The sequence below is a fragment of the Gymnodraco acuticeps genome, unplaced genomic scaffold (genome assembly GCF_902827175.1).
Source record: "Gymnodraco acuticeps unplaced genomic scaffold, fGymAcu1.1, whole genome shotgun sequence".
Taxonomy (NCBI): Eukaryota; Metazoa; Chordata; class Actinopteri; order Perciformes; family Bathydraconidae; genus Gymnodraco; species Gymnodraco acuticeps.
Genome location: NW_022990769.1, coordinates 133,575 through 205,663, shown reverse-complemented (window position 1 = coordinate 205,663; position 72,089 = coordinate 133,575). Strand labels below are relative to the sequence as shown.

Here is a 72,089-nt window from a genome sequence, read left to right as displayed (position 1 = left end):
TGATGCAGACTAGAGAGCACACAGGTCAGTGTGTGTGGGTGTGTGTTTATGGTGTGACTGCAGCTCTATCCAAATGAAATACATCCCTGCTGTCAGTGTGAATCAATACTCCTCCCCTCGCCTCATCTTCTCCGCCCTCTCCATCATTTACTTCTTCATCTTCGCCCCTCCTCTTCCCCATTTTCTCTCACCTCCTTCTACATATTTACCTCTCATCAAACCCAACCTTTTTTCCATCTCCTCTCCTCTTCCATCTGTCTGTCTCTGCAATACTCTCCTCCTCTACTTCTAACCTTTTCCTTTCCTTTTTACTCCTTCTCTGTCCTCCTGTTTTCCACCCCTCTTCATCGTTTCCATCCTCTATCCATCGTCCTCCTCTTATCTTCCTCTTCCTCCTCCCTGCTGACGGGGAGTCCAGTGAGAGCAGTTTATCAGCTCAACACAGTAATTACATCGACAGAAAGAGAGAGAGAGAAAGGGAGAGAGGCCTCTGCAATGTCAACACTCTGGCACACCCGCCTGCCACACACACATATGCAGACACAATCACACACAGATGTACACACACACCTTGTTCTGGCTCTTCATCACACAATACATGCATGCACATGTTCTGAGCACACACACAGGTACATACACACACTTTGTGTTTGCTGTTGACTCAAACACACTGTTGATGTGTGTGTTGAAGCGAAACTGCTGCTCGAACCTCTATTTATCTCTGTCACTTTAGCATATACACTGTCTGAGAATGTGTGTGTGTGTGTGTGTGTGTGTGTGTGTGTGTGTGTGTGTGTGTGTGTGTGTGTGTGTGTGTGTGTGTGTGTGTGTGTGTGTGTGTGTGTGTGTGTGTGTGTGTGTGTGTGTGTGTGTGTGTGTGTGTGTGTGTGTGTGTTTCTCTATGCAAGCATCCATCATACATAAAACACATGTATGGGTCTGTCCACAGTCCAGTCTCTATTATATGCACATGCTGTTGTTTTATATATATATTTGTGCTGGTATGTCTATTGTTTGATGTGACTGAAGTCTTGATTGAGGTTAAAGCCAGTTTCTGGAAGACTCCGTGGGGAAATGCATGTCACTTTAAACGTTTTCAAGGCCCCAATAAGGCCACATACGTCCCTGCCATAAACAGGTCTAATGGTAATCCAATGGTCTACTCCAGTTGGACCTTGTGTGATTGCTTCCTCCAGAAGAGAAGAAGGACTTCTCGAAGCCTGGATAGCTCAGTCGGTAGAGCATCAGACTTTTAATCTGAGGGTCCAGGGTTCAAGTCCCTGTTCGGGCGATAAGTCTATTGTGTGACGTGAATAAAGTCTTCACTGCACCAAATGCTAATAGCATTCTGCATGAGCTCCGCAGTCTGCTTCTGGCCCTAACGAGTCGGCCATAAAGCCTGTTTGGTGCAAGACTCTTTGGGAATACGCATTTCACTCCCCCCAGGGCCCCAATAAAACTCTTAGCCACAGACGTCTCTTCCAAAACAGGTCTAATGTTCTTGGTATCTACTCGTGTTAGACCTCACATGATCAGTTACTCCAGAAAAAGGTCTTAATTAAGCCTGGATAGCTCAGTCGGTAGAGCATCAGACTTTTAATCTGAGGGTCCAGGGTTCAAGTCCCTGTTCATGCGTGAAGAATATTGTGAGATGTCTGTAAACTCTTGATTGAAGTCCTCACTGCACCAAATGTTGATGGCATTCTGCACAAGGTCTGCTTCTGGCATTTGGACAGGCCTCTTTGTTTCTAGACATGCCGGCAACATGAACGTCTCTTTAAACGTTTCCAAGGCTCCATTAACACTCTTAGCCAAAGACATCTCTGCCACAAACAGGTGTCGTTGTAATCTGATATGCTTCTGTCTTCAGCTCTGGTTGGACATCAGGCGATAAGATTACGTAATGTGTGACGTGACTAACAGATTTCGTATCCTGAGGACTGCTGTCTTTTATTTATTATTTTCATTTCGATATTTTGAAATCCATTTCCTGCTTTCAGCCATTGTTCAAAGAGCCCTGAGGGGAAACATGTAGAGAGAGAGTTAGGCGAGGGACAAATTACAGTGTGAAAGAGAGAGAGAGGATGAAAGTGGTAGCCAAGGGATACATTAGTGTTGGTGTGTGTGTGTGTGTGTGTGTGTGTGTGTGGTGTGTGTGTGTGTGTGTGTGTGTGTGTGTGTGTGTGTGTGTGTGTGTGTGTGTGTGTGTGTGTGTGTATGTGTGTGTGTGTGTGTGTGTGTGTGTGTGTGTGTGTGAATACATAAATGGGGGCTGCAGAACATACACATGCTGTAATCTTGTCAAGCTGACAGTTTGAAAGCTTCAACAATCAACAGCTCAGTACACACTCTAAAGGTTAAAGGTCACACACATACACACACACATACACACACAAAAACAGAATAGACATTGTTATAAAATACACACAAACTATATACAGTATACACTCATACTCGCAGCGACACAGCGGGGGGTGATAGTGCAGCAGCAGTAGATTGAAGTGTACACACACACACACACACACACACACACACTCACACACTCAGGGACAAAGAGGCTGTGGGTTGTGACTAGTTATTACAGAGATGTAGTGAAGTGAAGAAGTCATATCATCATCATCATTTTTGTTGTTGAGGCTGGAGGGGTACAAAAATTGAAGAAATAACCAGAACAAAATAAGCTTATATATTCTTTATATCACCCAATTTCATCTTCTTATTTTTATTTTCAATTTCACTCAATCAACGGTCTTCATATGTGACTTTTTCAATAAGACAGATAACAGCTCAACGTGTTGAAAACAGATTTCTCCCACTCACCTTCACCGTCTAATCAATGAAATAATCTCTTGCATTCAATTGAATCTGTATGCTTGTTCATTTATTCACAAATTAAATTAAAAGATAAAAATTCATATTTTGATTACATGTCTATCTGGTCATGTGAAGAAAATTGTTTAGGATGTGTTCTACTCACGGTCATCTCTGTGTTTGTATGAGATTTTCACAAAGAGTTATGCCCCGGCCACACGAGGACGAAAACGGTCGTTTGCGTTACTGTTTAGTGTCATACAGACCATTCGGCCACACGAGGACGACCGAATACGGCACTAAACGACTGCGGAAACGATAACGGGTCCCAAGGTGGATAGAACGGCATACGCAACGCTCTGGGGGGTCCAACGGCTCCGTGTGTGCGCCCTATACGATCATTTTCTGATAATGATGAGGCAATAGCCCCGCCTCTCCCCACCTCTGCTGCTCACCCCGCGTCAAAGTAAACTGCACACTGAATTCAGATTATTTATCTTTCTCTCGATATGGACATAAACGCGAGAGAAGTCTAATCTGACAGGACGGAGACACCTCTCAAACTACCTAAACTAGTTATAAATATGTTTATTTTTACTGTCGGCCGGGTCACTCATTACTGGATCAGCTGCTGCATGAGACAGACACTGACGCTGTCCGAAGAGAGGGAGGAAAAAGAGAGGCTCCGTGTATTTTATTATTATATTATATAGAGTCGTTATTCATTTGTTTTAAAGCTCAATAAATAACAAAGAAGACCTTTGACCGGCACTTTTATAATTTGTCGGAAGGTTTAAACTTTAATACACGTTGACTGGCGAAAAACTCTGCCCGGTTCCCTCGGCCCCCACCGCGGAGAATAAACAGAAGGGCAACCATGACAACCATGCTTCTTCGCTGCTTTTGTGGAGGAAGTTACAGCGCCACGTACAGGCTCCTGCATATGTACTGCAGCTTCTCCAGCGGTTGGAGCTAAACGGAGCTGTCTCATGTGGACAGACACTATCCGGTGAATATTGCGTGTGGACGGAAGCTTTTTTGCGATTGCGTTTGCGTTAATCCTATGCGTTTAGCCGTTTTCGTGCTCGTGTGGCCGGGGCATTAGACATTCATGGCAATCAGAAGGTTTGAGGATGTTTTCCAGGTACGTGTTGACATGTTTTGAACCTCAAGACATTTGGGTAAATTAGAGTAATTTAAAGTGGACCTATCATGCTATATTGGAAACATATATTGTAGGGCCATACCTATACAAAACATGTCTGTGAAGTTTCTTTGCTTAACATACAAAACAGTTCACCCATTGTAGCCATCCCTCATACTGCTCATACCCCTCTTTTGCAGCCCTGTTAGAGAAACGCGGATCTTGGGTTCTTAGCTTGAAAAAATAAAGAAGAGGAGGCGGAGCTAATGCCTGATCAGAATTCTACCGGAGATAAAGTTAAATTCTGCTGTGATAAAACTCCATCCTCCATCTAAACCACATCAAGGATTATGTCTGAAACAGTATGGAGCTCAAATGCTTTTTCTCTTGCGGGTTTATCACAATGTGAGTTCTTTTTTTATTTCCTGCTTTTTAAACACACGTGTTCTCCAGTACAGGTTAGCTCTGCGTGTTAGCGAGGCTTGCTAATGTAAACAAAAACGAGATTACGTCCAAAACACGTCAGGCATTGTTTCTGATATAACTTTCTGTGAGTCTGCTGCCGATTTGACTTCATATCGGCAGCAAATCTGTATCCGCTCGTTGTTCCCCCGTTTTTAAAAGATTTGGGTACGGAGGAAAAGAGAAAGGGTTTTATTTTCTAACGCTGCGTGAGTTCCCCGACTCATCGGGGACACATGTTTATGTATAAAAGACATCACAAAGTGCATTTTGCATGATAGGTCCCCTTTAAGAAAAGCGAACATTGGATTATCTGTCACTTCTTCAAAGGGCTGTTTAGTTCAGATAAAAGCAAAAATACTGCAAGGGAGTATAAGCAGTGTTCTTCCTAAATAAATAAACTCTTGCTCAGAGTGAGACATTTCATGCAACATAAAGTCAGTGGGCGCATTTCATTCTTAGAAGGAAGATTCAACATGTTGGAGAATTTACCATTTTGTTACCTAAAATTCAAAGTCTCAGAAACGTTTCTCCATTTGGTCCCTTCTTCCATCTTGAAAACATTTCTTTGCAACATCGAAATAAAGTACAAAATATGACCAGATATGTAACCAAGCCTCTAACAATAAGATGTTGAATTGGTAGAAAAACCTTTACTGTATGTGGTTCAATTCAACAGATGTTTTGTGTATTTTTGTACATAATTTCCACAGATTGTAATGTAAATATTATTTGGTGTTGCGTGTTTTTTTGCACTACTAATTTCTCTAAAACATACTTGTTGCTGTGGTGTGTTTCTGTCCACATTCATTCAGAGAAGCGCCATGCATTCCTAATACTATCACAGGAGTGTTGAATTCACACAGTCTGCACTTTCTCATTCCTTCGCTTCTTATTACGCTTTTTCTCCAGGAGCAAACGGCCCGGGGCATATGGTCCTACGTCCGGTCAAAGAGTCCAACTCACCTCCAAAACTGCTCTTTAAGTTCTTCTTCATGGCTCTTCCTCTTCTCATACACTCATCTTCAGGTCTTTTTCGGAGTAAAAACGAGAACAAGCAGCGTTAATTCCCCTCATTAGGAAACAAGTTATGTTGGAGACTTGTGATCACTTTATTCATGTAAAAACCAAACGATTCCCTGCGAGCTTATAATGAGACGAGAGCGTGAGTCAATGGGCTTTAAAGCTGAAAGCAGTAAATCTTGTTAATTGTCCTCGGGGTATCTGCAGATGCAGATCTATATCCTCTTCAAATTAAAGAGGGGTCGCAGAGAGGGGAGAAGAAACAGAGATTATTAGAGACAGGGAAATGATGTAAAGGAATCTGTATAAAGAATCAGAAGTCAATATAATAGTCGGTATTTAACTAACTGCAAAAAGTAAAGAGCTTTTAACAAACAATCTGAAGGAAATAGTGCATTTGTTGGGGACTATTTTAAGCGGCGGATTCATACACATTTGTTGCCAGGCTAGTGAGTGTTTGTGGCAGCAGGACGGTGTGTGTGAACCATATAATAATTATTGTTTCATATTTGTTTATGTGTTTTTGGGACAAATTAAACGTGGTAACTTGATGAAATCTTAAACCTAGAATATTCGGGTCCACACTCACTCCGTAAAAATACAATTATACCATGTGACGACCCCTCCACACCACGAGGCTGGGTTGCAACATACCACAAAAAAAGGAAATAGGGCATATGTCGGGGACTATTTTCCGAGGTGGATTAATTCAAATGTGTTGCTGTAGTGAGTGTTTTGGCAGCAGGACGGTGTGTGTGAACATGTAAATACAAAAGTTAATACATTTATGTGTTTTTGGACAACAACGGACCTCTTTGGTACACAAGAAGAAGATAAATCAGGCTTTTTTAGATTGAATTCCACTTCATTGTCATTGCACAGAGTCAGAGTATAACGAAATGCAGTTTGCATCCAACCACAGAGTGCAAAGGGTAACGTGCATGAGGTTTCAATACATTCACATATCAGATCAATGTATACATAAATGTATAAATATGAATATCTTCTGATAAGGTGCACATTTAGAGCATACACATAGAGGCTGCATGGTTAAGGCATATATAAGTTAAATACAATCGTAATGAATATTCAATACAGATAAAAGCATGTAAACACACACACACACACACGCGCGCGCACACGCACACACACACACACACACACACAATGCCTGTTAGGAGGATCATTGCATGGTTTTCCAATAATGAAGAACACCCAGCATGCAGTGTGTGCTTCAACATCCGGCTCACCTTTGAGAAGACGAGAGGTTAAATTATTCTGCCGGACGGACACAGAGCGGCTGCCTGCTGGCGGTTTGATCCGAGGTTAATGAGTGTGTGATCAAACAGCCTCGCTCTGAGTGATGCTGTAACGAGGAGAGAATCGACTGGGCGTTAATGCTGAGGAGAGAGTGAGGAAGAAGGTCACGCAGTTTAAAAAAGGATTCTTCTAAAGGGGGCGATTCACACTGATAGGAGGGGTTTTAACGTCCAGCCGAACAAATGTGCTTTAATCCTTTGTGACATTAAATCATTCCCAGGCTTGTTTCATTAGTTTTCTACTATGTGTAGTGTTACAATGCAGCATCAACCCTCAGCAGGAAGAATTCATATGACAAAACGTATTTAGTGTTACATAAGTCAGTCTGTCAGTAAGGACAATGCTGAAATAGTTCATCCAATTTAAAGAACAACAAAGTACTTTCTGTTTAAAACCAAATAATCAGTTGACTAATCGGTTTGTCCTTCAATAGAATTATAATCTCTGACCATTTTGATAAACGATTGATTGTAAAAGTAACCTAAAATTGGCTGTCCTGTAGCGTTCCCCTGTTTCTCTCTATTTAATTTTTTTTTTTAAAACGGAATATCTTTGAGTTTAAAATACATTCATAGACAGTTTTTCTTAGTCTCTGCCTTTTTTTGTCCAAAGCAATAATCCAATCTAGGAACTAAATAACAGATTAATTGATAATGAGTCTTTTCTAGTTGTTTTGTGTCTCTTTTTGATGTTACTTTTGGGTCATTTTGGGTCTCTTCGTGGTTGGTAGAGCTGGTTCAGATATCATCCATCCAGGGGCGGATCTAGACAAATATTCATGGGGTGGCAAGAGGGTGGCAGGAGATTTTGAGGGGTGGCATCCCCTGACAGAAGTATATGCTGATTTGAATCGCAATCATATCAATCAATTAGGGGTGTAACGGTACACGTACCCGTACTGAAATTATTCGGTACGGGCCCTTCGGTTCGGTACACGTGTGTACCGAACGAATATAGCGTTAAACAATTTAGAACATGAACAACTTTCTGGAAGTAATCTCAGGTATATATCATAGAGCGACCAAGTAATTTCATTGGATGAGAGGCATACTATGAGAGCTGGTCACAGGGATGCGTTCAAATGTAGTCAGTAATTTGAGGAACTGTCGAAATGGCGAACGCAGATAAAGTTGAGCTGAAAATCCTACAGCATCATTGAAGTCTCCGGTTTGGGAACATTTTGGTTTTGCAGTTACGTACAAGGATGACGGACAAAGACAGGTGGACCGAACCAAAGCTGTTTGTCGGTATTGTTCAACTAACATTGGTTACGTGGCTGGCAATACATCACACTCATTTGAAAAGGCATCACCCGAATGTGAATATCACCGGTACCAAAAGAAAAAAGACTGAAGTGCAAACCCAACTCCCACTAGCATTTAAGCCTCCACCACTCGCAGAAAGTTCAGACCGAGCCAAAGCTATTACAAACGCCAAATATCCTTATGTTGCCATGTTAGCAAAGCGCTACCTGGCTGTGCTACCTCTGTCCCTAGAGAGGGTGTTCTCCACAGCAGGAGACATTGTTAGTGCCAGCAGATCTGCCATTTCAGCAAGCAATGTGGACAAGTTAATCTGAACATGAAAACATGAAAATACAATGACAAGCAAGTCCTAATGTCAAGCTGGCTGCTTAGGTACTAGTACAGTTCAAATACAGATTATTTCAGTTCATCGAAATGCTGCACCTTAATGTTTATTTTACTATATTTTGTATTTATTTGAATACATTAGTCACAGTTTAATAATAATAAAAAAAATGTTTTTAATGTTTTGTGATAATTTTTTCTGCTGTACCGAAAACGTACCGAACCGAACCGTGACCTAAAAACGAGGTACGTACCGAACCGAAATGTTTGTGAACCGTTACACCCCTACAATCAATGTTAACTTGGAAAGCCACAATATTAATATTTTAACTCAATCACATAGGTGATATTATTGTGGCACATCAGTAAAGCCTTACATATAAGGTGGCAGACGTAATTTAATGAATTTTAACTGAATGAGTTTGTCTCACTCTTAGACCAGCAGGGGAACCAAATCTATGCAGACTGCTGCAATAAGTACATTAATTAACTGTCTCATCGATGTTTGTCTGAATGAATATGATAATATTAACAATCATATTATTCCTATCAGCTGTATAAATAAATAATAATAATAATAGATTTAATTTGTTAGCGTTTTTATAGGTGCTCAAAGACGCTTTACAGATATAGTGAAGAACTGTTATGATTCACATATTCATTTATTATTGAATAAACTATATTTATTTTTTGGAGGAGTTAATGATGAATGTTCATCAAGATGCTTGCTCCCTCCTTCAAATTTGAAAAACAAGTAATTATATCATTATTGATATACAGTTACAACCTTGACTTTACATCAGAAAGAACAAACATTAAAGAAGTGACTAACTGCATCAGTTAGGGTTAAACGTGTATTCAGCTAAAACATCGCTGCAGTTATTATCCAGTGGAAGGTCCTTACCTACTGGCCTAGTTCAATCAAAGTGGTTACTTTCTGTTGGCTGGGCAGTGTAGTTTTACACACCGTCTGATTTTACTTTTTCAGGACTTAAAATTGAAGAAAAAAATATATACACGCATACAAGGTCATCATCTTAACAGTTTGTTATTCTCATCGAGTCATCCGTGAGCAGTGCCTCAAGTTGACATGTCTATTACAGCTGAATGCGGCGATTACTATCTTGTTCAGCAAAACGCCTCACAAACTTATTAAGATCAACAGCTGTAGTGCGTTTTGATTCAATGCTGAGTACAGCCAAACTTGACATTCTCTTCTCTGTCATTGTAGACCGCAAATACCTCATTCCTTCAGTGCTTGGTTCCGAAAGGCTTCTCGTTTTGCGCCGTCCCGTTCAAATGAATTCGCCACCAATCATATTTCCACTCTCGCGCCAGGACCGGGGGAGGGGTTACATGACGTGCATCTTGTGCTGCATTCACTTGCACTCGGACATTAGAGACTTTCTCTCATAAATGTCCGATGAGCAACAACTTTTCTTTCAAAACAAAGATGCCAACTGGGGTGGCAGCTGGGGTGGCAAGGCTATTGTTTAGGGTGGCAGTTGCCACCCCATGCCACCCCGGTAGATCCGCCCCTGCATCCATCCCATCCACACTTTAAACCGACCTGACAGCCCTGTTCATTACCTTTGACCTCTTCCTCTGTCAACATGAATTATTACTTAGGTTATGTTAACCTGCCCTGAAGGTGTCTGAAGATCAAAGGTCATTGGACAAATTCAATCAAGGTTGCTCTGTGGAGCTGGAATTAAAAAAAATTGTCAATCGGCACATTCGATTTTGACGTTTCCTGAGAACTGTGTTCAATTCTTGACTCCATCTTTCAACACATCCACATGCCTCTCAGCCAAATGGATAACAAATCCCACATATTCACAAAATAACCAGTTTGATTCTAGACAGGAAGTTGTGTCAATTATTACTTATATATCATTTAAATCTTTTTCCAATGCATTAGTTTAAAAAGAAAAATAATTTCCATTACAATATTTTGGATTTAAGGCATATTTCATTGTTTTGTTTTATGTATATATCATGGCAAATATTTTAACAAGTACATTTATAGACAGAATGAGTGAAAAAATAAAAGGTTCATTAATTTTATTTCATTCCCAATTACTCTTCAATGTCTACCGTCCATTACAGTTAAGACTTGGGTGTTACCTCTTGTGTTTAAGGAACTTTATTCATGTCACTTATTATCTACACATTTAATATAAAACATAAATCAAACTCAATACAGAAAAAGCAACGTAAGTACAATTCTGGTGGCCACAAATGTATTTACAGTAAATACTAAATTAAAATACAAAACATGTCGTGACATTTCTCTACTTATAGGCTCCAAGAGAGGCTTGTTGTACCTCCTCTGCTTCAGGTAATGACTGGAAGATACCATGTTGGTGGGATCAAGGCAATTAAATGTCCATCCATATTTACTGAAACCCAACAAACCAAATGATGCAAAAAATATGTTTTAATCAGAATCAAATACCGATCAATATTTAAATAAATCACACAAATCTTTCTTATTAGAGAAATGTGTGTTGACTGCCTGAACTCCTGGTTTGCTCCTGGAGCTTTTTAGCAGGTGGGCCTTTAGCTCTTTTAGCTGAATGTATATCTGAGAACAACAAGTAAGAGGTGAGTCTTTTTGGATCAGTAACATGTTCTTCTTTGTTTACTGCTGATAAAGTGAAGAAAAGGACACACTTTACTACATAAAAGCAGTTTATCCAGTCGAAATGTGCTGTTGAAATAAAGCTTTTTCTTGTGGTTTTCAGGGGAAATTAGTTTAATTACTTAAAGCATAGCGCTGACAATTGACTGCCACGGGAAACAAGACAACATGCTGCTAATAATCAGGCCTGTGTTTACATTAGGGCACAAACCACGTTTAGGGTAGTGTGCTGAAGACAAAACAACACTTAAGATCAGTTCGTTGTTGGTTTGATGAGTGTTGCTGCCACCCAGTGTCTGACAGTAGTTACTGCGCCAAAAACACACCTTTTTAATAGCTCAGACCCGCTGACTTAATTGGACCAGCAGCCATTTTCAAAGCGCGATTTGAAATCAGTAAAGTGCTAGAAGATTAAATTAATTGCAAAAATATTTAAATAGTTATCTGACCTTCTTTACAAACATTCAAAATATAACCTGTTCGTCTAATTGCATTCTCGTTTAACGTGTGCATCTGTATTTATTTAATTAGAGGGAATCCAAATGAATGCAAAGCAAACTATGCTTGTTTTTTATTTCAAAGACATGCAATGCATCAGTTTATCCCAAAGTAAAACAATGCAAACCACTTTTTGTTGTTCAACAGTTAGACGTGTTTTCCACCAGAGAGCAGCACAGCGCTGAAGGACCTGCATGTGAGGGTTACTGCAGAGGAGACTGGGACATGTCTCCATGCTTTAATGTTCAAAAAGCTCGTTATTGTTCTCATACTGCCTGTGCTGCAGCACCTCTGTGCAGGGGAGTGTGTGGGAGAGAAACCCCCTCTGGAGGTAACACATGGACAACAACCTTTATAACACACTACAGGAAAGGGAAAACACCAACAAGTAGGGCCCCTTTAAAGGTGTCCTTCCTTCTCTCTTCTCTTTCCCTCCGTCTTGTTTCTCCTTGTTGTTCCTCTTCGTCTTCTCCTCCCTCTCTCACTTCCATAATAGAGTATTTGAACAAAACATGATCAGTGCTGAATTGAACAGCATGTCACGTGTTTTTTGCTCGTGCTCCTTCAGTCAGTCAGCAACTCCTTATCTTCTGACTGGCACATAATCTTTTCCCCGATGAGACGAACAAGTGAATCAGAATATGAAGTCACTTCAGTTCATTTTCATCCCAGGCACCGATTCCACAAGACACAAGACATCGAGTCTAAGTACAAATGTTAATAAAATAAAATAAACAGAAGCAAATGAGCCGCTCCAACACCTTCATCGTGCCTCCAGCGAGGTCTCTGTAGGTGCCACTTAAACTGATCTTAAACACATTGCATTAAAAGGTTTATTTCCTCAAACAGGGCACATTGAGAATTAAAGATCAATACGATGAAAAATAGTGTAAATTCCCTGCACCTACGTTTCAGCCTGAATAATGAGTGATCACGCTGCTGCTCTCCCACACAGCACACAGATCTGCAGCCTACACACATATCATCACAGTTCAGAGGTGCTTTAACACACACACACACACACACACACACACACACACACACACACACACACACACACACACACACACACACTCTCTTAGAGGCATGTTTACATGAACAGAGGCGGTAGATAACAGCAGCTACACAACTTTACAGTTCTCCAAAGCAACATGTTTGTCAGCGATGGAAATGATAATCGAATGTTCTTGTGAAGTCTTTTCACGCTGTGTGGATGGATTACGGTACTGACTAGAAATTGGGCGATAACATTTTACAAAACAAAACACCCACACTAAGTTTGATCGTGGTGAAGTTACATATTTGGGATATATGTGAACAACCTTATGAGTGAACATTATTTTAAATACAGGGAGGAGAGGTGCGTCGATGACCAGACTCACACAATGTTTTAATGTTGTATCCTTTGTTTGTTCAGGGGACCGTTATGATGACCTGTTTAAGATACATAAGCACTAAAAAGGATCTGTTATAAAATACAAATATTATTATTTTTAGCTTATGTTGATGATTAGCGGGATAATAACTGATGCCTAGTGGTGAAAGGAGTGCCATTAAGTCAAGGTTTCTCAATTTGAAATACATTATACAATATGGATTATAAATATGTTACTGCTTTAGTCTGTAATGTAACTTTAGCTATTCTCAAAAAGAAGAAAATACATGAAAATGCTTGAATGCAGCTGCACTTTGCTGTCTTTGAACACTTTCTGTTATTAAACATACTTTGAAAGTGATTCTTCACAAAGCAAAGACCTGTGTAATGTGTAATGGAAACATATTCAAGTTGGAGTGTTTCGCTTTTACAATGACTTCACGACATGAACCACACACACACACACACACACACAATGTACTGCACACTTTCACATTAGCCGCCCACACATGAACACGGATCTGACTTCACACTGACATCAATCTGTACACACACACACACACACACTTAAAATAGGAGGTTTAATAACAGCTGTGAAGCCACTTTTCTGCATCTGCATCTCTGAAGTTAAACACACACACACACACACACACACACACGAGGTACACATTACACACCCACACACACACAATACATACATCATGCTTCACGTCCACACACACCTCTCCTCCCTCTAATCGCTCTAATTATACCATGAACGCTGCTGCATAGTGCAGAGGAGTGGAGAGCCGTGCTTCTGCGGGCTGAAACTGATATCATCAAACATTATTATGATAATAATTATAATGAAGCTTCTCTGAACTCAGAGTAATCTATTCAGTGTTTGTAATCTGACAACAAGTGGACACATTCCTAAACCGCATTAAGAGAATACATCAAAGTGCAACAGCTAATACTGTATGTTTGTTTCCACAAAACACAAACATTAGCAGACGTGTCACAAATCAGTGTCTCTCTTTTCTGTCCCTTCTCACTTGCTGTGTTTCATCATGTGAGATGGATATAAAGGAGAGATTCCTGTGTTAGAGAGCTCAAGACATCAACGTCAGATTACGAACTGTTTGTTGGTTAAACTTGTTAAAGGGGCCTTACAGTATCATGCTCATTTTTTGGTTGATATCAGTATTTTGTGCCTGTTTTAAATGTTCAAAAAGCTCTTTATTTTTCTCATACTGCCTGTGCTGCAGCACCTCTTTTCACCCTCTGTCTGAAACCAGAGCCCAGTCTGCTCTGATTGGTTAGCTGGCCATCTCTGTTGTGATTGGTCAACCGCTTAGAGATGTCCCGCCCCTTAGCCTATCATGTGTTGGAGCACTAGCCAATAGAAGTGTGAGTGTAACATATTGATGTCACTTTGTTCTAGAAGTAAAGAAGGGAGTCCAATGGAGGCGTTTCAGGCGGGGGAGATTTGAGTCTTTTCAGACCATTTACATGCACACAAACCTAAATTACACACTGCAGGAAAGTGTGAATCTCATAACCACAATGCATCTGTTTCTGTTTTATTTTATTAATTAACTTATTTTACATTTTGAAAAAGTATCCGATTTATCCCAGAGGTGTTGTTTGTTTGTGTCACATCCTCTGTGAAGCTCTCAGGTTTGAAACATTTAAACGTCAGTAAAACTGCATGGTGTTTTAAAGGGTTAGAGTTTATTGATTTCTGAACAGAACTATTCTCTTATAATCAGTTTCTACAGAGAGAGTAGGAGGCAGTCGGAGAACAGAGAGGAGGAGGGTTATGAGAAGAGAAATCCAAAGATAGACGTCAGGAAAACAGAATTAGAGTGAATATATGTATGCTTTTACATTTGGTTAAATAACTCTAACTGTGTTTGCCATGTCCAGTATTGTAGCCACTGTCCAAGATGTATTTGACCTCACTATGATTTCAGACATCAGTTGATAGGAAAATAATAAAGAAAAAGTACAAAGAGAATCGTCAAACAATAAGATACGATTATATCAATTATTATGAGTTTGGCTGATTTGCAGATTAGCCGCCAAGCTGTCAATCAGTGAATCAATAGCCAATCAATTATTTCAGGTCTTTAAATAATGGCAGTAATATTTCTACAGCTATTTTGGGTCCTGCAACGACATTATGCACCTTATGTCATGAAATATGTCAGACTAAGGTCTCTTTAACCTGTTAAGCCCCAAAGACCCCTTCGGCGGGTCTTTTTCACGACACAGGGCTTCTTAATATTAAAAAAACTATGAATGTGGCATACCCTCCTAACGGGAAGAAACTCAGCTAACTGATGATATGAACCATTTTTACCGAAACAAAACACAAGTCTCACAAGAAGGGTCTAAATGAGCCCTGAGCGAAAATATGCTAACACACTTAGCACAGAACTCTAGCTATACCGATCAATATACTTATTGGATCTGCACAAACAAGCTTAGCTAACAATCTGAGATTCCACAGATTATAGAAATATAAGTATCATCACTGAGCGATCAGAACTCGCGACAGGGGAAGCAAATACAGACAACACACGACGTAGCTTTAGGTAGCAAAACACGGAGATATGCTCACCTTAGCTGTTATTCTGATCAAAAGTCGTGTTCAATGGCATTAAAACGAGAAAACAGGCTCGGGGCTTAACAGGTTAAAATGACCTGGGGAGGATCTCTATTCGGTAATTTTTTTTGACGTGTAATTATGTTACGAAACAATACGCACAACAATACAAATGTGTTTACACTTAAGAAGATGTGAAGTGTTGTCCTTTGTTGGCAGGAAACTCTCTAAATAATGTATTCCCAACACTTCACTGGTTCAGTGATGATCTGATGTGTGACAGTTCAATCTGTTCTGGTTTCCTCTTGTTTTCTAATCAGCTCCAAAATGGCGTCCATGGGGTTCTTGTTTCCTAATGTGACGTCATCTTCATGCGTCAAGCCCGTGGCTGACGTCAAAGCAGAAACTAAAGCAGCATGTCTCCTTCTCCCCTGTTCTTCCTTTCCTCTCCTCTATTTCATGTCTCTTCTTGGCTTCCTCTTCGCTCTTCTTGCCTCCTTTCTTGCATCGTTTCTCTTAAATCCATGTCTTGTGTCCTTTCTCTCTCTCTTCCTCATATCCTCTACTTGTATGAGTTTAAGGCAGTCTGAATTCATGAAGAAAATTGTAAGAATTTAAAAATGAAGAGATAAGTAACACAAGACAGGAGTAGAAAGAGGAGATGCAGAACAAAGGAGACAGGAGGAGGAAGAGGAGGGAAAAGGGAGAAAGCAGAGAGTGAAGAAAAGAAAGCCAGGACAGAAGGAACAGCAAGTAGACGAGATTATGAGAAGGAGGGCAAATGTCAGAAAAAAGGAGGGGTGAAGAGAGAGAGAGGAGGAGGAAGAGGAGGAGAAGGAAGAAGAGGAGGAAGAGGAGGAGGAGGAGGCGTCCTGCAGGTGCAGCAACAGAAGTGCATGCAGGATGCTGATGAACAGAGCCATCAGAGAGGAGAGAAAAGCAGTGATCTCTCACTCTGCTGCAGTTTCAGACTTTTAAAACGCAGAAAATGAGCTTTTACTCAGAATCAGAATACCTTTATTAGTCCCACAGAGGGGACATTTGCAGCGTTACAGCAGGAAAGAGCCACAGACAGCTTCGTGTTGCGTATCTTACATGCGTTAAAAAAAAGTACTAAGTTATAATATAATAAACAATATGCTAAAAAAAGAATAAAACTTAAAGAAGTTACATAATTTTCAAAAATACAGATCAAAAACAAATCAAATCCTGTAGCAGTTCTTAGGATTTATTGTATATAGGCCTATTACAGTTATTAAAGATGGCATATGTATATAAAGTATAAATTGCACATAAAGCACATATTGCACATAGTTTGACGGTATTTAACAGCAGCAAGTTACACAAGTTACAAAATACAAGATACATACCTTGTAACAGTAACAAGGGTTTAGCGGCCAGGTATAAATTACACAGTTATTAACAGCATATATTGCACATATAGCACATATTGCACAAAGTTGGTTTGTATTTAGCAGCAAGGGGTGTTATAGTCTGTGTTGTGGTGTGTGTAGGGGAGGGGGGGTCTACTAGGGGCTGTGCTGGTTTTAAACCGCTGCAGGAAGGAAGGACCTGTCTCTCCGTGAGACAGCGGGGGTGCAGCAGCCTGTCGCTGAAGGAGCTGCACAGTGAGGACAGGGTGTCCTGGAGGGGGTGGGACATATTGTCCAGCATGACAGCGTGGCTGCCATTCTCCTGTCTCCCACCACCTCCACAGTGTCCAGAGGACTCCCCAGGACAGAGCTGGCCTTCCTTACTAGTCTGTTCAGTCTCTTCCTGTCAGCAGCCGAGATGCTGCTGCCCCAGCAGACCACACCATAGAAAATGGCTGATGCCACAACAGAGTCAAAGAAGGTCTGAAGGAGTGCCCCCTGCACCCCGAAAGACCTCAGTCTCCTCAGCAGAAAGAGTCTGCTCTGTCCCTTCTTGTACAGAGCAGCAGAATTATCAGTCCAGTCCAGTTTATTGTTCAGATGAACACCCAGGTATTTGTAAGATTTCACAATCTCAATGAAGGCTTAGCTCTCTCTCTGCACTGAACACACATGTATCATAACTTACTCATCCAACTCAAACTGACACATTTCTAAAATGTTGTCCCGTTCCTGTTTTTTTATATGTGGTCATAATTAGCCCTGACAGCAGTTGAATACAGTGGTGCAGTGATGACGTGTTTTTGTAGGCCAACCCGGAAGTTAGCAAGGAATCCCTCGACAAAAAGCTATGCGATACTTCCATTGGATTTAGTAAAAAGGGTCAATGGCAAACACTCAATTTATGATAGTTGCCTAAATCTCTTAATACATATTATACAACCATTACTTTTATAAAATAGTTTAAGCATACAGTACATGTAGATGCAATCACAAGAAGTAAAAAGCAAACATTAGGCTTTAAAGGAACTTCGCATCACTTCATGTCCCCTGCGCTAAGCTAAAGGTGGCTAATATTTGGCGTGATGATGTTTAGTCGTCTCATTTAGACACTTGTTAGCGACAGCCTATTTTCAAGACAGGTAAAACCTTTAGACACTCGGGGGTATTTACTGACGTATATTATTATAATAACTAGTATTATATTGTTATTGAACTACATCTCCCGTCTCGCACCACACACCAAGCTGGCCGTCACGTTGGCACATTTCACTTCTTTCTTTCAGAATGAGGCGAAAAGTATTAAAATAGGTGAAAATCACTCCAAGTCTGGGCACGTTGAGAGCTGAATACACACAAGGGGAGTTAGTCGGTTCCGTGAGAGCCAGCATGCGGGACTGGGATTCTGGGATTTGTAGTCTTTCTTACGGTGGCCCTGAAGTGCAAGACACCACAGCATTTCAGAAAACACAACAGCATTTCAGAAAACGCCACAGTATTTCACATTGGACGGAAAGGGTATTCCTTTAGGGAGAACACTTCTTGTTTATGATTGGACAGAGCCAGTCAGAGAAGCACTGCTGTGATTGGTTGTTTTTGCTGCCAGTCAAGAAATGACTCTTCGTGATTGGTCAACGCCCGACAGCGCAATATGTCCCAACCGGTCCCAACACATCAGACGTTGGCACACACTCAGAGCTCACAGCTCCTCATATCTGTTCAGAAACTGGACAAAAGTTAAACATGTACAAACCACAGACTGTCTGTGTCATGGCGAATACAGTCGCTGCTTTATTTATGTCTGTATGACGTTGTTGTGAGTGTGGACGGAGCAGCTACAGGTTAGTTTAGCCTGATGGATCCGATTAAATTCAGAAAACACGCATTTTAAAAGCTTTTCGCCTGTCGTCTTGTCTGCAGACTTGTCAAAGCGTTAATTCATGGTTTTTACTAACCGTTATCAGTATGTAGTTGCTTCGGCATCACTTTGAAACATGTATTACCATTAAATCACGGTAAAATATGTTCATTTTGTTGTAGTTGGTATCTCCCATAGGATTTACATGGAGATACGCCACGCCCCCTCTCCAGCGCGTCTTGTTTGAAAGACAGGAGCAAACACAGCTGACAGCCGCGGTGAAACTCGAGTGATTAGAGCGATGCGAATATTGAGTAGTCTACCATAGTATTTACATGGAGATAAGCCCCTTAAAAACCATGAATTAATAAAGCATTAATTATGTGTTTACTCCTGTCATTCAAACAAGACGCTGGAGAGGGGGCGGGGCGTATCTCCATGTAAATCCTATCGGAATCGGATCGATCAGGCTAAACTAACCTGTAGCTGCTCCGTCCACACTCACAACAACGTCATACAGACATAAATAAAGCAGCGACTGTATTCACCATGACATAGACAGTCTGTGGTTTGTACATGTTTAACTTTTGTCCAGTTTCTGAACAGATATGAGGAGCTGTGAGCTCTGAGTGTGTGCTAACAGCTAACAGCTGCTGTGTTGGGCCAATCACGAAGCTACATAATTTTTCCGAAATAAGGTCCCATGGGTCGGAAGTAGATGGGCGGGACTTCGCCTCTCTATTGGCAATAATTTAAGCTTTGTTAGTTCCAGGTTTAATATGTTCAATAAGTTAAGTTCATTCAGTTTTGCAATAAACATTGAACCAGTACCGATTTTTTAATTTTGGCCCACTGTGTATTTGTGTTTGACACTCCTGGATTAAACCATCGGCTTCAAGGCAGTGGGCCCTGAAGTGCTAAAATACTAACTCATTTCCAGGTTTAGGGTTCAGTCCTGGGAAAATAGATAATTGTTTTTAGTGGCAACAGAGTGATCGCTCTTTTCGGTGATAGAGGATCTTTGGCTCGTCTGCAGCCACAGCTCCCAGCAGCTCCTGATGACAGAGGCTAGTGTGTGTGAGAGTGTGTGAGTGTGTGTGATGGGGATTATTGTTATTCTGCAGCAGAGGACAGAGGACCGACTCACACTACAGGTGAATTTCTATCAAACAAAATCAATATCTGTCTTCGTGACGTTCAGCTTGGTGTTAAACGGCAGTGTGTGCGTGTGTGTGTGGACTGAGTGTGTGTGTGTTTGGTCGTGCGTTTTCTGCTCTTGCTCAATGTCCGCAGACAGCAGAAAAAACTCAGTGCTGGTGATTTTTTTATTTGAATTACAAGGGCTTTATCAAAAATCCTTCATCACGTTTCCTCGGATCATTCACCATAGCCTATGCGTCGATAATTAGGCTGACGGTTAGTTGGTTTTCCAACTACATAATGCCGGAATATGCGAACAGATAAAAACCTAAAACACTCTAATAATATTAATGTATAGACGTTTATGGAAAGCTTCATCAGCCCTGTTAGAAACCACGTTATATTCTTCTTCTATGGTATTGCTACAGCATGGTGTGATGTATGGAGGCCTGATGCAGCCTCTTATTTCCACTATATGTTGTATTTGAATTATCGTGAGCTTCCAGTATCCCCTGGCGGTAGCTGTGTGTGTCATTTACTGGAGGGTGTGATTGAATTAGTGGGCCTGCATTCAGCCTGTTGAGTTGTGTGTATACCTTTTCTTACCCTCACAATCAACATAATAGTGCCATGATTTTGGATGATAGGTTACAGTGACCGTGTTAAATCATCTTATGCATCTGCTGTTATATTCTTTATATAATATTTACTTAATTTTGACTTTATATAAGCGTAATATTTCACTGCTTAGAGTATTGCAATATAGTGTATGTTAAAAAGTAACACCTGAATCATAACATAACAACAACACAGCTAAACACTTCATCATACCTGTATAAGGCCAGTATCATATTACATGAACCTCTTGGACACACAATGAAGTTCCTCTGGCTTCTTAATAATATCCTAAATCAAATCTGTCGATGTGTTTTGAGGTATTTCTCATACATTATTTATTGTTACAGCCTCTATGGACATACTAGTTGCTCCAATACTATGATTGATATTCTTTAGCTCATATGTATGAGTAAAGTAACATTTCCACAGCAACACATGTTTTGTGATAGTATTAGTTAATTGTTTACATCTTCTCATTTGGAGCTGTTTTCTTTTTCATATTTTGTTCTTTTTTTAAGATAATCTCTGACAATTGTATACAGAGAGTGACAGTCAACCTCTTACTTTTATAGTATCTGTGTAGGTATGAAGATCTAATGCAATGTGAAACCCTTGGACGTGTAATAGCTTCAATAATATCCTGTATGGAAACATCACCATTGAGAAATGTTAATAGTAGTGCTGCATGCTTTGAACAAAATTACTTACAGCAACTATTATGACTAATATTGCAATTGCGATATGATTCAAAATGTTAGAGGAATCGATCATTTGTGGGACAAAATTCTCATTGTCTCTGAAAAATATATTAAAAATAATCGTGGAAGATTTGTTGCAAAAAAGTCTGTAGAATATGTTTCAGAGTCTGGTACAATGCACAATAATTAAAGTAAAATCGTATTTGTTCACATATTTAGCCTTTAACAGATGTTGTGCTTCCTGTGACATGGATATTGCACTAGCCAATATTGTGATTTCGATACAATTTTGATCAACTGTGCAGCCTTAGTTAAGTCTTTATACATAGTGTGATTTCATGCCGAGCCACGTGTTGCTTTCTGCACTCAAGCAAAATAGAATATGAAATGAATCTGTATACTGCCAGAAGCAAAGTACTTTGAGTATGAATTGTTGTTCTGGTTATTCAAATAGTGGCACAGTTATTATGGGGAACCAACTTGCTGTATTAGCCTATCATGTGCTGGGCCTTTTGCTCATCCTACAGTGTGTGTACAGTGTGGGAATCCACTTACCATAAATGCAGTTGTGTAGGAGGTCAGTGCTGCTGGTAGTTGTGTAACATTGACAGTTAATGAAAGAAACGTAAGGATCTTCAACACTCACATTTGAAATGGTAATTGTAACAAGGATACAAATTCTGTGGTAATGAAATGTGAAATCAGAAAATTAGCTTTTCCATAATAACTTGTTGATCTGTTATAGTGTGCCCGTTCTCTGGCCAACCAAATGCAGTATCTTATTTAAATATGGAAAAGGTTACTCAGTCAAGCTGCAACGATTAGTTGACTTATCTATTAAAGAGGTCTTATTCTGCTAACTTTCAGGTTCATATCAGTTTTAGTGTCTCTACTTTAAAGAGTCCTCTCCAGCTGATGTTCAGGTGTATATCAGTATGTAGTGTCTCTACTTTAAAGAGTCCTCTCCTGCTGATGTTCAGGTGTATATCAGTATGTAGTGTCTCTACTTTAAAGAGTCCTCTCCTGCTGATGTTCTGGTGTATATCAGTATGTAGTGTCTCTACTTTAAAGAGTCCTCTCCTGCTGATGTTCAGGTGTATATCAGTATGTAGCGTCTCTACTTTAAAGAGTCCTCTCCTGCTGATGTTCAGGTGTATATCAGTATGTACTGTCTCTACTTTAAAGAGTCCTCTCCTGCTGATGTTCAGGTGTATATCAGTATGTAGCGTCTCTACTTTAAAGAGTCCTCTCCTGCTAATGTTCAGGTGTATATCAGTATGTAGTGTCTACTTTAAAGAGTCCTCTCCTGCTGATGTTCAGGTGTATATCAGTATGTAGTGTCTCTACTTTAAAGAGTCCTCTCCTGCTGATGTTCAGGTTCATATCAGTATGTAGTGACTCTACTTTAAAGAGTCCTCTCCTGCTGATGTTCAGGTGTATATCAGTATGTAGTGTCTCTACTTTAAAGAGTCCTCTCCTGCTGATGTTCTGGTGTATATCAGTATGTACTGTCTCTACTTTAAAGAGTCCTCTCCTGCTGATGTTCAGGTGTATATCAGTATGTAGTGTCTCTACTTTAAAGAGTCCTCTCCTGCTGATGTTCAGGTGTATATCAGTATGTAGCGTCTCTACTTTAAAGAGTCCTCTCCTGCTGATGTTCAGGTGTATATCAGTATGTAGTGTCTCTACTTTAAAGAGTCCTCTCCAGCTGATGTTCAGGTTCATATCAGTATGTAGTGTCTCTACTTTAAAGAGTCCTCTCCTGCTGATGTTCAGGTGTATATCAGTATGTACTGTCTCTACTTTAAAGAGTCCTCTCCTGCTGATGTTCAGGTGTATATCAGTATGTAGTGTCTCTACATGTCTCCATGCTTTAATGTTCAACAAGCTCTTTATTTTTCTCATACTGCCTGTGCTGCAGCACCTCTTTTCACCCTCTGTCTGAAACCAGAGCCCAGTCTGCTCTGATTGGTTAGCTCGCCGGCTCTGTTGTGATTGGTCAACCGCTTAGAGATGTCCCGCCCCTTAGCCTCGTACAATGTGTTGGAGTGCTAGCTAATAGAAGTGCAACTGTTACATTGTGATGTCACCATGTTCTGGAAGTAAACAAAGGAGTCCGATGGAGGGGTTTCAGGCAGGGGGGGAGTTGTAGGAGAGAAACTCCCTCTGGAGGGACACTTTGAGATTTTACCCTTTGCAGACCATTTACATGCACACAAAACACACTACAGGAAAGGGAAACCCCAGATGTATATAAAGCTACAAAGGGCCTCTTTAATGAGGTCAGGTTACTCAGTCAGGGGTAACTGCAACGATTTAGTTAACATATCTATTTAACTGAGAGTTTATTTTTCCTTTTAGAAGGTATTTTCGATATGACTGTCTAGAATTTGTGTATGCAGTTTTAATTCAATGTGATTGTGCACAAGTTGAGTGTTATAGAGCGTCCCGTAATGCCTCTTTTAATGCTTTGTATTTATTGACTTAGTTTGTCCCTATGTACTTTGTTCAATATACTTCCTAATTTTTTAACATACAGTATAAATAAATAACAAATTATAGTAACATGCCTCATTGGATGCCTTACTTTTGAATGAAGATTGAATTTAAATTCATATCATCATTAATCATTTTAATACCACATTATATGACTACACTATTTTACCTGCAGCCTGTGGTCACGAGCCTATGATCTGTTCGTCTTTCTGTAGCTTTTGTGTCTCTGATTCTTGCATAACATTTCTGGATTGAGTGTGTGTGAAGTCCTCTCTGTTGGTAACACTGTCCCCCAGCCTCTGTAACGTATGTGTGATGTTCCTGGTTGTGCGGTAAACCAGCGGTGATGTGATTTCTGCGTTGGTCGCCGCGTGACGGTGTGCGTTTTTTCCTCTCTGCTACCAACACACACACACACACACACACACACACACACACACACACACACACACACACACACACACACACACACACACACACACTTTTCCTCCCTCCTTTCTCCTTCTTCCTTCTTCTGTTTCCACCTCCTCCATCCATCTATCCAGGCTGCTGTCTGGACTCGACACCTCCTCCCTCCTCTCTCCCTCCTTCCTCCTCCTCTTTCTACGGCAGCATAGCGGCGGAGAAAAATACTAATATATTACCACCAGTGATAAAAACCAAAGCAGCGTCCGTTCACAGCGAGAGGGGGGATCATCAGCGCTGCAGCAGCGGATCGCTCGGCTGTCAGACGCAGAGGAATGATAATTAGAAAGAGATTGACTCGGCAACAAGAAGAAAAGGAGGAAGGAGGCCTGCAGCAGAAGGATACATGCAGGAGGAGAGAAGGAGGCGAGGAATTGATCATAATCTGATCAACAAGAATCAGAAATAGAGAGAAACGTCAGCGGTTGTGTGTTTGTTTTTTTTATTCGGAGGGAGATGATGGTGACAGCAGCAGCGGAGGAGGAGATAGAGGGATGAGCAGGGATCGATAATCCTCCCTCCTCCTCTTCCTCCTCCCCCACCTTCATCCCTCCATCACCTCTGCAGGAGCCGCTGAAACCTGTGAGACTCCGCTTCCTGCTTTTCATTCCTCTCTGCTTTTTTTTCTAGATGCTGCATCGTGTGTGTGTGTGTGTGTGTGTGTGTGTGTGTGTGTGTGTGTGTGTGTGTGTGTGTGTGTGTGTGTGTGTGTGTGTGTGTGTGTGTGTGTGTGTGTGTGTGTGCGTGCGCACTCGTATGTATGTCGTGTAACTGTTGGCTATATAGGCCATGAGGTCTTGTGTGTGTGTGTGTGTGTTCGTGCTGTGGAAGTACGCTGTGTGAGCTGCTGTGTGTGTGAAACATGTGTGGGTTGTATGAGCTACTCGGTGTGTGTGTGTGTGTGTGTGTGTGTCGATGACAGATAACGTGACTGTAAAATTGGGCAATTAAAATAGTCCTGCTGCTACTGTCAAATTCAACTGGAATATTATAAATCCGAATAGGGACAAAATTGGGTTTTCAAACCGCCTACACTTTGATAAGAAATTGGGTTCATATAAAATGCGTACTGAAACAAGAGTGAAGATTTATTTCAGGGCTTGTCTCAAATTTAAAACCCCAGAAAATGTAATTATGTCGTGAAGTCAATGGCTCATCTGCAACGAGCACATTTTAAAGGGACATGTCACGAATATGTCTAGAGTTTGAGCGAGAAAGTTCATTAATGACTTTGGAAAAAGCTAAACTAAAACGTGCATTAAGTGATTTAGTTTAGACACTTTTGGTCAGTGAAGACTGATCAACACATCATGTATATATCCTCACCTGGTATGAAAACAGTTGCTCATTTCACATTGAGCAGTCACAAAGCAGCATGGTGATTCATTAGGAGTGTTTGTGTTTGTGTCCACCTCATGATTGTAAAACCAATATTTACTCCTTTTAGCTTGTTGGTCTCTACCTGCTCCCGAGGGAAATATCTGTCTCGTTGGCTGCTAAATGCTACACTATGCCCCCCTTAGCTCTACTTTAAAGAGTCCTCTCCTGCTGATGATCAGGTGTATATCAGTATGTAGGGTCTCTACTTTAAAGAGTCCTCTCCTGCTGATGTTCAGGTGTATATCAGTATGTAGTGTCTCTACTTTAAAGAGTCCTCTCCTGCTGATGTTCAGGTGTATATCAGTATGTAGTGTCTCTACTTTAAAGAGTCCTCTCCTGCTGATGTTCAGGTGTATATCAGTATGTAGTGTCTCTACTTTAAAGAGTCCTCTCCTGCTGATTTTCAGGTGTATATCAGTATGTAGTGTCTCTACTTTAAAGAGTCCTCTCCTGCTGATGTTCAGGTGTATATCAGTATGTAGTGTCTCTACTTTAAAGAGTCCTCTTCTGCTGATGTTCAGGTGTATATCAGTATGTAGTGTCTCTACTTTAAAGAGTCCTCTCCTGCTGATTTTCAGGTGTATATCAGTATGTAGTGTCTCTACTTTAAAGAGTCCTCTCCTGCTGATGTTCAGGTGTATATCAGTATGTAGTGTCTCTACTTTAAAGAGTCCTCTCCTGCTGATTTTCAGGTGTATATCAGTATGTAGTGTCTCTACTTTAAAGAGTCCTCTCCTGCTGATGTTCAGGTGTATATCAGTATGTAGTGTCTCTACTTTAAAGAGTCCTCTCCTGCTGATGTTCAGGTGTATATCAGTATGTAGTGTCTCTACTTTAAAGAGTCCTCTCCTGCTGATGTTCAGGTGTATATCAGTATGTAGTGTCTCTACTTTAAAGAGTCCTCTCCTGCTGATGTTCAGGTGTATATCAGTATGTAGTGTCTCTACTTTAAAGAGTCCTCTCCTGCTGATGTTCAGGTGTATATCAGTATGTAGTGTCTCTCCTTTAAAGAGTCCTCTCCTGCTGATGTTCAGGTGTTTATCAGTATGTAGTGTCTCTACTTTAAAGAGTCCTCTCCTGCTGATGTTCAGGTGTATATCAGTATGTAGTGTCTCTACTTTAAAGAGTCCTCGCCTGCTGATGTTCAGGTGTATATCAGTATGTAGTGTCTCTACTTTAAAGAGTCCTCTCCTGCTGATGTTCAGGTGTATATCAGTATGTAGTGTCTCTACTCTGACATGTCTCCATGCTTTAATGTTCAAAAAGCTCTTTATCTTTCTCATACTGTCTGTGCTGCAGCACCTCTTTTCACCCTCTGTCTGAAACCAGAGCCCAGTCTGCTCTGATTGGTTAGCTGGCCGGCTCTGTTGTGATTGGTCAACTGCTTGGAGATGTCCCGTCCCTTAGCCTATCACGAACAATGTTTGGAGCGCTATCCAATAGAAGCGCGAGTGTGATGCCACTTTGTTCCAGAAGTAAACTAAGGAGTCCAATGGAGGCGTTTCAGGCGGGGGAGTGTGTGGGAGAGAAACTCCCTCTGGTGTGAACTTTGGGATTTTAGCCTTTGCAGACCATTTACATGCACAAACACCTTTATAACACACTAGAGGGAAGGGAAAACCCAAAAAGCATGATAGGACCTCTTTAAAGCATTTCTGTCACATGTTATATCGGAATTACAATTACAAACACAAATGCCATTTAGTGTTATAAAGTGAGAGCTTGCTTACTGCCTCTGCTTCTGCCTGATTTACGGTGTGTATGAAGCAAACAGTCTGCACATCCAAAGAGAGAGAGAGAGAGAGGGATTGTGGTCAGTTAGTGAGTCATGAATAATTGAATGTGCTTAATGGAAAGAGATATAAAAACTGAAACTGTTTGACCGCTTTGAAATAGACACCAGAGAGCCATTTCATTGGTGTGTGTGTGTGTGTGTGTGTGTGTGTGTGTGCGCGCATGTGTGAGATAGCAAGGTATACAACTGGAACTTTTTCTACAGCAAACACTTTGCACATTAGAGACGTGGCAATTAGTTTTAGAGATATACTATATATACTACTAGACAGGGTAAGATACTTCATTACCCATAATTCCTGTGATTAAATCAAGACATTTCTTGTTCTCCTATTTTATTCAATATCAAAGTGAGTACATTTTTGATGAAGCTATCACTGTTTATTAACTGGTTTTCTGATATATTTATTTAGGACCCACAATAACTTCCACGGTTTCCACTGCTAACGTATTTACTTTTGCACGAACTACACGGCAGACTGGAGTCTTTATTGTCACAAACACAGCGCCTGTCTCATAAAAACAGGTTCAGATGCAACGCCTGTTGGCAAGTGAGATAGTTTTGCAGTTTTTCAATCTATGATAAATAATGTAGTAACAGATCACATCTCTTACCCAAATGCAGGCGCAGTTCTTGAACATGTATTTGTGTTGCTGTGGTCCACTCTTAGAGAAAAACACCACTGGAAACACTGGTTGTTTTTGCCAATTCACACATTTTTGGACAAAACTATCACTTCCCTAAAACGAAATCAATATTTATGTTTCTTGATTTTTGCATCACTTACTTTGCTTATGTTATTCACCAACTCAAAAACCTACTTGACACTAAACCTGATTCAGATTCTGACTCCGAGAATTGTGAAGTTTATATCAACTCTAAAACTCTAAGTCTAAAAATGCATTGGTAGTAACTTCTAGGGGTGTAACGGTTCACAGAAGTCACGGTTCGGTTCATACCTCGGTTTGGGGGTCTCGGTTCGGTACGGGTTCGGTACAACAAGGAAAAGCAAAAAAAAGTTCCTAATGCATAATATTTATTTTTAACAGTAGTGCAAGTTTAGAACTCTAACATTTGGAATCATTAACTGTATTACACAGTTAAAAACAAACCACAAACAGTAACACACACACACACACTCAGATGGCCATATTATTTATAATGGCTGATGTCAAACTAAAAGGTTAAATAAGCTGTACAACTAAAAAGAATGTCTTGAAAATATTAAAATAAATAATAAGAAAGTGTTTCAATCGCAATCAATAAAAGGCAATACAGAACTGTATAACATCTTCTGATGTCAAAATATAAAATAAATACAATGATAAATATAAAACAAAATAAAATCTATACCTTTAGGAGCAATGTCTAACATGTGTAATTAACTTGTGAGTGTGTGAGGCCATTATGCCTAAATAAAGGTACTCACGCTTTACTCTATTTTCAAGTTTTTCTTCAAAAAGATGAGTTTGTCTACGTTGTCAGTAGTGAGGGCAGATCTGTTGGCGGTAACTATGTCACCTGCCGTCGAGAAAACCCTCTCGCTGGGGACTGAGACTGACCCCCTAATCCCACCAGGAGCGTCTGCGCTGCGTTACGCTGCGGCTGCGGCGTTTTTAGCGATCGCGGCCACTCTAGTCAATGGTTGCTATTCCACCAGACCCGCTGCGCCGCGGCTCGAAGCGTCCCAGAAGCTCCTCGCCGCAAGGAATTTCTAAAATATAGGATGAATCCTATTTTTGATGCGGCGCAGTGCGGCGCAGGCAGGAAGTGGAACGTTCATCCAACAACTGCGAGGCTGCACACACGACGCTCCGCTTCTGCAACGTTTTGAAACGCGCCTGGTGGGTTATGACGCAGGAGGAGGTCGCAGCGCAACGCAGCGCAGACGCTTCCGGTGGGATCAGGGGGTGACTCGGATGTGATTGAGCATGTTCGTGTTATCACTAGCATACCGCACCGCTGTCGAACAACGCCGACACACCGTCCTCGTCCGATCCACAACTCGCACTCCATCATTGTTGTAGTCCACAGGGAACCCGAAATGTTCCCACACAGCTGATTTAAAAGAAGCAGCTGGGTCTTCTAGCTCCTGTGTGTTATGTGAACTCGCCATAGCTAAATGTTCTTCTTCATGTATTGTGTTCGTTTTTTTGTGTTTTGTTCTTGTTCTTCATTTGTTATTTACGGGCGGCTGGCTTTCAGGCGCAATACCGCCCCCTGGATTATATATAGTGTAGTGGATACTGCCCTGAGGGACAGACTTTTTTCCCACTCGTAAAAAAAGGCGTATTCGCCGTGTGACTGCATGTGCCGAACCGTGACGTCCGAACCGTGACGGTACGAGACGAATACGGATACCGTTACACCCCTAGTAACTTCCCATCAGTGGCACACTATTCTGGCAGACTATTACTTAATAATAATAATTTAAAAAATGTAGGCGCCTTTCATGACACCCAAGGACACGTACAATTTGTTAAAAAAAGAAAGAAAACGCTAATAGGAAACAAAACATGATTTATGACGTGTAATCAATCAGATGGGCGGTGGGTGGCACATTGAGGTTGACTGCAGACAGAGAGACAAAGATGGCTCCATAAGAGCCCAAAATGTGGTATTATCGTCAAAATGCTGAATATCAAAGCCAATAATCAGTCAACTCTAAATGCCTTGTAACTGTTGCTAAGCTGTGATTGAACAGAGACATAGGGTTGATTAATAAATGAATACAAAATCCTATCATAGCCCTGACGACGCTTACCTTGGGATTTCCTACAGGACGTTTTTACGATGCAGCCCTCCTTGTGTTTAATGTTGTGTGACATTAGCTGCAGGAACGGCTAGCTGCAGCCAGCATGTGGCTACCAAGAGTTTTAAATGTTATTTAATTTGAGATATTACATTGATATAGTGCAACACACACAACAGGACAGGATTGAATTGGAAGAGATCTAAGACTGGGTGAGAAAATGCATAGAGAGAGTGTGAGATCAGAGGAGGTGGACTTAGACAGAGGAGGGATAGTGATAGAGTGTAGGAGGAGAGGCTTATGGGGTGTGATGATTTTTCTCGTCTCTGATGGTTTAGACGGAGCATGTCATTGGTATTTATGGGCTGAGAGACCTCACACTCCTAGCAACCATGGAGAAGGAGAGAACATGTATGAAAGGGATGGAGATTAAACGGTCGGTCCACACAGCAGCGTGCGTTGAAAGCTTCACCATTCACTTTGAATGGGGTGACGTCACTTTTCGCCGAACTGCATTGTGGGAAGCGACGCGGAGCTTTGCTGGCGTGGCTTGCTGCAAAAGTTGAGCAATGTTCAACTTTTGAAGCCTCGGCAGAAGCGTCAGCCAATCGAATCATATGCCAGTACAAGCTCTAGCCAATCAAACCGCTGCTTGTGTGTCAGGGGCGGGAGATTCATGTGATTGGTTGTTGGTCGAGTTTCAGACACGCCCGCAGGCAAGCTTCAACGCACGCCGCTGTGTGGACGGGCCGTTACAGCTATATAAAACGAGAACAGCGTTTGGAAGGAGAGCAAAAGAGAGATCAGGAAGAGAGGAGAAAAAAGGAAAAGCCAAAAAAACTGACACATTTATGTTGAAAGCAAAAGTAAGGGACATAAATGGACTAAAATAAAGAGGGCAAAGACTAAATGATGAAGGAAAATAAAGGTGTTTTTTCAAGGAACATTGTGAAAGTTGATGTTTCCTGTTGACTCTGCCTCTCCTGTTGTACAACCTACTACCTTCTCACCTTCTCTTTCTTTGGTTCTTTTTCATGTAACGGACGGATGACATAGAAGGATCTGGATATGCCATCCAGCGGGACGATGAATCCCAGATGTCTCACTGTATCCAGGAACAAGACAAACATCTGACATGACATTTCACCTTCTCGCATCGCTTCCTCCGACATCCCGACTGCAGGATGACAGGCTGAGTCCTGCAGGTGAACCCTTGGACCAGGGAGAGGTGATCATCTCCTCTTCCATGTTTCTCAGAAGATGATCTTCGACGGACGTTATATTTTCATTTTTTGGAGCTTTGGGTTGTGTTGATTTCTCGAAGTCTGGTTCCAAAATGTTTTGTTGAACTGAATTCTTTGAAGTCTCTTTTCCTGCTCAGAAAACTCTTTGATTTGGAGAATTAACACAAGGTTTCTGACACCAGGATTTTATTATGAGGTACTACGTGGAAGCTGGTGGTTAGGCAGCATTTTGGAAGTGTTTGCACGCACCTCCAGACTGCATTCCTGCTGCAGAACTTATTGGATGCAGAAAATATCCCTCTAGCCCTCTTGCAGGACAATCTTCCTTCTCTCAGCAATGCTAATGTGCAATATCTTTGACACAGAGGGACAAATCACGTCTCTGTTATCTGTGATTTCCACACCTGCTTCTTGGAAACCATTGCTCTGATCTTCTGCATGGAGTGCAAAGAGTGGATACAACTGACTCACTGACAAACAAAAAGACAGTTTTCTTGGGAGGGGGGGAAAGAAGACAATCTTTTTCTCTAACTTTGTTCTCTTTTTATCCGTCATGGGTCTGAACCCGGACAGAAACACCTGACTGAACCAGGGGATGGTCGAAGACTCGATAAACCTCTTTGATTGGATCCAGCGAGAACGAGGTCCATCTTGATCGTCAGATCAGAACTCAAAGAAGTAAACTCCTCTCCCCCCCACTTACCTCTGGTGGGGGGGAGGGTGAAATATACTTTAGTTTTTAGGGTGTAGGGCTTAGGGCCATAGCGTTTAGTTTTGTAGTTATTTAGACATTAGGTTGTAGACTAGACATTAGAGTACGGAGCTCTGATCTAGTTGGTAGTTATTTGGTTCTCTTGTGTTTAGGCTTATTCAGTTCTGCTGGTTTTAGCCTTTAGCTTGCTAGCTTATTTACCTGAACAAGCCCTTGTGGTATAACACACGTTAGCATTTGGCTCTGACCTAGCTGTAGATTACAGAAGATTAGCATTTAGTGTACAACCTGGATCTAACCAACTGTAACAGCAAAAAGCATTTAGGTTCTTTAGTTTAGAAATTAGCATTAGAAAACCTTGGTCATAAACATTTAGACCATTAGCCTGTGTGCTAACTCTCAGACCAGCTAGTTATGGATGCTAATCACGGCCCAGGCCAAGGCAGCCCAGAGAGCCCTAACCGGGCGGTGGAGTACCTTCTTGAACTCAACAACATCATCGAGAGCCAGCAGAAGCTTCTGGAAACTCAGAGGCGCCGGATCGAGGAGCTGGAAGTCCAGCTGGACCGGCTCAGCCAGGAGAACAAAGACCTGCGTTTGGAGCGGCAGCCCGTCGTTCCTCCTCCACCCGCTCCTCCTCCCGAGCCTCCACTCCCTCCTCCCCCTCCACCGCCTCCACCGACCACATCCACTTCCATGTCTGCCAAGAATCACCAACAGCACCACCACCACCACCACAACAGCCAATACCAAGCTCCTCCTCCGCAGCCCCCCTCCTCCATCCCCCTGCACCAGAACCACCACCACCACCAGTACCATCACAACCACCACCACTCCTCCGCCCACCACTCTTACAACAGCTCCAACAGCATCCCTACGACGGCGATCCCGGTTCCCGCTCCGTCTTCAGCCCCGACCTCCATCTCGATCCCTACCCAAATCCCGACTCCGATATCCCCCCCGGCTCCAGCTCCGGCTCCGGCTCCTCCTCCTCCGCCTCCGATGCCGTCTCGGGACCAGCCGCGGGCCCACAGCCGGCTGACCCGCCTGCCCTCCACCAGCACCGGCACCAACACCAACTTTGTGGAGAAAGAGAGGGAGAGGATTGAGCGCATGCACAAAACCAACGCCTCCAACAACCACCACGCCCACACCCTCCACCACCAGAAATCGTAAGTTAGATTTTAAAGTATTCTTACTACAACCAAAGTCAAAGATAACGCGAGAGGAAGGCAAACCTGAACTCATGAGTGGATTGAAATAAACCAAGTCTACTTTATTTATTGTATAAATAATGCTGGAAACTAGAAAGCACCATTTTGAGTTTTATTTCAGAACATCCAGGAAAATTGTGAATTTGTCTTTGGAGGACGATTACATAGGATGCCATATTGAAAACTACTCATTACATGGAGGAGTTGGTACATCCATTCTATTTCACAGGATTGGTAGAATCAAATTGTCATTTCTAATGGAAAACGTATTCCTCTAAACGTGGCGTCCAGTTAATCAACCCACTCTCTGTTTTGCCGAAACTCGTGTAAATCTTTGACTTTGGTCTCGACTAACTTTAAAGCTTTTCTTACGCAGGTTTTGTTCAAGCCAAGCAAGGTTTGCCCACATGGTAAATATGACCTGGAAACATCTGCTTGCTGGCAAAATTGCAAGCAAAAGAAAACTGTATTGCTGAAAGTGATCTATTGTAAAGCTTTTTGGACTCACCTAATAGGAGAGGTGACTTGTTGGAGTGTTTTCCTTCTCGGATTCAGACGGGGCAGCCGATGCCTTTGTGCTTTCTGTCTGTAATGAGACAATGTGATTGGTGGGTGTACAAGGTTGATACATATTCATCCTTTTATCAGCTAATATGGCTACAAAGCAAACGGTTGTAACAGGAATGTTCATGTTGCAGGAGAGCATGAGACTCCAGAGACAGACGAACATAAACACCACAGCTTCTCTAACACTGATATTTGGCGGACTGAGCAGCGTTATGTAATATATATTTCTGCTAAGCAAAGGGATTGGTTGTCCTTGCTGAGACCATAAAGAAAACACACTGTGCTTTATGTTTAAGAGAAGTCGTCGGCTGTACTGATCACCATAGTAACACCAGGTAGCTCCGTAGCTTTTTGATTTCTGCTCTTATTTAGTTTAACTCAAAACATATTTCTGTCAAATCTCGAATTGGGGTTTGTTGCCTGGTAACACTATCTTAGGAGCATCCTATCAGGAAGTGTTGACATCCTGCAGGCAACAGGATGCAGAGCTGCAGTCGTCCCATGCCCGTACGAGGCAGTTTGTCTTCGGTAACGTTGTCCGTGGGAAACGCCGGTCATGGCAATTGCCGTTGCTATGCAACTGTGGAAAACCTGTTTGAAGGACGGCACTTTTCGCTTACAGTTGAAATGGTTTCAACCTTGCTCGGTGCACTTGCTAAGCTCGCACTGCTGTTAGGAGCATAGAGCATGGTTCCCCTCTCCACTGAACGCAGAGAGGGAAATAATAGAGGCTTCAGAGAGAGACCTGCAGAACTGAAGGCTGAGGAAACGCAGCGATGACTCATGGAGACGGATTTAATACTACTATTGCTTTGTCTCATACGAACAGGCGGAAAGTGAAATAGATCGTGCACAGAGGTACAGTGTGACTCAGACTCTCAAACCTCGGTTCATCTTGAGAAAAAAAAAACTCCAATCCCTGAGTCATGGGGTGTTCAGGTGCAGCTGCAATCGTGAGAAAAAGCTGACCTCAAGCTTGCCAATGATGTAACAGGCAGAGAACAATGATGCAGTCTGACAGCAGCGAAGATAAGGCTGATTCTTTATGAAATCACAGTACAATCGGCTGCCTGTCTCCTCAAGTGACTGAGTGTGATCCAATAAATCCCACACTGCACTGGGGCAGGCTATAGCACAGAGGCATGACAGCATGTTGCAGAGAGCTGCCTACCCTGGTTTCTGAGTGATTTCGTATTGGGCATGATGCAGCAAAATGCAAAACACCCTCACACTGATTTATTTTGCAGCACCTCAGGCTGAAGCAGGGAAAAACAAGACGCACTCACACACGCAATGAAGCAGTTAATATTGTAGGACATTATCAAACATTATAAAGTGTTATGAAATATGTTTAATAATAGTTTTGTATAGATTTGGATTTATTGTAGCCGTATGCAATGAAAGGCATATTCTAATTTACACAGTTTCCATGTTCCTATTATGCTACAAAGGCTTAGCAGAGTCAAACACTAGCATTTGCAAACATTATCCCTTGTTATTTATAGATCCTGCAGCATGTCCCTTTTAAAATGAACTTTAAGATCAAGTTTTGCATTTTAAAGGTCCCCCACAACAAATGTCCAGGTTTGCAGTTCATAAAGTGTAGGTTTAGTGGTGACCCTCTTGGTTGATTAGTTGCTTGTCAGTTTGGTCTTAGTCGACTGACGACATTTTTTAAAACCGTTTTTCCATGTTTGATGAGCTATCTGAGCATGTGTCGTGTCAACCAAAGTAGGGCTGCTCGATTATGGCAAAAATCATAATCTCGATTATTTGGGTCAATAATTGATATCACGATTATTAAAAAACGATTATCCATTTACTTTGAAAACATCCATTTATTGAAAACAATGTGAACAGTATGTTTTTAACAGTTGATTACCCTGAACTTTAATTATAATTCAACTGAAAAACACCAAAAAATAGTTTAAAAAAATAATTAAAAGAAATATGAATGAAAAGAAATAATCGTTTTATTTCAATTATGTTGTTTTCATAATCGTTGCAAGCCAAAATCGTAATTGCGATTAAAATACGATGAATTGAGCAGCCCTAAACCAAAGCAGGTTTAAAGTGCTGCTTTTGCATAATTTTTTGGAGGAGTAACTTTTACAGATCTGTCCATTTAACACATAATCAATAGCCGATTGTTATTCGATTCATTTCTTTAGTCAAGGACAGCCCTTGTAACATTTGCCCTTCTGGCCTTGGCTCGTTTGCTGGCAGCCAGTAAGATAGTTTGCTACACGTATAAGAATGAACGGAAAGAAAACCCCACCAGGTTTTAAAGTTGTTCAGTAAAAATGTGGGTGCTATAAAAGGGTAGCAGCTCAACATGAACTCACCACGGCACAACAGCAAGAGTCACTACACACAGCAGCCTGAAGTAGACATTTTAAATGGAGTGCAGTCGACAAATAAAAAATGCAAAACACCTGTATGATCCTAAATGTTTGTATTAAAGATTCAAGAGTGAAGAAAAGAGAAAGTGAACTCACCGTCCTGTCGCTGAAGCGTAAAGCAGCCTCTCAGTGTGGGAGTTACTGAACAGAGACCAGAGGTTTAAGGGACACTTCTCTGCTTAAGATATCATTTTGTTCTGCGTACTGTAACAGTGTGTAGTTTTTAGGCAGTGATAATGTCTGGCATGAATTCAACACTCAAATGAAATAATAGCTATTTCTGACTTTAAGGTTTGCCTCCGCTGTTGATCGATGTTTTAATTACTCTTACACAGACAGGGAAGATTCAGATTCTTTCCTCCATTAAAAGTAGAAAAACTGTAGTCTTAAAATACTCAAAAAAGTCCTGAATTCCACATTTTACTATAGAAAACATTCATAAGTAGTAACATCAAATAGCAAAAGTGCTCATCTTGCAAAACTGCCTATTTCAGAGTCATAAATCCTCATAATTAATGTAGTATTATCGGCTAAATGTACTTAAAGTATCGAAAGTAAAAGTACTCGATATGCAGGATTCATCTTTTTACAATATTTTACTATTATGGTCTACATTATCCTCTTTTTAATGACTGAGAAACACATTTTAATGCAGTACTTTGTCAACATGGGACACGTATTTTAATTGGGAAAGTTCAGAGTTGATAAGTCGTAAATTACTGCATCATATTATGCAAGCATAACAATGTATTTTTAGATGTAAACACGAGTTAAATAGCTGTAGGTTGGAGTAAAAAGTACAATATTTCCCTCTGACATTTAGCAAGGCAAGTTTATTTATATAGCACCTTTCAACACAAGGCAATTCAAGCCTTGAATTGCCTTGAATTTCAAGGTGCTTTACAAAAATGAAAGACATTCAGACAAAGGCATTTAAAAAAAAAAAAAGATTATAAAAGAAACAGTAAAAGAAAAAATACATGAATAAAAAGTACATGAATAAAAAATACATGAATAAAAAGTTACAGTGCATTAAGATATGAACACTTAAGTTCCACTTTACTGATGAACACAACGGCTCAGTTTCAATTAAAAGCAGCGACAAAAAGAAAAGTCTTCAGCCTGGATCAAAGTAGTCAGAGTTGCAGCGGACCTGCAACTCTTAGAAGTATAAAGTAGCATTAAATGGAAGTACTCAAGTACAGTACAGTTGTGTCAACATAATACTAAAGTGTGATTCTTTGGTAAATGTATGTATGTCCATCACTGCAGTTACACAGAGTAAAAACAGATGTATGACCCCCCCCCCCCTGGTGCTGATGATGATTAGAGATCCTTCAGTCTTCAGCCGTCCTCGCTCACATGTCAGTGGATGAAACGATGCCATCGCCATCATTAGACGTCAGTGAGGCGACATCGTATTGATCAGAGAGGAGACTGATGGAGAGCAGTTATGGTAATGCACAGAGGGAGGATGTGGCTCTGCAGAGTGGGCGTGAGGAGTCAGAGAGTCAGATCTGAACCATCACCATGGTTAAGAAGCGGAGAGAAATGGTGCCAAAGAGATTTGAAGAGGAGGCATCGTTTACTTTTATGTTTTCTTCTGCAGAGTTTCCTCTTTCTGTCTTTTATTGTATTTTTCTATTTCTTTTCCCATCTCCATCTGCATGCTTTTTCCCAAACAAAGTTACGAAACAGTACATGCATTTTTTGCTACTTTAATACTCCACTATGTTTTCGAAGAAAGTATTATTTCTAGCTAATTCTTACATATAAAAACACACTGTTTTGAAAAATCACTTTTTGTAAGATATCATACAAAACCCTTCTATGGGCCTTTGAATGAAGACCGTTTTTAGGCTTATGTTAAAAGTGCCATCGTACAAGGGGTCCGCGGGGTCTTAAAAAGTATTAAAAGTTGATAAATCAATTTAGCGAAAATTAAGGCTATTAAAAAGTATTAAAGGGCATTTTCCAAGGTTTTACATTTTGTAGCTTGTTTTCAATAAGTATATAAATGGTCCAAAGAGGTTGTGTTCTACAGTCTGCCTGAATGTAATCATGGCGTAGGTGTGTAGTGTGATTCTGTGTCGTTTATTTATGGCATCCCGTTGGACTTGACGTCATCTGAACAGGACATCGCACGCTCACTGCTTGATACATTACATTACATGTCACTTGTTAGACGCTTTTATCCAAAGCGACTTACATACTCAATACTGTGGACAATCCCCACAGGAGCAATTTGGGGTGAAATGTCTCAGGGACACAACGACATGCTGGCTGCAGTGGGGTTTGAACCTGTGACCCCCGATCCGAACACCTACAGACAACCCACTACGCCACACACCTCCGCGCGCGAAGGTCCGTTTACCCCGGTTGTTAAACAACATCGTTATGGGGAAATGCAAGTCTGCGTCCAAATGATTGGAAGATAAGGAGGAAGGACAATCAATACTGTATATAGTCAATGTGAGGTGAAGTGTGTCGCCAAGGTAACCGGTTAAAACTCCAAGTGGCGATGAGGTCTTAAAATGTATGGAAAGGGTCTTAAAAAAGGTCTTAAAAGGGATTACATTTGACTTCAGGGTTCCTGCATACACCCTGTAACTACATAGTTAAAGGAAATTGAAAAAAATGACTTTGCAATAAAGAGGTTTAAAGTAAAATACAACCAACCATATATACTTCTTCTTTTTAACATGTTGTTCTTTTATGTGATCACAATCACAGCCGTACCTTAATACAGATTACTCTTTATCTTCTGAGAGTCACTTTCGGCTCGCAGCAACAGAAAAGTGGACATGAAGTCGACACGATTTTAATTTCTACTCCAGATAGCATCTCTCTGTCTCTCTGACCCTGTTTCTGTAAACAGCTGCTGACATCTCGTCCTCTGTGCTGATGACGATAACAGGAGTGTAAAGAGCTCGGTCAGCAGGACTGCTGCACCGGTGTGTGTGTGTGTGTGTGTGTGTGTGTGTGTGTGTGTGTGTGTGTGTGTGTGTGTGTGTGTGTGTGTGTGTGTGTGTGTGTGTGTGTGTGTGTGTGTGTGTGTGTGTGTGTGTGTGTGTGTGTGTGTGTGTGTGTGTGTGTGTGTGTGTGTGTGTGTGTGTTGTGTGTGTGTGTGTGTGTGTGTGTGTGTGTGTGTGTGTGTGTGTGTGTGTGTGTGTGTGTGTGTGTGTGGCCTAGCATTACTATACTTGTGGGGACCTAAATCTAAGGTCACGTGTGGGGACTCGCTTCCCTTATGGGGACAAATGGAGGTCCCCATAAGGGGAATCATTAATTTTAGGGTGAAGTTAGGGTTAGGCATGTTATGGTTAAGGTTAGGATAAGTCTCCAGGAAATGCATGTAAGTGTAATGTCCCCTGAAGTGATGTATACATGGTGTGTGTTTCTTTCTTGTACCCCATTAGTTCAGTGTCCTGGATACAGTCCTGCCAAGTGTGTACATCAAGGAAAATATCGAATATCACAGTTTTCCTGACAGCGAAACCCTCCTTGTTCCTTTTTTGATGATTGTACTCTTATTTTACTCGCTGCATGTTGTGTGTGTGTGGAAGCTAAAAGTCCTGACTCAGTATTTATCGGAGGTCAGCCGAAAGCACCTCATCAGCATCAGATAGTCCTGAGCTAAACATGTTTCCACCAACAAATGGTACCAATTAAAGTGTTCAGATCAGCCAGGAGGCCGATTTAAGACGAGCACACAGGCTCTTTTTAATGAGGTCAGATCACACAATGTGCTGCATGTGTGCGATGTGTTGCAGCTTCCTCTTTATATATTTCCTGGTCAGCAGATTCAGCATGTTACTATAAATCTCATGTGTCAACGTTCACACATCTTCGTTGTTAAAATCATGTGTTTAATAAGCGTTCTTACTCTGAGACATGTTAATGTTAAAGGGGCCTGTTATAAGGGGATGTTTTGTATTTCTTGTTTCTACTGTGACATGTTAACTTGCCTGTGCTGCAGCACCTCTTTTCACCCTCTGTCTGAAACCAGAGCCCAGTCTGCTCTGATTGGTTAGCTGGCCGGTCCTATTCTGATTGGTTGTGAATTGGACTCCTTTGTTTACTTATGAACATATTAACATCACTATGTAGCACTCTGTTTCCATTGGATAGCGCTGACCAACACATTATACGTGATCGTCTAAACGATTAACCAATCACAACAGAGCTGGCCAGCTAACCAATCAGAGCAGGCTCTGGTTTCAGACAGAGGGTGAAAATAGGTGCTGCAGCACAGGCAGTATGAGAAAAATAAAGAGCTTTTTGAACATTAAAACATGGAGACATGTCCCAGTAGTGGCTAAAAATAATATACTGTATGAACTCTTAAGAGGAGACTTAAAGGGGACATGTTTAAGTTTTTTTTTGGCCTATATCTATAACTTGCTGTGTGACGTCAGACTGATACTTAGTCTCAGAAAGCAGAAACACTTGGTATCAGGTTGAGGCATCGAAAAGTTACTAGGCTCTAAAAATTGTCCATGAACAATATCAAATATCCACCCAGACTTAGCCTACTCGTACTGACTTCCTCCACGTCAGTAAGTTGTGATAAAAGCTCCTCTCCACCTCCACGTCTCCCCCCCGTTGGAAGATTAAATGTGTCTGGATCGATGTGTTAGGACCTATCGGGCCATAGATCAGCTTGTTTATCCATCGCTCATCGATCTTTTTTAGTCCATGATTCCCATTTCTGAGGTGTGCGTCCGACCAGCTGTAGATTATCAGCAGCGTGACTCACCATTTAACACAGGAAGTTAAAAAGTGAGATTCACTTGTTTCACCTGCAGAAAACTATTTGGACGAGGATGAGGACCAGGAAGTAACTTTGTCGTAAAACAGTTGTTTAGTGTGTAAACTTTTCGTTACATTTGTATCTCATATCACGGCCACTTGGGGTTTGTGGCTAATCTAAATGTTTAGGGCTTAGACGTCTCAACTGTTGATATGTTGCGCTAAATTTTACTTCATTTAAATATCGTCTAGTATTTGTTTAGCCCGGCTTTCCGTCAATGCATGTCAGTCCATAAACATAAATACTTTTGAGAAATGATAGATCTATTGGCATTAACTTTAGAATAATTGTAATAATTGTCCGGCAGTGGCTCAGTCAGTAGGCGCTTGGACTGTGAGCCGTAGAGTCGCCGGTTCAAGTCCTCGACCAGACCTAAAATCTGGAGTGTGGACTGCTACACAGTAAAATCCGGAGTGTTAATTTAACACTCTGAGATAAGGACCACTGGCAGTGTTAAAATTGGCTCTTTAAGTGTTAAATTAACACTAAAAGGGAGGGATTTAAGTGTTAAATGAACACTTAAAGAGTCAATGTTAACACTGAGAGCCAGTGAACATATGGTCCTTATCTCAGTGTTCAATTAACACTACGGATTTGACTGTGTACTTGAAGAGGTCCCAGTTCACCTCCTGCCCTGCCGTGGTGCCCTTGAGCAAGGCACCGGACATTCCCCTTCCCCCCTCACTCCCATTGCTCTCCGGGCGCTGTACAATAGCTGCCCACTGCTCCTGGTACTGGATGGGTTAAAAGCAGAGAACACATTTCACTGTGTGCTCTGCATGTGTGACCTTTAAAGAGGGTCTCATCCCTCCCAATCTAACTTGATCTCTTAGACTTTGCCCAGTGCCACCTGGAAGTTATTCCATGCTAATGCGCTAAAACAACCTGATAAAGATTATATATTGGATTCATGTTGAGCATGTTAACATGGTAATGTTAGCGTTTAGCTTAAAGCCTCGCTCTGCCTTGGCTTGTGGAGTCAAAAATAATTTGCCCTTATTTTTTGGTTAGTTTTAAAGAGTTGTTTTTCTCAGTTGGACATGCACCATCTGGAGAAAAAGACAGACGGTCTGAGGAGTGACTGGCAGCACACGATTGAATCAAATGAAAGCCAAAGTCACATGGCTGATTTTAATGAAAGGACATTTGTACAGACCAGATTTAAAGTATTGTTTACTTTATCATTTCGTCCCTGTTCAGGCTCTTTCTTTAGTTTGAGTCAAACATCTTATGACACATCTTCTCAGCTTCTCAGTCAAATGAAACCCATCATGTTGGATCTGCCCAAACCTCTAAGATTATCTCTCTATTACTGAAATGTTCTTTTAATGGCATCACATCAGTTCTTACATGATTCCCAGCCCAATTTAAATGCAGCATATCACAAAAACTCACATGTCCTGTCCGGCTCACCGTTGTCACCCTGCAACACAAACGATCGTGTGTGTGTGTGTGGTGTGTGTGGTGTGTGTGTGTGTGTGTGTGTGTGTGTGTGTGTGTGTGTGTGGTGTGTGTGTGTGTGGTGTGTGTGTGTGTGTGTGTGTGTGTGTGTGTTGTGTGTGTGTGTGTGTGTGTGGTGTGGTGTGTGTGTGTGATGTGTGTGTGTGTGTGGTGTGTGTGTGTGTGTGTGTGTGTGTGTTGTGTGTGTGTGTGTGTGTGTGTGTGTGGTGTGTGTGTGTGTGTGTGTGTGTGTGTGTGTGTGTGTGTGTGTGTGTGTGTGTGTGTGTGTGTGTTGTGGTGTGTGTGTGTGTGTGTGTGTGTGTGTGTGTGTGTGTTGTGTGTGTGTGTGTGGGGTGTGTGTGTGTGTGTGTGTGTGTGTGTGTGTGTGTGTGTGTGTGTGTGTGTGTGTCGTTGATTGATGGTGTAATTATTCTACAGCTGACCTGCATGTTGAGACACACACTCCCTCTCTCTCAAACACACTCCCTCTCTCTCAAACACACTCCCTCTCTCTCAAACACACTCCCTCTCGCTCATACACACACTCTTTCTCTCACACACACACACAGCTTTGTCAATCGTGCTCCGCGTCATGTCCCTCTCCCTCTGTCAGTCCGTCTGTCAGTTATATTTGGCAAACATGGAAATAAGACATGGAGCTGCTGAAGTGCCCCCTCTTCCCCGGGGGAGATAAATGCTGCGTTGTCATGGCAACAGCTCAGTAAACTGAGGAGGAAGGAGAAAGTGCCGTTGGTTTCATAACAGCAGACACACTCTGCAGCTTTTTCCATCCGCTCGCTCACACATTAGCATTTTCAGCTGAGTCGCTGTGATGCAGAGTGACATCACTGTGACCGAGCAGGAAGTAAACACACCGACGAGCTAACAATGCTAACAATGCTAACTTACCTCATCACTCACACAGTTTAAGATGTTAACTACCACTATGTTCTTTGCACTACTAAATACCAAATACTGTTATAATGTACATTAATGATGTGACCGTCTGTGTTTCCTGTAGTTATTGAGTTGCTCTTTTAACTGCACTGTTAGTAGTTTTATTATTATTTTGCTGCTGTGTTTATTGTATTTTTGTAACTCTGGCACAACAATTTCCTTCGGGATGAATAAAGCCCCATCTTATCTGATCTTATCTGATCTCTTTTGGCTTTAGTTGTTTGATGTTGCCGTTCTTTAACAACATGAAATATATCCGCAGCTACTCATCACATTTACTTTAAATTCCTTCTTGCATTCAAGGTTGTTGGAAAATGTTTTGTAATAACTTTAGTTTCCTTTATCACTACCATCTGGTCAAGATGCCTACTTGTTTTGAAAAAAATACAGTAGAGCTACTACAGTATATCTGTATCTAAAAATCTGTGTAATGATCTCCTCAATGTATTTCAAAATAGATGCCATAGAGTTAAAGGTGGGGTAGGTAAGAATGGAGAAACCAGCTCGAGATCGCTAGAATTTGAAAATACACAGCTGAAAAAAATCTGCCACTTCCTCACAGAGCCCCTCCTCCAACACACACGAACGCGCACATGACCAATGAGGGCACGAGATGGAAGGCTGACAGGCAGGTAGGCCATCCAGTTACTTTAGCCGGGCCGGCTCAGATGATTGGTCGTGCTTTTTACAGCGCTACGGCTTCCACAGGTGACATTTTCTAATGTATTTGTTGTCAAAGCATTTAATGTATTCATTGCTATCGGGATGTTAAGAGCATTCCATGGAATATAACAAGTGTTTCTGAAACTTACCTACCCCACCTTTAAGTGTTGCCCATCGAAAATGAATATACTTTTTTTCTGGGAAATCTTTGTCTCAGTCTGTTTGATTGAATAAATCGCTTCAACCGACAAGAAAGTTATAAATGGTTAAACTATATTTCTCTTATAGACACAACGTTTATATAAACAGACGGTTTGCAAGACAGGAGAGAAAAGTGTTAAAAACTTTAATTTTGATTGAGTTTGTTTAAATTCGATCTGATTTGGATATGAGATCCAGATTCAGACAGATTGGTGCCGTCAGGGATGTGTTGTCACTAATAACAACCCCGCCTGTATTCACCTGAGTGTAAAACGTTTTAATACGTGTTCATTTGTAAGCGTTTAGTTACATTACAGCCCGTCACTCAGCGTGTGAAGTCCTGTTGTAAAGCAGATATTTGGCAGCAGATCTCACGGCACACAGATGGCTCAGAGAATATCCTGGCAGCCGGCTGATGTAAAGATGGTCCAGCTCTTCACTGAACACAGGATACGATGCACACTTTAATGTTGGAGAAGAGAAGTTGGAGTTTAACTGTAAAGAGAGATCACACTTTACGCCATGCTCAGTTGGAAACCTTACTTCTGAGCGTTTATTCAGCACTAGAGAAAGTATAATACACAGCGTTATTAGGAGGCTGTGCGATGGTAGAGATGAGGTTAATACTAGAGAAAAGAACAGCATTTCACTGGGTTTATTTGAGCCAATACAAATCCATTAACGTCTGGATTAGACACAATACTAAGGACTCACGTGGGACATCTTTGTGTGAAACATGAGTAAAACAAATAGTCTCCCACCATATAAAGAGAGTGGCTGCAATGGACTGAAAAAGATCAAGTTACAAATCAACCACTACTTCTAAAAACGTTAGAGTAAAGTAAATCAAAGTTATTATGCTCTGATTTATATTTGTTTAACATTGTTTCAAAAGAAACTCTAGCAGACGTTTCAGTTTTTAGCATGTGTGATCTTATTAATGATTGTTCAGGTTTCTTTCCTGGTGTTGGGCATTAGACAGTTTTAGTGTCCATACGTGTCAAGACTTGTGCATGAGAGATATTTTCTATTAACAATTTTTGTATTACCAGTTTACTCCATAAAGTTAAAACAAGCTGCCCATTGATCAGAAAAATATTAAAGTCTACAGATCTTTGGTTGCAGATTGAAAACCCACCTGTTAGACTTCACCTATAGGCCATTCAAATCTACCAAAAACGCTAGTGTTCTTTCTGTTCTGAGTTCACATCGTCATGATTGATTGCCCCTATTGTTAGTTGCTTTGGATAAACCTGTCAGCTAACTGTAATGTAATCCAGAGGCTGTCTTCAGAGCTGGATGTGTGAATCATCCTCTCTGACTGAGTGAAAGCAGAAAGTTAGATCTAGTTCCTTTATCTCCATCCGTCCTCTAGTCAGAACAAAAGGAACAGCATTTGGGTAATCTCCCCCCGTCTCCTGTAAACGGGGCCATGCTGCGTTGTGTTTTGAGGCCAGCGGTGCAGTGTCTGCTGTGTCGCTGCGAGAAAATGTCTGCTGCTGCTGTGCGTCTCGGTCTGATGACATCGCCGGTAATCCATCCACACTACTGCAATACCCGAGAGGACAGTCGCACTGCATGCTGGGAAAGAAGCTGCCAGCGGTCTCGTACATGATTGTGAAACCTCGGCTATTAGTTTAAGTGACATCACCGGGTGATGGTTATGGTGGAGGCCAGAGTGATTCAATGTCTATCTTTAGTCATTGTCACTGTAAGAAAGACTTTTTCTACTGGGCAAATTTGGAAATATGTGATTTTGAAAACACAATAAGTCAGGTTTTAAGTTGATGTTATAGCATTTATTAAAATAAGTTAGACATAAGCTGGAATCCCACCTTATGTTAAAGCCTAAAAGCAGCAGGTAATATCGCTAAAAAATGTAAGGTGAGAAAAAGTATTAAATGGCATTTTCCAAAGTATTACATTTTGTAGCTTGTTTCCAATAAGTCTATAAAGTGTCCAAAGAGGTTGTGTTCTACAGTCTGCCTGAATGTAATCATTGCGTAGGTGTGTAGTGTGATTCTGTGTAGTTTATTGATGGCATCCCGTTGGGTTTGACGTCATCTGAACAGGACATCGCACGCTCACTGCTTGATAGCGCGCGAAGGTCCGTTTACGCCGGTTGCTAAGCAACATCGTTATGGGGAAATGCAAGTCTGCGTCCAAATGGTTGGAAGATAAGGAGGAAGGACAATCAATACTGTATATAGTCAATGTGAAGTAAAGTGTGTCGCCAAGGTAACCGGTTAGAACTTGAAGTGGCGATGAGGTCTTAAAATGTATGGAAAGGGTCTTAAAAAAGGTCTTAAAAGGGATTACATTTGACTTCAGGGTTCCTGCATATACCCTGGATAAATACAATGAATGTTAAAAATATAACACTTAAACCCAAGTTGACTTCACCGATAAGTAAAAAAACATTTTTCCTTACTATATCTTTAAATATATACCATTCATAATATAAACCAAGTGCTATCATCTGATTCTTGTCCCACTATAAGTGTTTAATGCTGCAGTAGGTTTATGTCTGTCTTCAGAGAAAAATCCAATTTTCCTTTGCACTAAAAACAGGATCCGTGACTTTGTGTAGTTTGCTGTGACCCTGAAGAAAATACATGTTTGCCCCAGTTAGTGAAGGTGACCAGAGGAGGTGTGCAGAGGGACTGGAGTCTAAATCAGTCACTGTTTCTGTGTTGCTGTGTAAGAAGGATGCTTCAGGTCACAGGAGACACACATTAGAAATAGAGAGACATCCTGGATGACCGCCAGATGGAATATCTTTAGAAAGCTTTAACAAGGCTGTGTGCTGTTAGGAGGAAAGAGAGGAGGACGTGGAGCAATAGTCAGAGTGTAAATGCAACCTTTGTATATTTGAAAGTAGCGTGTTTGAAGTTAAACATTGTGTTTGGTAAACAGAGAGTTATCCAAACTTCTTCCGGCAGGAGCAGCTGAAACAGGTGCAAACTTCAAAGGTAAAAAACATAAAAAGTACAAGCAATGTTTTCATAAAGTGTAATCCATTATTGGAAATGGGACAAATTCAGTTCTTTAGTTCTTTGAGTTAGGCCAAAAGTATCACTGAGAAAGGACTTGTTCAGTAAACGCCTCAAATACCTCATTCACACCAATGGTGTTTCAGGGCCGGTTCGGAGCTGGAGCTTGAAAAGCACCGGGTTTTCCTGTTCACATCGCAGCGGAGCAGCCTCTTAGCTCCGGAATCCGGTTCGTTTCGAGCACCAAAAAATTGTCCGGCTAGAGCAAAAGCACCGCATACGTCACGCTTACGTCGAGGCGGGGGCAGGGGCAGAGACAGATCAACTCCTGAACAACAACAAAAAGCCCGCGTTTTATCCAGTTTGTACACAACGATGGAGAAACTTAACAAGCAGCAGTGGTCCACTGAAGAGACCAGCTACCTACTGGGAATCTGGTCTTCCGAAGAGGTACAGAGGAAGCTGGAGCACAATCGGCCATTGTTGTTGTTGTCGGTGTCAGCTGTGAGCGCTGTGAGGGGTTTCCTCGCGGTTTGGCTTTATGAAGCAGGCACGCAAACGGTTACGTCATGACACAAACGATGACGCAATGACGCAGCACCAGTCGGACTCTGGGCAGTGTGAAAAGAGCCGGAGCTAAACCGAAGAACTGGTTCTGAACCTGAAAAGCTCTAGCTCTCAGCTTGAACCGGAGTTGCGTTGGTGTGAATGAGGTAAAAGAGAGACTGAGATTATAACGAGGGAGTGCGGTCGTCTTTCAATCAGAAGGTTGTGGGTTCGATCCCAGCCCATGCAGCCAACATGTCGATGTATCCTTGGGCAAGATACTTAACCCTGAGTTGCTCCCGACGGCATGGCCAACGGTGTGTGAATGTTAGGTCCTAGATAGAGCTGCACGATTTTCGGAAAAAAATCTAATTGCGATTTTTCTGACAAATATTGCGATTCTATTTGCAATATTTGTTTTTTAGCGACCCAACGGAAGTTTATTGTAAAATGCGGCCATATCTCCGGCTAGGAAGGTCGCATCAACGTACTCCCGTCTCTAGCACCCCGCAGCCCGAGCTACGAGTGAAAGAACTAAACTTACATGAAACTCCCGTTGGGTTGCTTTAAAGTCAAGCTTCAGTTTCAGACTCACCCTGTAATAGAAACATGTGATGGAGCATTACTAACCTGACCCAGATGCTTTCACCAAAGCATCTAAAGCTCCATTGGAAGCCATTTGGAAAGGGCAGGCACTTTCAGAAGCACTTGGCATCACCTTCTATCATGGGCCACTTCTGATTGGTTAACAATGGCTGGTACATGTGGAGCACAGCACTTCTGATTGGTGTGGATGACTGAGACACAAGAAGAACAAAAACAAAAAGTAAAAGCTTTGCGATTTGATAATGGCATCATTTAAAATTGTGATTTCGATTTAAAATTGATTAATCGTTCAGCCCTAGTCCTAGAGTAAGGTACACTGCTCTGTATGAATGGGTGAATGACATGTAGTATGTAAAGCGCTTTGAGGGGGCTTAAAGACTGGATAAAGCGCTATATAAGTACAGTCCATTTACCGTTACCCCAAACGTTTATGACGCTGAAAAGCCCTGGTTAGCCTGTTCATTTTGCTGAGCTACTGTATAGCATAACCTGCATGATGTGCAAATATTGAAAGGTCTTTTAGTTTGTCCAACATAAACCAGACCACGGGGACATTTCAGAGTGCAGTTCTTGAATTACTCTGTGATTTATGAGAGATCTGAAGGCATTCAAGGAAATTCATAGTGCTAAGAAAATGGCCACCAAACATGTTTCCCTTTCAACTGCGCTGTGCCTGCTCTGCTGTAAAAGAAGAGGCACTTCTGATGGTTTCTGAGAGCGTTAATGATGATTACGCCTGGGAGGTGCTTTAAAGATAAGACGCTGCTGACAGGATAAGAATCAGGTGCACACACACACACACACACACACACACACACACACACACACTCACACACACATTTGGTTAATTGGCACCGACACATTACACGACAATTAACAGAGAAAGGACAGATACTGAGGACAGGAACTCAGTTAAATACAGGTGTATTCTGTTAAATCTACTATATGATGATATTAGATCAGAGTGAAACGTGAAGAGATAGAAGCAGCTTGCTTCTGCATCAGTGGATCGTCTCTCGTCAATATCAGGAGTCAAATTCCCTTCTTCCCCAAGCTTTTAATCATACATCAATATTTGATTATCTCTTGATATTTGATCGACTCCTGGTGAATGATCTTTGACTCCTTCCCGCTCAATGCTGTGACTTGTGACGGCTGCTATTATCTGTTCATTGAGTCTCTTGTCCAGGTTTTCTTTAGGAAAGCTGCAACGATTATCCCACTAATCGATGAGTTTATAGTTACTTATTTTTTTCCTTCCTTTGACAACTTTGGGATCAACATCTTGCTGCGATGATAGACCTGAGTGGACACACACATTTACATACAGGTGGCTGTGTAGTCGGCAACATGTGTCAAACACTGGACCTGCTGTACTGATAAGATGGGACACGAACATAAATACGATAATAAGACCCCATAAAGAGGTCATTTGGAATAATTCAATAGACTGTAATATATGTGATTTGATAGGCTGACCAATAGAAACTCAACGAACAGGGTTGCCAGGTTTGTTGGATGAAGGTGAGCTACAGTATCTGCTTGCTGTTAGGTGTGTGTGTGTGTGTGTGTGTGTGTGTGTGTGTGTGTGTGTGTGTGTGTGTGTGTGTGTGTGTGTGTGTGTGTGTGTGTGTGTGTGTGTGTGTGTGTGTGTGTGTGTGTGTGTGTGTGTGTGTGTGTGTGTGTTGTGTGTGTGTGTGTGTGTGTGTGTGTGTGTGTGTGTGTGTGTGTGTGTGTGTGTGTGTGTGTGTGTGTGTGTGTGTGTGTGTGTGTGTGTTTGTGGCAGGGTAAACTAGGCTAGTTGATATGAATAGAGAAGTGATGAATTACCTCTCAGAGCCGAGCCGCAGGACAACACCCTGGGGTCTAACTGTTTGTGTGAGTGTACGGTGTGTGTGCAGAGCCGGCGTCTGGGCCGTTAGGTTGCTGTGGAGAGAGAGAAAGAAAGATATCATTATGCATGTAAATTGTGGATGAAATAGCGCCCTCTATATTGTCAATAGAATATTGTCCTTCCTCAGAGCTCCTCACAAAAAGCGTGTTGCTATGTTTCCTCTCAACGCTCCACAATTCTACAGTACTGTGTATTTAGAGCTGGAGTTGTGAGACTTTTACATATAAGCAAATGTCTTTTATCTTCAAATCCTTGCCAAACAGTGCACACAATTCCATGGAAAGCTCTCTGAGTTAACCCGAGTGTGTGGCCTCTTCTCTCCTGCAACCAGGACTGCTCTCTATAAATCTTCCAATGCACATTTTTAACCTGAATCCTTCCTAAAAATGCTGAGTTTCCTTTTTATCTGGAGCATCCACTCCCTTTAGCTGCTGTTCCATTAATATTATCTTCCCCATGATGTAATTATTCTCACTGCCAGAGGGGGAGGCAAAAGTCCCACACTTCAGCTTTAAGTATCAAAATACTCTTGAAGGAGAAGTTGGACATTTTAAAATACATGCTTATTCACTTTCCTAAAGGGACCCTATTATGGTGTTCCCTTCCCTCTAGTGTGTTGTATAGGTTTGTGTGTAAAGGCTCTCCAAAGGCTGTACGGCTCCTCATTGTAACCATGTTTCTGAAATAGCCTCAACACATCGTGTGTGTATGTGTGTGTGTGTGTGTGTGTGTGCGCGCGCAGATGTAACCTTTTGGAAACCGTAAATCAACTGTGAGCAGCAGCAGTGAAGGATCTATTTAAAACACACACACACATACATTCATATGCACTCACACACACAGACACACGCAGCCCGTGTTACCGTGACAACATGTTTCTTCATTTGCAACCGTTGCCCTTAACAACACTGTTGGCATGGCCTTCTTTCTGGAGCTGCTAAAAACTGAAGTGCAGCATCTCTCACTCAGATGGATAGATAGATGGATACATAGATAGAGTTGCAGCCCTAACATTCATTTAGCTGCTATCTGTTGCACATAACCAGATGTTGAAAAGATACCTAAACATAAATGCATGTGCAGTTTTTAAAAAAAAAAAAATCCATCAAATGTTAATCAGTGATGACTGATATGATGTGTGTGTGTGTGTGTGTGTGTGTGTGTGTGTGTGTGTGTGTGTGTGTGTGTGTGTGTGTGTGTGTGTGTGTGTGTGTGTGTGTGTGTGTGTGTGTGTGTGTGTGTGTGTGTGTGTGTGTGTGTGTGTCCTCCTTGTGTGTGTGCATGTGATTCAGCGACAGGCTGACGTTAGATGAACTAATGAGATTGAAATGAGATTATAATCAGATGAGAGTGGCCTGTAATCCGAGGACAGAGGAGGCATGATGGGAAATGAAGGGTTCTGTCTCTGCCTTTTAATCTATTTCAAGCTGTATTTGAAATCTTCAGTAAATATCAGCAGATTTTAAATATTTAAAATTAATTAAGATGTTTTGCAGCATATAGCACTAAATGTTTATTTCATTATGCTGCTAATGTAGCTTTTCAAACATTATTTTTGCCCAAACGTGTTCAAATCAACAGAACTTTATTTAACATTTTATTGAGGGACCAAACTCTCCAAAGGTACCAAGTATGTCAAGCTTAATTTTTGAGTAAATTGTGGTATATCATATAGTACAGCTGAATCAAACCATGGTTTTCACACACTAAAACACACACTCAAACACACACACACACACACACACACACACACACACACACACACACACACCTGGAGTGCCATATTCAGTGCTTACATAAGCTCTTTGACATTTTGAAATGATACAGCGTGATTGTACACACAGGCACTGAGCATAATTATTATATTATTTTGTTTCTTACATAACAGCTGTTAGAGCAGCACTACTCATCCATCCATCTGTAATGGTTGATAACACGGTGTGTACGATGTGTATCCAGATACTCCTTGTATCCAGTGGTGGAAGAAGTACTTAAATACAAAAAATGTTTAAACAATACAAAAAGTGAGACTAAGTTAATGTTTTTCTTTCCTTTAAAGAAGTTTACGATCAAAAATGTAATTTGTAATACCTTAGAAAATTCTGTCGGATGATGAAATGATCGTCAACACAAATACAATATATTGCTTTAAAATTGAAAAATGTTAGGGTTTGAAACTGAGGTCACCATTTTTGGAAGATTACAAATGGTGGAAAGTAACTAATGGGTCCTAGCACTCCGTGCTCGGGCTCAATTTACAGGCAGAAGATATATCAAACTTTATTTCTTTTTGACGACTTAAGCAAACACACTTTGAGGTGGCGTTTATTCTTAACCTTTTACAATGTGTGATTCAGTTCAGGTTTGACATCTGCGTTCCAGGTAGGAACCACAACTTTGAAAGCAATAGGCGCAGGAACACAAAGGAAACTGATACATTCTTTCATCTGACTGTAGATAACAAAAACGGGATTTCCTATAATGTTTTGTAAATCTATCATTAAGTGTAGTTTATTAAACACTTACTGTGTTTTGAGCGCCCTCTGTTGGCAAACATAGAGAGGACGATCATCTCACCAGGATGGTTGACATCAATTTTAAAGAGACATGAGCAGTAGTGATATGAAAAGTGTGAAGTTAAGGCGATCGATAACCTCCATCGTGACGTGATTACTTTAGAGTATTGAGACCGACGAAGCACTAATTTGACAGTGATGTATGGATTATGGATCTAAAAATAACAGATGATGGCGGTGTGACCTGTGTCACATTCTGCAGCACAATTCTCTCTCTCTCTCTCTCCTCTCTCTCTCTCTCCTCTCTCTCTCTCTCTCTCTCTCTCTCTCTCTCTCTCTCTCTCTCTCTTTTCCTCTCTGTATGTATCAGTGTCTCTCGCCCTCTGCAGTGTGGGAGCAGTATGGTAATGAATGGCTCCAGCTCGCTCTGCAGTGGTAGCAGCTCGCTCACTCCATACTAATACAACTGGTTCACTGAGAAAGACAGTGAGGGGGGGGGAAGAGGACAGGTTCTTTTTGTGCTGAGGACAGAGAGAAAGAAGTAGGTGAAAATGGGGAGAAAGACAGTAAGAAAGAACGACTTTTTACCCTGAATGCAGAAGTTCCCAACATTTGTTTGACCCTTTTAGGTCTCAAATTCTGTTCCAGCATGGTAAAGGAATATAGGGTTTCTTCGTTTGTGTCTTCTTGTGGTTTGCTATTCTCCTCTGTGTAACAGGCTAGTCACACCAGATATTGTCACAGCTAAATGTATCCATGCACCCTTGCAGAATAGGCTTGATTCTCTTCTGGTGTTTTATTCTCATGAGGAAAGGAAAAGATACCTTAGCTTGGAAACTGTTTACTAGCAAATACTACTTGATTGTCTTAGCAAGCTCTTTCGCTCAGTTGCTAAGGGGACAATATGTTGATACTGTATATTCAGAAGACATATTTTGTACTTTTTATAAGTGAGTCCTTATTTTCAGTTAAAATTGGAAAATTCTGAAACGAACACAACCCTTGCAAATGTCAAGGTTCATGAATGAATGTAGGAGCATACACACCCAGTTGTATTTACTTATTATCTGTTATACATGGTTATACTTTTTGTTTACAACAGAAAAGAAAGCAGAGGCTTCGATAATTCCACTGAGACAAATGTAACATTTGTGATATTGGGCTATATAAATAAACATTGATTGATTGATTGATAATTAAAAAAATATGTTTTAATTATTTTTGCCGAAGCATTGTTTTTTAATTTCAGGTTGGAAGTCTTCCACCAACTTATTTAACTACAATGCTTTCGTGCCAGTGTAGTACGTGTAGATGTTTTCCATTTTCCTAGTAAGCCTATTGTGAAATGTGTCACCTTAGGAACCAAAACTAAGGCCTGAATAGTAATCTAATAATACTGAATATATCCAGTTTGTCAGTGTTAACTCTATCCGAAGAGAAGCAACATCAGACTAATTCCTTCCACCATGTAGAATAAATGTAGATTAATTCAGTGCAGAGACACACAGCTGGCGTTATATAAGCTCACACCAGCACAGAGGGTCAACAGGACGTTACAATCAGTTAACTCTGTGAATATCAAACGGGATTTACACTGTATGCTCGGCACTGTATCACAGCGAGCACCCAGGCAGTGGCGCATACATCATGCCTGCAGCGATACACAGTGACAGTGAGTGTGCAGCGGACCAGCAAACTGTCACATCACAACGAGTGGGATAAAATGTGAGGAATAAGGTCTCCGCTCTGTGAAGCGTGGAGGAAGCTCCTCAGGCTGATCTGCAGCCGGCTGCTCTGGGATCTGTGTGGAAACGTTACAGCTGACTTTCACCATGTTGGCAGAAAAAACGTTGCAGATGAACGTTTTATAAACACAAGAAAGTTACACGACGACCAGAGCTGGTTATACTTTGTTTTATATTTTAAATATTTTACATGGGGCTTACAGTTGGCCTCAGGGTAAAATACACACACACGCTGTAGACGTTAAGTTACATTTTGTTCTCACTTTGATGGGCTTTCTTGTAGGGAAGACCTCCAAAAGAAAACCAGTGGTCAAATGTAACATCACATATAACATTTTAGATTTGATCAGTTTCCCCTTTATTCTGTGCCGCTAATTCTCTCCTGGCATTTTGTTTTAAGGAGTTATCAGGAAAGGAAAACTAGCTAGTTAGCTTGCAAACTGTCATTTTACTAGCAAATACTAATTGATTGTCATGAAGCAAGCTCTTTTGCAAAGTAAATATGTTCACACTGTATATTCAAAACACAAATGTTGTAGGCCTACTGTTATATTATAAACTTTCTGTAAACCAGTCTGTCTTTTCAGTAAAAGTGATGAGATTTTGGCAGTAGTGGAATATACTGTACTGTAGCCTACTCAAGTACAGAGTATAAATATGATTAAAGCATCACATAGTGACCTTCAGCTTTATTACAGTGAGGTTTGCTGAGGACATATGCTGTGACATTCTGGTGCACCCAGTTTGACTCTTCTCCACACATCTCCTCAGTGACAGATTGGTAATCAGCCTGGTGACAGGGTTCAGCCAGCGGTTAGCGAGACCATCCTTTAGCTGCAAGGTCGCAGGTTCAGTCAAGGCCCATGACAGACATCGAGGAGGGCACCGTTCATGGTCCTGTATCTAGTCTGGATGAGACAGTCAGTAAAAAGCAGCCTAACACTGGAAGACTGTCATTTGGTAATGAAAGAGCCATATAGAGAAACAGCTCATCAGCGTTAGCATGCAGGATACGACCTAAGGATACCATTAGGCCTTCCCCTGTCCCTCTGAGAGTTCAGTAAACTATCTTTATGTGTGCATCATCCTCCCCCTCCTGACTCACTGTACACTATACATGTACTGCTGTGATGCTAACTGCTAGTGCTAACGGCCGACATTGAATGTGTGTAACCATAAGCTAAGATATTGTGTGTTCGAACTGCTAAGCTAACTCTTGTGATTGTTAATGTTGTATGCTGGTAAAGTATGAGAATTTAAGACTATATACTAACTTTTGTCTGCCATTTATATTAAGGTTATGCTAACGTGGTAAGATAAAGCTAAGAGTGTTAGTTGTATGCTAATTGCTATGCTGTTGTTTTTTATTGTGTGCTAAGCTAACGCTTATAAAATTAAATGTGCTTTTTGCTTTAACACCACTAGCCATACTTGTGTGCTAATTGCTACATGCTGCTATTAATACTGTGTGCTAAGCTAATGCTGATAGTGTGCTGTAATGCTAACTGTGCTAATGGTGTTTGTTTATGTGTGCCTGTCTGTTGTTGTTGTTGTCTACCTTTCTCTGTTTCTCTCTTGACTTTATTTTTCTCTCTTTTTTCTCTTTCTCCCTCTGCCCCCGCTCTCATCTTTCTCTCTCTCTCTCTCTTTCTATCTCTTTCTGTCAGGTCTTATTCCTCCTCCACTACCTGTTCTACTACCAACACCTCTTGTCGTTCCTCCAACAACCCTACTAGCATCACCACTCCTTCCTCCACCTCCTCCTCCTCTTCCTCCTCTCTCTACTCCTCCAGCCTACCTCCTAACAGCCACGCCACCTACCATCAGTACTGCTGTCCCGCGCGCCTCCGCCTGCCCAAGCCTCCCTGCGCCCTGCCCCCCGCCAAGCACCACGAGCAGGCAAGGTAAGGGCCAGAGTCCCCCTTCACCCAGCCTCACCCACTTACCCCCGCTCTGCCTCCACCCTCCACACTGCCCCTGGTAGCCTCCCTCAGACCTTGTCCAGCAGGTAGAGCAGTGACCCCAAAATGCATTGAGAGCGAATTTAACACACGTCATGATTTCTAAACACACCTGATTTTTTTTATGGTTGCTTGTTATGTTAACATGGCAAACTGATGTTTTCAGCTTTTTGATGAGTCTGACTTAAAGGTGGGGTAGGTAAGTTTGAGAAACCGGCTCGAGATACACTTGTTGTTATATTCCATGGAATGCTCTTAACATCCCGATAGCAATGAATATCTTAAAGTGCTTTGACAACAAATCCATTAATAAATGTCATCTGTGGAAGCCGTGGCGCTGTAAAAAGCACGACCAATCATCTGAGCCGGCCCGGCTAAAGTAACTGGATGGCCTACCTGCCTGTCAGCCTTCCATCTGTGCACAAACTTATCTCGTGCCCTCATTGGTCATGTGCGCGTTCGTGTGTGTTGGAGGAGGGGCTCTGTAAGGAAGTGGCAGATTTTTTCCGGTTGTGTATTTTCAAATTCTAGCGCACTCAAGCTGGTTTCTCCAAAGTTACCTACCCCACCTTTAATGTTTCATCCAAATGATACCATCGGGACAAAAGACACAGATGTTAACCGCGGGATGCACTACATATATATCAGGCCTATACACTAAAGGCCAATAATGGGAAATGTATATTTTTATGTTTGAGGCTGATAATAAATCATAGCCCATAAATGATCGAGTAACAATAGGGAACCAAATTGCTTTTATTGACTTGAGGGTAGAATCTACGAACTCTGGTAAAGTAGGTCTCTCAAATTGGTTTGTAATCTGCCAAAAAATGAAGATCATATCCACATCTTGGATTCATAATGTTAAATAACTTTAACACGGTTTTAAAAAATAAAAAAGGCAAACATTTCTGGGAACTTTTGTTTGATTGATTGCTGATATTAGGTCTTGCAAAAATACCTGATTTTTTGTCATTATTACAAAATAGACGCTACATATCCTGAAATACGACCTGATCAATTCATCAACTAATGTTCGGGTCCTAAATCTCTGCATTTAGATTATGAACATGAACATATGACATAGACTGTTGTCTCAACTTACAAAAAAGAATCCTTAGCTTTCCTGTTGTCAAAATGAACTCTCTAGTTTGTCAAATTCGCTCTCAATGCATTTTATCGTCACATGAAGCCTCACCTGCTCTCTCCCCCTCCTTGCCTCCCTCTTTAGTGCTGTAATAACCTGTTATATTATGTTACCCCTCTCTCTCTCTCTCACACACACACATGAATCAATCCTGAAGGTGAAGCAGCTGCTCCAGTCGCTCCTCTCTCCTCCACCTTCTCCCCTGAACACCATCTCTCTCTCTCTCTCCATCCCGCTCTCCCCCACATCCTCCATGCTGCTCTCAAACAAACCATCTTGAAGCCAATCACCATAAACAGGCCAATATAAGAACCAATAACGCGACGCTGGCATTATTAAAATAGGTTTTATTACTTGTTTTGAATTAGATTCTTTAATTCTAGTTGCTGGTTATGCAGGTGTTCATTTCAGGTGTTCCTGCTGCATGTGGTAGTTTCTAAAGGTATCCTGATCAAATAAAATAAACTCTATGACAATGTTGCTCCACAGAAATGCAAGTTATTTAAAAGAAATAACAAAGGAACTGTATAATATTATAGTTACAGATTTGGTTATGCTGCTATAGCAGAGGGCAGAGATGCATCTTGAAGTGATCTTTAATACAAAAACAAAACATTTCCCCCCCTTTATAAATACACATTAACACAACCGTGTTTTCAATATTATTTAATCAAATTTCACGCTAAACTAAATGTGTATAGAGTGCCACAGGGACGCATCCTAAAACCCGGAAGTAAACTCCTTCCGGTTCCTTCGACAAAACGCAACGCAATTTCTCCATAGGATTTTGGAAAATAGCTCGAAATAAGGTCTGTGGTTGAAACACATTCAAGAGACGGATCACGTTTTGTTCAGCAGTTCAACAAAAAATATCATATTACAAGTAGAAACTGTAACCTGAATCACATTTAAAATTAAAAAAAAATAAAGATCAACAGTTGATTCAACAAAAGTAAATACAATTTATTAAAAACGTATTTGAAAAACTAAAATGTTAAAACACTTTATAAAAGTCTCAATATGTTCAGCTCCTCTTAAAGATGGAGGGTAAATAGTTTAATCACAAGAGACTCCTGCTATTTGAATGTGTGTGTGTGTGTGTGTGTGTGTGTGTGTGTGTGTGTGTGTGTGTGTGTGTGTGTGTGTGTGTGTGTGTGTGTGTGGTGTGTGTGTGTGTGTGTGTGTGTGTGTGTGTGTGTGTGTGATGTGTGTGTGTGTGTGTGTGTGTGTGTGTGTTGTGTGGTGTGTGTGTGTGTGTGTGTGTGTGTGTGTGTGTGTGTGTGTGTGTGTGTGTGTGTGTGTGTGTGTGTGTGTGTGTGTGTGTGTGTGTGTGTGTGTGTGTGTGTGTGTGTGTATGAGTGTGTGTGTGTGTATGAGTGTGTGTGTGTGTGTGTGTGTATGAGTGTGTTAGGGCTGAGAGTGGGTGAGTCACCAGCGGGAGGGAGATTTTCAGAGGGTGTTGTGCATAAATACACACACACACACACACACACTGCACAGAGGGATGCTGCACGTGACTAACATGCTGCTGGTGACATGACCTCTCATTCTTCAGCAGCATCACTTTTAACTGAGATCATCAGAGAGATTAATACAATATTTCACTTTTTAAAACTATTTTTCTTTTGTATTACTATTTACTTGCACTATATTTGTTCTGTTATCTGTGTTTTGTATTGCTCTGTTGGAGAAGCCTGTGACACAAGATGTTCATCGTCATAACTACACTGTAGCTATGCACGTATGACTAAATAAAGAACCTTGAACCTTGAGATTAATACAATATTTTTAACACTGAATTTTCTAAAAATGTAAAGTGATAAAAACTCTAGACACTTGTCTGTGAAATCAGTATTATTATATTATAATGCATGAGCTGTGTTCAGCCACAGTGTCTTTAAAAGCACAATGATACATCTGATACAGCACTGAGATGTATATCTGCTTTAAAAAGGTTGAATTATTAGTAATATTTGCTAAACTTGTTTGTTCAAATCATATATAAGTATAACAAAAGTGACTTTAAGGAGTAAATAAGAAAAAGTTATAAGACTAGAAATAAATGTTGCATTTGCATTCTTCGCAATAAATCTCAAAATGGTCTCGCTTCCTCCATCAACCATATCACACCATCGTGCCTCTTCACTGTCCCGTCCCCTAAGCAAGAAACAAGAAGTGAGTTGAGTGACTTTATTAATTGTGAGATGAATCGAGGCGATGGAGGAACGCTGCTTCACCTCCGCCACACAAAGTCAAACTCAGAAGGTCACTTTACATTTAGAGATGTGTAAACACTGACACCTGGTGGCCTGCTGCAGTACTGCAACTCTACACTAAAAACCCCATCACCACACTGCTCTTCTTGTCGTCCCTCCTTTCTTACCCTATTCTTCTTCAACCATACGTTATCTTCTTCTCCTTCTTCCGATTAATATCGTCTTCTATTGTCCTGCTCCTCTTCCTCTCTCCTTCTTCTTCTACTTTCCTGCTCCTCATCCTCTCTCATTCTCCCTTGTACTCTCTACTTCTACTTTCCTGCTTTTCTTCATCTCCTCTTCCTCTTCTCCTGCTCCTCTTCCTCTCTCTCTTTGTCTCTCGTCTGTTTGTCTGTCTGTCTCTCAGAGAGGAGGAAGACGACGACATCGCCCATCAGTTCTGTTGCCCCGCCTCCGAGTGCAGTAGCCCCTCCTCTAGGTAACCAGGGGCGACCGTGAGCCAATCCCCTGCCTCACCCCGACTCTTCGGTAAATCGAGGGGGTGATTACAAACCCCCCCCCCCCCCCAAAATATCCTCCATGGCTGTCTCTGTCTCTTTATTTTTCTGCCCTTTTGATCATGAAAAAGCAAGAAAATGACACTTGTGGGGTAAAAACAAAGTCATCACAGTTTCAGTTTGAAGGCTTGTTTGTTCAGAAAATTAAAGTCCGAGGTTGATTGCAATTTCTTGTGAACAATAAGAACCTTATAAAAGAAAACCATGAAGCTAGCTTTGCTGCAGATCCAATTTTACTCTTTTGTTTTGGCGTCAAATTTTCATATTAGAAAAAACGACCTCCTGTGTTGGACAGTACGAGTTGCGTTGCAGCTTTTAACCAACAGGACTGACTCTGACCCACCTGGAGACGACGTTCAAACCTGCTTCGGTCCGCAGTGACTCAGCTGAACGTCAGCAATGAGTCTGCATTTTTGTGCATAATGTCAGCACGCCGGACAGTCTCTGAGATCAAACTCAGACCTCCTCTCTTCCCTCGTCTCCTAGTTTGGGTTTGAACGTGGACTTTAACAGTTTTCCCCTCCCCTGTCCGAGCATGAAGCCATGACCCCGCTGTTCCCGAGCCCGAGGCAGACGGCTGCAGCACTCGAACCAACAATATGCTCCGGGGCCGTACAAAACATCACCACGATAGCATCCAAACATCAGCAGGTAGCGCTGGAGGACTCTGTCTGAGCAGGGTGTGTTGTCACAGCATGTCCTCACCACATCACACCAAACTGTTCGGAGCGAAGGACTGAAGACTCCTCTGGTGGGACGAAACTCTGAAAGGGTTTGTTCATGAGCCAGAGTTTATTCTGTGAGTGGAGTCATTTGATTCTGTCTCCTGCTCTGTCTTCTGTTGACCGTCCCTGCATACTGCTACCAGGGTTCTCCTTATCACTGGTTATTGTTCTTGTTTCAACAATCTTCTTGCACCCTAATGTTCTGAAACACTGGAGGGAGTGAAAGCAGCAGCTAGCATGAACCAGTGGAGTAAAAAAGAGGATAGAAGTGTTGCTTAGTTTGACCTCAGAGGAAGTTCTTGTGGCGCCAAATTGCCAGAAATAAGAACATAGTTTGATGTAGATTTCATAGCAAAATATGTACAACAATCATGCTTACTAGCTTGGTGCTAAGTATACTTAGAGGCTGAGTTAAAGCAGGCTTCTGCAGGTCCACATGCACATTGAGGTTTTCTACACTTGTGGCACCTGAGTTAAAGTCAGTGTCAGAGAGAAAAACACTTGAAGTGCTTCCCCTGTTTCCAGTTTTAGGGAGAACCCTGGTGCCTAATATGTACAGTACACACACACACACACACACACACACACACACACACACACACACAGCTGCAAGAGTCCTCAAAGGTAATAAAAGGACATCAGGATGAAAGTTGGTATGAGTATGTTTACATGCACACCATAGTGATGAGCGTTAAGGCAATATCTTTATGTGATCATATTGAATAACAACCTGATTTATTTCAAATCAATCTAATATGTTATTATCTTCATAAACATGGTAATGAGATTGGGAAAGAAATCTGTACAAACTTCTGATTCCGTCCCACATGTAGACCAAGCGCTGATTCGTCCATCTATGTATTGCTTTCGAACAAGAACAACAAAACCAGAGAAAAATAAACAACATTATTAAATAATGAGCAACAGGTCTTGACAACGAGGTGTAACGGTTTATTTGGACAGAAAGAGGCCGATTGTGCACCAAATGAATGCGTTTTAGCTTAATTAGATATGTGCATATAGCATAGCAACAACTAGCTGCTATTTTCCTAGCTGAATAGTTAGGTATGCGTTTCACTCTTTACGTTAAAATATTTAAATCAAGATGATTTTTTTCCAGCTGACACTTATAGTAAATACTTCATAAATATGTCCAAAAAAAAATTCGTACACAAAAATTGACAATAACAGGTTCAGTTGGACCTAAGAGAAACTTCTGCAAACTTTTAGAATTAAATGTTTGGCCTCATTGCTCAGTTTTGGTGGTTGACAGGAAAGGCAGAAAGCAGATTAATGTTGCTGTTAATGTAGGGTTACGGAAATGATCCCTATAACACCTAAGGGGTGTGGTTAGGTCAAACATAAGGTTGTGGATTAAAAACAGAAATACTGTCACGTTTCAGAAGAGTGAAGCTTGGTCTGCATGTATGATCACACTTCAAATCAAGCTGGGATCATTCAGTATAATCCCAACAGTTCATGTAAACATACTCTGTCTTCCCCTCTGAGGAGGTGATGATGATGAAGGAGCGGACAGAAGTCCAACAGTGGAGCCCTTTGTGTCTTCTTCCCATTTCCTAGATCTATGTTCTTTATGCTGTCACTCCTCTACACTTTATCTCTGTGTGTGTAACTCTGAATCTTCGACACCCTTCTTCCTACTTCCCTTCCAAAAGAAAGAAGGAATTGAATAAATAATCCTTCTGATTCAGTGCCAAGTGAATTAAGAGAAAGATGAAGGGGAGAAAAACCTCATTGCCAAGTAAGACGGAAGGTATTATTCTCCTGTCGCTGTGCCAAGTTAAAGAAAGTCTCTGACAGCCGTCGAGCAAATGTCTTTTTTTTGTAAGCAGGAAAAATCTGACAATTTAATCGAGTCATCTTTTAGCCGTACGCTCAAACGTATATCTACATATTTTTCGTCATACAGCAGCTTGCCGTTTAGCTTCTTCTCGCAATGTGTAAATTAAAAAGCAATACGTTTGTTTCCAGATGTGCTACGAGAATCTCCCCGTGTGTGTAAACTCATATTGAGTGTGAGGGTTTAACCAGTGAAAGGCTGATTACTTACAGTAAATGAACACGAAGTGAAAGGCTCTGATCCAAAGTTTTATATGCAGCGCGACGACACAAAGGTTTACAACACAAGTCAAGGGATGTTTTAGGTTTTTCAAAAGAAACTTAAAATAGTTTATTTTCCCCGTTCAAAACTGACCAGAGTTCAAGATTTAGAAAATGCACGTCTTATTTGTAAAAAGCTGTCAAATGCAGGTCCACCTAAGTCTCTCTTGAAAGTGTGTTATTTTGATTGTCCTCCTTTATTTCTATATATCCTTTTCATTTGTTTCTTTTGATTGATAGCAGCTTTCTAGACAGTAATACTCACTTTATACCAACGCCCCTTTGCCACCAAATCCTCAAAATGTTAATTCAAGCCAACGCCTCGATCACACTTCATAGTTTTTCACAACTGTGTGTTTTTCTGGTCGTCTCAGAGCTGTAGGAAATTAACAAATTGAATGGTCTTGTTGCTGCGAGCATGTCAGTTCTATGGAGACACATCAAATGTTGCTTTTTAGGGAATAGGTTATTCAACATCAGTCATTTAACATTTGATATTGTTCATTATGAAAGAGGATCAAGATGCAATAACTGCTATTAATGACAACATCAAATGTTTACGAGGCAGTACGCACCAAAATACATTGAGATATGGTTCTGATAGTTGTGTTACACCGAGGTTAGGTTCCTGGTTGCTCAGTCGTTGTCACATAAATTACACGATTGATGCTGCAGTATATGATGTGAAAATACCCGACTGTCCTCCACCAACGAACCCACCTTATGGTCTTTAGTACAAGCTGCTTATTAGGACACTTCGGCGACGACCTCTAGTGGTCGTGGATAATATGAATGGAGAAACAAACATGATGTTCCCAGAGAAACCTCTGTCCATTTCCCTTAAAGAAAAGTTACATAGTGGCACGTACATAATGTCATTTACAGAGGCTTTAATATTGTTTTTAATAAAAATCATGATTTTAGACCTTTTCACAACTTTAACCACATGTTTAAAATGTGACCGTTATGTTTAAAAAATAAGGACGTGTTGATCTCCTGCTGGTAGAGACTCTTCTGTGGGTCGTATTAAAGCAGGGGTGACAAACTCAAGGCCCGGGGGCCAAAACCGGCCCGTGACTTCATTTTCTGTGGCCCACACGAGCTCTGAGACAATATAATATGTTTATTATACGGTTACATGCCGATTTACAGAAGCACGTTGCCCATAAACTACATGTCCCACAATGCATCTCAAATATGACTTTTTTTCTCAGAATTTACCTTTTTTTCTTCAAAATATGCCTTTTTTCTTAGAATTTGACTTTTTCTCTGAATTAGATTTTTTTTTCAAAACGTTGCTTTTTTTCAAAATGTTACTTTTTCCCCCCAAATTTCACTTTTCTTTTTTGTTGACTTTTTCTACAGAATTTGGCTTTTCTTTTTAAATCATTTTGTGACATTCTCACCGAAGAGACTTGCAATTATTTGCCCTAGACTTCTGCTTTCAGACGTAGTGAATTATGAAGTTATTACCCTATCCGGTAACAATCCAATGCAGAGGCAATAATGTAATATAATACATTATTTTATATATATTAAATATTTATAGTCTTAAAGTTACAACCGGCCCTTTGAGTGCAACCATAATTCCAATGTGGCCCGCGATAAAATTGAGTTTGACATCCCTGTATTAAAGTGTAGAAAAATGTAGGAGGTATTAATTCAGTAAACTACAAGATCCCAAACGAGCTGCAAACACGTTTTCGGTTTGCTACGTATAACCCATTTTATCCAGATGTGAAGTATTAGTCAACATTTCTTGGGATCGATAGAGGGTCAGTTGCACAGCTTTTGGATGATAACATCGTCTTTGTAGTAATCATGTGGTCATATCTGCGCAGGTGAATTATATGTCTGATAAGATTTGACTTTAAATGTGCCATAGTTAATATAAATATAATCACACTTTGCACTAGAGCCAAATGATGTGCTGCAATCAACCCAAATTAGTACACCAGTAAAGTTTGGTATCTGAGGAAATCCTATAAGTATATTTTATTATTTTGCATCTGTCGTTTTAGCATTGACTCCAGACTCTAAAATATATCAGGTAACACATACATTAGTTACAGTACATATGAAACACTTTTATTTTAAAATCTATGAAGTATTTAGACCTAAAGTTTGACTTGAAATTGACGTGGAGACAATCAATGTAAAATAAAAAATTGATTAAATATATAATTAAAATATGGTTCCAGGACGTTACTCTATTAATATGATTAGCAATTTGAAATAGAAGATAGGTGTTTTCTTCATGTGCATGCTCATTTATATATTATTTTATTACAGCTAGCATTACATAGGCTTTACTGAACATTAGCAACAATTAGCTCTGTGTGGTTCTGTAGTGTTAGAGCTCTATCAAGTAGCGTTTTGTGCTAGTATAGACAGAATTATCATACATTTTATATGTTGGCAGTACATCTAACGTTAGTGTCGGGCTCTTAAAAGCTGTAGGTTTTCCACTATGAGACATTTTTATTTGTTACAGTCTTTAAAAATGGCTGCAACCCATTTAGTTGCACCAGGACCCATGTGCTGCTATCTCGCTTATGAAGCTCATCGCAGCATCAAAACTGAACTGAAACATCAGCAGTGTTCTTTTTTACACCTTATAGCGATAGCAACTGGAAATGTTGAGTTGTTCTGTAGCAACCTGACATTAAAAAGTGTTGCCTTTCTCTTACAGTTCCTACATATTTGAGGTATTTCGCTGCAATTTGGACAAAAACAGTGCTTTAATGAATTTATAAGTATAATTTCAGGCCGACCAATTGACTTAAGCTTCTCTTCACTAGAATCAATGTTAAGTAGAGTTATGATAAATGTAGTAACTTCTAACTCCAATGTGCTATTGGATATATTTGATCATTCATTGAAGACTCACTGGTGCTAACACACACACACACACACACACACACACCAGCATCTGCACTAATATGCAGGAGCTACGCAGGGATCCGTGTACCAATACAAATCTGGAAATCGTCAAATGAAATTGATCACAAACCTCTACTATTATCAATAATCATGAAGCTGACAGCAGCAGCCTGAAACATTGATTGGCTGTGATCAAAACGTATCTGCTGCGTTAAACTCAGTCACTGTATAAAGCCATACATAACATTACAAGAGACTTACTTTAATGAAATGTATATTCAAAGCTTATTTTAACCATCTTAAAATGTCTCTTTTTCTTTCATTTGTGTCTGTTTCAAATTGATATTTCACCCATTGTTGTTTAGCCTGTTGTGAGAGATTCTCCTCCTCCTCATCAGCAGCACTTTTCTGTTCCCTCTGCAGCCCATTAGGACGTGTCCCGTCACATGTACAGACAAAGAGAGACACTTTGTGGTTACTTACCCACTTTCCTGCACACAGGGTGGCAGATGAGTCCTGTTGGGAAGTCAGAAGTGTATGCATTGGGAGCAGGAGTTGTTTGTCAGTGCTCGTAAACATGGTGTAATAATAAGTTTGGTGTCTGGTAATTTATTCGTAGCCTTCGTTAACTTGGAGCATCCCTGCAGGCCAGCTCGTGTTCGTCGCTGCTGCTGTGACCCAGTTTCCTTCGCAGCTTCAGCTCACTTTGTTTTAATTATGGAGAATCTTTTTGAATGTTTCAAAGACATAGAGGAACATTTGAAAGTATTATTCCAGAGAAAAGATCTTGTGTAGCAGATTTCTTCCGGCTGTGTATTTTCAAATTCTAGCGCACTCAAGCTGGTTTCTCCAAAATGACCTACCCCACCTTTAATGTTTGTAATCTCCTTAGAAATCGTGATTGGGTCTCGGCAGTTAGCTGATTATTGGAGAACTAAACGGTGGTTAAACTAGACTGACAGAAAAGGCAGAAAGAGGTACAAGGTTCCCTCTGAGAAGCAGTCCAATATAAAAAGAAGAAATCAGCAGTAATGGGCAATAAAACCCGGAAAACTTAGCATTAAAATGGGTGTAGAAGTTCTAGTTTTGTTGTCACTGTAAGGGAAACTTCTGCAGCAATGGAGAGTCAGGACTCAGAGAGACACGAGGAGAGTTGGAGCTTTGATGTCAAACACTGGTAGTTTATTACAAGTCAACGGCCGGAGAATTCACATCACAAGTCACAGCAGCAAAAGGTTCTGACTGCACGGGTGGGTTGTCATGTCAATTCTGCCCAGCCTATCTCTCGATAGACCTTTTAACTAGTTTACAGAGAGTTAATGAGCATATTGGGGGAGGCGTAAACATCTGTGGAGCTTAGAAAGCCAGCGTTCCCACAGCCGTAAACCATTTCGTGACCGAGAGTTGAAGTGGTTTATCAAGATAGCTGGAGCCTCCCATTCCTCAAGAGAGATAACAGAGCCAGGGTTTGGTCGTAAACGTCAACAGGCAATAAGGTTAAATATCTTAGGACTAAGGAAGAATTATTCTTTGACACTTAGGAGTAAGACAGAAATATTCCCTTACAGTCACGATAATGCTTCTAACTAGCTGGAACAAGCTGGAACTAGCAGGCATTGTGTGGATTTAGCAAACCTTTGTGAAGTGTGTCTAAAAATAATAAGCGGCGACTGCACTGTTATTGTTTAATGTTGATCTAGGGTCACTTACTCCTTTGTGGACTGCAAAATAAAAATCAAAGAATGCACTTAACATTTGAACGGTGAATCACAAAAAGAGATCCACTGTTTTCATGCAAGAACCACACAGATTGTACTCACAGGTATAATTCACCACAAAAATCACCATTTCTATATCAATTACTTACCCTGTGTTACCTTGAATTCTTGAAGAACATTTTTGTTTGCATTCGTTCATCTTGTTAGAATGCAAACAAAAAAAGTCTTAAAACATTTCTCTCACTCAACTCGTGCAGTAATTATGTTTTGGTATTTGCACACATATAAGACTGCATACAATCCAGATGGTAAAACAAGTACCTGGTAAAGGTTAGGGAAAGATTGTCCTTTGGCTCACATATTTCCCCTAAACAAATCGTTTAATATTTGAAGCTCGTGAAAGTACCACAAAGTTAAGATTGTTCTGTATTTTCAAGGAGTTTCTTCCATGTTGTTTTCTTTCATGAGATGGCATGGGATGCTTTGACACACACAATCCATGTTTTAATGAGATTAATAAGTAGAACATCTGAGTAATTCAGTCCGACTTTGCCCGGTGTACTGCTGCCCGTTGTGTTCAAGGGACACTTTTATGGACCATACTTCTGAGCCCTCTTTAAAAACATCATAATATCCCATTATGACTCATCTCATACTGACAGGATTTACTCATACATCAGAAACTCTCACTAATGTGTGACAGATAGTGAATGGACACGGGGAGACTTAATCTGCTGCTATGGTGACAACACAAAGGTTTGGGTTGCAGGTTAGCTTCTGACACACACACACACACACCCTCCTCCTCTCTCCTCGTGCTGCAGCTTCTCCTCCTCCTCTTTATCGCTGTTTTCTTTACTTCCAGTCATTTGCTGTTTTATTCTTGATTATCGCTTCTTTCTCCGTGTCTCATGATGTAAATATACAGATAGTCATTCTTCAGTCTGTTGACTTTATTCTTATGTAAATTATTTAAAAAAAATAGATTGACCATGGATGATACACAATATATTATAAAAAGTATGAAATACAAAAATAAATCTATTATCCACTGCAAACGATGAGAATGTACCTGATGATGACGACGATGAAGGAGGCGATGATTGTGCAATGATTAACAACTCTGATGATGTCATGATGATGAATATGACTATGGTCGACTATGAGGATGATGACGGTGGTGAATGATGAAAAATAAGATTAAAAACTCATGATTCTAAAGAAATTCTTTGTGAAAATGACTTTTTTATTTTTTTGTGTCGGTCGAATGTGATGATTTAAAACACAAGACAGTCAACAACATGTTTGGTGGTTCAGAGATGTGTGTTCATTTGTGTCTCTCCAGTTTAAAATACATCAAATATATGTTTTCATGGGACCAGAGCGGCTCTCGAAGCAGAAGTCATTTGATTGGTTTGGTCAACATCACAGGGCGGAGCCAAATGAATCTTATACCCAAACGTTAACCATATGTATTGAGGTGAGTAGGAAAACCCCTAGTGTATATAAGTAACGAAACATAGTCATTTACAGTGGTGTAAAGTAACTAAGTAGATTTACTCAAGTACTGTACTTAAGTAACCTTTTGAGGGACTTCACTTTACTAGAGTGTTATGCTACTTTGTACTTTTCCTCCACTACATGTATTTATTACCTTTAGTTACTTCACAGATGTGGATGAATGATGTGAAATATAATCAAGTGTTAAATCAGACTTTAGTTCCACCTGGAGTAAATCCACCAGCTACCCTGCAGTATACAAAGTCATTCAAACTAGCTGCACCTTTACCAGCTTTGAGAACACTTTCATGATCAATCATTAAAAAACACATCATATATATTATTCTGAAATAAGCCAATCTGCTCAATGACTACTTTTACTTTTGGTACTTTGAGTATATTTTGATGCTGATACGGACTTTTACTTGTTACAGAGTATTCCTACACTCTGGAGTACTTTTCCACCTCTGGTAATATATATTTCCTGCTGTGGGGCGTCAATGGTAAACCTTATCTCAGGGTCTGAATAAATATATTTTAAAAAGTGTGAATAGCTGCCGGTACCTTCAACTGTAATACAAGGCTTTTATTCTGAGAAATTCGCAGTCCAGTATTTTAACTCTTTTGTTTGTATACATACACCACGTTTGTCTGGTGAATAATGCATCACATTTGCCTCTGGAGAATTTCCACAATTTGTCCTATTCTATAGTAAAGAGGAATCTCAGTTTAGTCATTGAACTGCTCTGATTGTTTTTTTTATATATTCTGTAATGACCTCTTATCCAATGATTTTTTGTTTGGATCCAGCATGCTCTCACTGTACCTGTCTTGTTATGTCATGGAGAGTCACGTTCAATCTGCCCCGATTGAAGCTGAGGTCAAAGGGGGGGGGGGGAGTGAGGGATAATTTGATTAAAGTCTTAGTGAGAAGAGGAGGAGGCGCTGCAGGTCTGCAGAGGGACACAGATCGAACTCATTCACACTTCAGGAAAACACACTTCAGCACTTTGTTTCTCACCCGATGGATGGAATTGGATAACCTGACTGGAATTCAAACACTTTCCCATCAGGCTTTTAAAACCTGCTGAGGCTGCACAGGAAGTAGGAAGTGCAGAAAACAGGAAGTGCCATGAAGAGCAGGAGGTCATCTGTAGATCACAACCACACTTGCAAGTGACTATTTTTGACATATTTGTGACCTTTTGTTCTTCATAACAACTAAACTGACCAACACAGACTCTAGCTAGCTTGCTAATAAACTAATCTGTGGCTCACGTGTGAATGACAGAACAAGACTGGAGGTGATACTGGGAATTAAAAGGTAGATAAACACACAATACTTGATTGTTTTAGCTGTTCTTCCTTCTATCTTCACTTCACTTTGAAGAGAGGGGCTTTTAATAATTGCTTTTACCTGCTACAGATGCAGCTAATCTGTATAGCCAGGAGCTAATGAAACGGTTGGATGTGGTGGAAATGAGCATTAATTAGACTAGATATATTCAGTGTGGGCTTCTAGTGTTTCTGCCTTTAAGGGAATCCATTTAAACAAATAAGGTTTTCGGGGAAATTAGTTCATCTGCTAGCAAGGGAGCTAATCTGTAGCCAGAAGCTACCACAGATTCCCACAAGGATTACATATTGTAGCTTGTTAGCTTGCTAAGGCCTCTCATAGTGAGTGCTGTTGACAGAAAGAGACTCCAAAATACACGTTTTATTGCTTGTTTTATTGTCTTTTAAAAGCTATAAGTGTCAGCAAGCTTCATGTCAACTTTAGCATTTAGTGTTGTGGGTCAGTAGTCCTTCCTGTCGGCCTTTAGGTTCAGCCAAATATCAGCTTTGTTTGCAGCCTTTGTGAATCCTTTGTGAAATTGCGCATCAGAGGTATAATGTGAGAGGAAGTGACTTTGCAACACGTTACTGTGAATGTACTGAACTGTGGTTGTCCTCTACAAAATGTCAGTTGTTACTCGCAGCTAAATATTGGATTCCTGTGAATCCTTTGCAGCTGCAGTATTGATCCATTGCACTCAGATAGTGTCTGAAGGGCAGCTGTACTCCAAGTCCTTTAATATCAGTATGTGTGGTTAGTAATGAATTATATATAATGCTGTTTTCATTCTGAGTTATAATCTGACTGAGTGGTTTTCTGATTTATTTAGTCACTTGTTAACTGTCCAGATATTTAACTTTCTGGCAGATACTTAAAAGCTGAAGAGCTGCAAGTAAGTCAATTTCATTACCCAATTATACTGCCCATTAGTCTTTGATTAAGTATTACTCAAATATAATCTCCCAGGTCCCAAAAAAATTGCTTCTGTTTTCCAAACAATGGTTTAAAAGCTAAATTAATTTCATTTAAAAAGATGAATCCACCCTAAAGTTAAAACAACCATATTTGTTAGTTTGTAAAGTGACCAAAACAACTTGTCATTTAACCCTCCAGCTTTTCCCCATCCTATTATAACATGTTGTTGATGCTTTATGTATTACTAAGCTTTTTAATAATTATTAAGAATTCAAACTGTTGAAAAGCGAATAACCCAATGCTCGACCTATAACTCAACTGACTTATATATAAAATATAGATACAACTATATATACTAAGTCCAGATGTACATTTAAAAGCATTGGTTGTTACACAAACGTTTAAATTCTGTAAATGTTTAACTTGAAGAAAAGGTAAACCAGGAGGATAAATACTTGTTGGTGAT

At 40.8% G+C, this 72,089-nt stretch overlaps 1 protein-coding gene and 2 non-coding genes across 8 annotated transcripts; all 3 read left to right on the top strand.

Annotated features, from left to right (window-relative positions):
- The first annotated feature begins 1,218 nt into the window (after positions 1 to 1,218).
- trnak-uuu lies at positions 1,219 to 1,291 on the top strand. The gene has a single exon. It is a non-coding gene; the product is annotated as a tRNA-Lys (tRNA).
- Positions 1,292 to 1,562: 271 nt separating this feature from the next.
- On the top strand, positions 1,563 to 1,635 carry trnak-uuu. The gene has a single exon. It is a non-coding gene; the product is annotated as a tRNA-Lys (tRNA).
- Positions 1,636 to 19,704: 18,069 nt separating this feature from the next.
- On the top strand, positions 19,705 to 62,064 carry LOC117556901 (IQ motif and SEC7 domain-containing protein 2-like). Of its 6 annotated transcripts, none has more exons than XM_034232497.1 (4): positions 19,705 to 19,841; positions 31,088 to 33,159; positions 56,281 to 56,448; positions 60,275 to 62,064. In XM_034232497.1, exons 2-4 carry the CDS (start codon positions 32,402 to 32,404, stop codon positions 60,348 to 60,350), a joined length of 1,002 nt encoding a protein of 333 aa, XP_034088388.1. In that variant the 5' UTR covers positions 19,705 to 19,841; positions 31,088 to 32,401; the 3' UTR covers positions 60,351 to 62,064. The 6 variants fall into 6 exon arrangements, with proteins under 6 accessions (XP_034088388.1, XP_034088387.1, XP_034088383.1 ...); XM_034232496.1 differs by having other exon boundaries at positions 56,212 to 56,443; XM_034232492.1 differs by having other exon boundaries at positions 56,212 to 56,448.
- The last annotated feature ends 10,025 nt before the right edge of the window (positions 62,065 to 72,089 follow it).

Bases quoted from the DNA above. Each gene is read 5' to 3' on its own strand.
- LOC117556901 (XM_034232492.1), top strand. From the start codon at position 32,402: ATGGATGCTAATCACGGCCCAGGCCAAGGCAGCCCAGAGAGCCCTAAC. The intron at 33,160-56,211 runs GTAAGTTAGATT...TCTTTCTGTCAG, and splicing joins ACCCTCCACCACCAGAAATC to GTCTTATTCCTCCTCCACTA. The intron at 56,449-60,274 runs GTAAGGGCCAGA...TCTGTCTCTCAG, and splicing joins AAGCACCACGAGCAGGCAAG to AGAGGAGGAAGACGACGACA.